Raw genomic sequence first — 60,948 nt, 5'->3', positions numbered from 1 at the left:
ATTCAGGGGTTAGAATCCAAGAGAGCCAGAGATGGAGTGTATGCAGCAGGGAGTTAAGCTTGCAGATGTCAGCATCAAGCAGACCAGAGCTCAGAGCCCAGCTTTACCACCTCCTAGCCTGTGGCCTCTAGCAAGTTATTTTTCCCTTTTTCCCATTTACAAACACAGAGACGAGAAGAAAACTTATCTCATGGAGCTGTTACAAGTTATAGAGGAGTTGGTACACCCAGAGCACTCAGCAGACCGTCTGCTACACAGCATGTGTTCTGCAGGGGTTGTAACTCCTCTTCCTCCTCCTTTTTTCTCTGCCTCCTCCCCACCCCCCATCAGATCTAGTGAGTTCCGTTAGCCTCAGTTTCCTCTTTTGCAATGGAGTTAGTGATATCTTCCTCTTGGAGCAGTTGTGAGGATTTCCATGAGGAGGTGAACAGCATATCACCCATAGTGCATTTCTGCTTCCTCTGCTAACTCCAAACACTGGCTGGCTCTGCTGGGGCTTAGGTGTCTGGTACCTGCTATTCCAGAACACAGGGACTGGACCTTTGCATCTAACCTTTACTAGTTGTGCAAACTTGGACAAGTCATTTCAGCTCTCTGGGCTGCCATTCCCTATCTTTTTTTATTTTATTTTATTTTATTTATTTTATTTTATTTTATTTTATTTATTTTATTTTATTTTATTTTTTGCCGTTTCTTATCTGTGTAAAATGGAGGTGATAATACTTTATAAAGCTGTCAATGAAATTACAACTGATAGTGCATGCAGAGTACATAGCACTCCATGTGCCACATAGTAGGTACTGAGAAATATCAGCAATTTTTATTATTACTGCCAGTGCCCAACCCTGGCCTGGCAGTGGTAAAATAGGTACAAAAGAGGAAGAGAAGTTTGCATGAAACCCTCCTGCTCGAGTGGGGGACAGAAGAGAAAGCAGGTAAAGCATTTACATTGGGCTCCTGGAGGTTTGGCATGCTCACATAGACCATCTTATTTTCTTCTCACAGTAACACTTGCAAGAGTAGAATTATTAACCCCATTTTACAGATGGGGAAACTGAGGCCCAAGCAGGGACAGTTGGCTGCCTAAGGTTGAGAGCTTAGAGCTGTTCAGAAGTTTGGGTGGGGGGCAGGGGAAGTGGGATTTAGAGAGCCGTTAGCTTGATTCCAGAGCTTTCCTGCCACTCTGTGAAGCTGCCTCCAGAGGTGGGGCTGGGTGGGGCCAGGTCCCTGTGTGATTCAGGTAAGAGTCAGCTCTGGATTTCTAAATAATGGGTGGGACCCAGCAGGGGTGAGACTTCTCCAGGGACATTAAAATCTAGGCCCTAGCTAGCGCCTCTGGTAGGGTTGCCAGAAGCCAGAGGTAGGGGTATGTAGAGACGGAGAAACCCTGCCCCGTGTTGCCAGTGGGTACAGGAAAAGAGGGAAGAGTGTGCTACTGTAGCTGGGAGGGGCTCAGGGCCTGGGGTAGAGCTGGTCCTGCGAGTGATGGGGTGCTGGTCAATGGGCCCAGATGGGGAAGACAGGGAACCTTGAGGCTGGGTACTTCCTTTTCTGGTGGCGGTCACAGCAGATGGATGGGTTGGCAGTCACCCTATGAAGCTGGCCTTGGACTCTCACTCACTTGTAGAAGTTCTATATTTTTTCATTCATTAAATCACTCATATTTTATTTAATCAAACAACATTTGCAGGCATCTTCTGCATGCCAGATCTTGTACTTGGTCCCGGGGATATAAGAGTGACCGAGTCTTCTGCAGCTCAACATGATCCAGTGTGCTGGGAAGGCTGCTGTGGTCAGAGAAGGCACAGGGATTTCCGTGGAGAACAGAAAGAGGAGGAGGCATGCCAGGGGACCCTGGAGTGGAAGGAAGCTCACCATCCTAAATATTGGGGAAAATTCTCCAGATGTTGAGGCTTTGGAGTAGAGGGGCAGGAAAGGCTTTCCCGGGGCTGGGGCAAGGGCCAGCCTGGACCTCTCCTTTGTGAATCCAGTTGCATGCTGGGCCTTGCTGCCCACATGGACCAAACAGAACGAGTCCAAATTTGAATGCCATTTCTCCAGCCTGCTCTCCTCCCTGACTCCTTCCCTGAGTATTATTGCCAGCATCAAGCCAAAAACCTAGGTGCCCTCCTCAGCACCTCTCTTTCCTTCGAGTGCCAACCGGTCACCAAGCCCTGACACCTTTGCTGCAACCTCTCCTGTCCCTGGAGGACTGCCTGCCATCTTACCTCTGTCCTCCTTCATTGCATCCATCTCAATATCTCCAGCACCAGTGAGGGCTCAGTCATTCTATGCCAGACCTGTTCGCAGAGACATCTGATGTGACTTTTATATTGTTCGGATGGAGAAGCAGCCTCCTGGAGAGGTGCAGAGACCTGTCTAAAGTCAGTTCCTGGAAGAACTGAGACTTGGACTCAGTTCTCCTGACTCCCAGCCTAAGGCTCTTTCTCTCAAGGCCAGGGCCACTCAAGTGTTAGTCCCTTTGAGTATAAAGAGTAGCTTGGGGATAAGGAGTCAGCAGAAGGTTCAGGTAGGCCCAGAGCCTGGAGGGCCTGTAATAGAAATGGGTCTCATTCAAGCTCTCCTCTCCTTTCTTCAGCACCAGAAAGTCCCTTTTTCTTTGGTATCTGAACCCCTGAATCTCTACCCCAACCCCATCCCTTTTGCTGATTATCCATGACTTATAGCTCCTCACCAGATACCAGGGGGCCCTGGACCTGTGTTAGGCGATGGGTGTGTGTGTGTGTGTGTGTGTGTGTGTGTGTGCACGAGGGGAGCTGAGGCCTGTCCCTGCACCCCAGGGCCCTAGGGCTTCTATCTGCCCCGCTCCCTCCCCAGGTCGGCCGTGGCTTGCTCTGTTTCCCTGGGGCAGCTGGCTTTTGTCCTAGTGGAGCACAGGAACAGTTTGGGTGGGGACCTAGGAGGGGCTGCCCAGCACATTTCACTTCTCCCACCTGGCATGGTTCCTACCCTACACCTGTGATTCTCACCCTCCCACCCTGGGAATTGGCCCAAGGACTTCTCAGTCCTTGTGCCAGGCATCCCTTCTGTGGAGCCCACAGGATGGCTCAGTGGGCTGGTGAAACTGAGGGAGAAAATCTGTGGATGATCAGGAGACTCTGTGTGACCTTGCACCCATCCCTTCCCTCTGCTAGGATCTGTCGCCCCATCTATAAAAACCAGGAACTAGATGTTGGTGTTGGAAGCTCGGCAGGCAGATGTGAGTCTGGCTCAAGTGCCAAGAGTTGGGAGATCTCCGAAAACAATGCCGCCTAATAACTGATCATTGCATCAGTGGGTTTGTGTACAGGATCTCACCACATCTTATATCAATCCTCAGGGATGGTTCTTGTGATTATCCCCATTTTGTAGATGAGACTACTGAAGACCAGAGAGGGGTAAATACCAGGTCCAAGGTGACACAGCTAGTAAGCTGTGAGTCTGGATTTGAGCTCAGGTCTCTTGGTTTTCTGGCAGCAGAGGTCAGACAGACCTGTGGCCTCAGAAGGCAGAGCCAGGCCCTCCGGGTGTAGCCAGTCCTCCCTGTTGGATCTGTCTGAGTGGGTTTCTCATCCAGAAACTACATGCATGCCAGCCTGGACTGCCCCCTTTTCCACTCTGGGGGCCACTTCTAGCCTGAGATACTCTGGGTTCTGCCCTGAAGACTTGGGTGACCTCAGCATTGCACATAATCTCTGGGCCTCAGTTTCCTGTCTACCAAATGGACACAATTCTGGTGTCACGGGGCTTCAAAGGCTCAAGTGCCTCAAGGATCTCGGGGAAAAATCGCTTTAGTTGCGATCAGAATAATTAATAAAACGTTTCGTCTGGAGCGGGAGCAGAGGAAGTCAGAGGGCGGAGGCGCCGAGGTGACAGCGGGCTGGAGAGGTGGAGCTAGGGAATGGGGAGGGGGCGGGCCCGGCGCAGCGGGAGCTCCTGGCACAGACGCACCCCGGGAGCCCGGCAGTCTGCACCCCAAGCGCAGCAGCCGCCCAGAACTATGAGCCGTGAGTTCGACCCTGAGGCCCCCAGGACCCCTCTTCGCCTCCTGGTGGAGCCTCGAATGCCAGGCTCAGCCCTCACCTCTCGCTCTGCAGGGAGGAGTCGCTTGCGCCGGTGTCCGCTGCTCCTGCTGCTGCTGCTGCTGCCGCCGCCGCCCCCGGTCCTGCCCGCGGAGGCCCCGACCCCAGCGCCTGGTAGGCGGCCCACTCCTCGCCCCCGGGGGGCCCCCCAGTCCTGCGCCCAGGCCTGGCCCCTCCTCCCCGGGGGCCGACCCAGCTTCCCCTTTCTGCCCAGTGGACCTGGGATGGGGGAGGGAGCTGACTCTGCTGGGGAGAAGGGCGCTCTGAAGACCCCCAGGGGCGAGGGGCCTTGGCTAGGGCGCCACAGGCTATTTTGGGGGGAGAGGGCAGACTGGGAGACTGGGCCTTGGTGGAAGGGATAGCGCCTCTGCGGTTCCCTGACCTGCTCCCGGCCCCCAGCTGTCCCAGCCGCCTTGCCCCCAACAACCCCTGCCGTTTAAATCCTCAGCTGTGAGGTTCCCACTGGGCAGGTGATTTAGGCTCGGGAAGGTGCGTAATTCTCTCTAGCTCACACAGCACATGGTGGGGCAAGCGTTTAAACTTGAAATTGCAATCTATCTTACTCTAGGCACTTTGCAAGGTCTTTCCACAGAGCCCCAACCCCACTCACCCCAGGCAAGCACCACCATTCCCCTCCAAGGACCCTGTTTCATCACGCAGAAGATGATGGGGAGAGTCAGATCCTGTAAAATTCCACCACTCCTGCTCCCCTGCCATGCATGTACCAGGTTCCGGGTGAAGGAATTCAACTCCACCCTCAGCCAGCCTCCCTCCCGGAGCTTATGGCTGGCGTGTGTGTGTGTGTGTGTGTGTGTGTGTGTGTGTGTGTGTGTGCGCTCGCGTGTGCACGCACGCATGCATGCTCATGTGCAGGTGTGCAAGTCCTGGGCATACCTTCCTCCACCACCTCGCCATATGATCTCTGGGTCTCCACTTCCCCTCTGGGGGAAAATGTGGGCCAGAGAGGGCTGGTGGGAAGGTGGTTGCAGAGAGGGGTCTGAGTTTTCTGTTGTGATGCTGTAAGGACTTGGAGCTCAGTTGAGAGAAGAAAGATGTCTATGAGGACTGTGAATCAGCCCAGATTTCCCAGAGGAAAGGCTTTTGAGTAGGTGGCATTTGGGGAAGCCAGGTGGAGGGTGCTTCCAGAGTTTGGAGATAAGCAGAGGCCCAGTTCATGGGGAGAAGAGAAAGAAGACTCATGTGACCAGCACTTTACAGTTTACAAAGCCCAGCTACGGGCCTCTACTTCTTGGTGCTCACGGCAGCCCTGCCAGGGAGATGTGTCAGACCCATTCTACAGAAGGGAGAGCTGAGGTCCAGAGGGGTCCATTTATCTGAGACCCAGCAGCAGAGCTGGGGCTGACCAGGCTGCTTGAGTGACCGATTTGTCAGCCCCTGGATCAGCACACCACTTCCTCTGAGGCTTCAACATCCCCCCACTCCCCGTGCTGAGGCTCCAATTCCCCAGGGCAAGAAGGGCTGGCCTGCCTGTCTACCGGTGTGTTCACTAATGCCCAGTGAGCCCTGGTCTGTGCCGTTTTGTTTTTGTCTTTTCTACTTATCTTTATATCACAAGTGTTTAAATGGAATTATTCTTTTCACTCCACAAACATTCCCAAGGACTTGCTTTAAGTTTTTGGCTGGAGCTGGAGGTGCAGAGCTGAGAGGGGCCCAGATCTCACAGGGAGTCAGAAATGCCCATAGACTGTGATCCAGAGGGGGTCCGGGGTCACGACTGCGGGACACACAGGGATGTGTGAGGCTCCAGGCAGGGTGAGGAACACAGGGAGGCTTCCTGGAGGTGCTAATGTCTGACTTAGATCCCCAAGGAGGTGGTGAGTGACGAGAAGGGCTCTGAGGCTTTACTATGAGACTCTGTAAGGTCTTTCTGATGGAAGTGATGGCAGAGCAGAAGCCTAAAGCTCTGCACCTTGGGAGGCAGATGGGAACCTAGGAGTGGGACAAGAGGCAGGTGCTGGCTGGCAAGGGCCTTTGGATGTGGGTGAGGAGACAGGACTCCAGCCTGAGGGTGAGTGGGTGGGACAGGTAACTTGGGGCAGAACTGGAGGCCAGGAGACTTTAAGGAGCATTGTTGCCAGGGTCAAGGAAGGAACAGCAAGGAACTGCATGCGGGGCTGTACTCTACTTCAGATCTGTGAGGCAAGACGCCTGGGCATCTCCCCTGGGAAGCCAGAGCCTCTGGGTGCCCTTAGAGGTACAGCAAAGGCCGACCCCCAGGAGATGAGGGCTGCAGACTCACCTAGGGGCAGGTGGCAGATGGCAGGGAGAATGTTGCTTTGATTTCTCGTGTAGGGGAGGAGATGGAGTCTGGCTTGGAGGGTAAGGCCATGCAAGCAGAGTCTTAAGGCTCCAGTTCATCACCTCCAGCACCTGGACTTGGCCTAGTATTCTCTCCTTGGCAAGAGATACATGGCTCTGAGCTCTGTGCAAGAGGGTCCTGAGGCCAGTGAGCCCTGGCACATGGCAGGGGGGAACCCAGCCTGAGAAGAGTCCCCCCTGCTGCACACAGCTGGCTGCTTCCTATCTGCAGTACCAGCTGGGCCTTTGGGGGGGGGGCTTCCTCTCCAGCAGACTCTCCCAGCAGGGGGTGGCCCAGCTGATGGGGCCTTGTATGCTGGTGCCTCAGCTCTGGCTGCTATCTCTGCTGAGTATAGGAACTGGGGCCCAGGTCTGGTTAGTCAGGGCCTCCCCGCCCCCTGCTCTTTGGCAGCCAAACCCCTAGAGCTTCTCTAAATATTATTCTTAGGAGATTTCAGCTCAGTCCCTGTAATGGTCCCTCTTGCTACCTGCAAGGTACCCTCTGCATCCCGGTGGACATAGTGTTCCCATACCCTGCCCGGAGCCCTGACTCCTGGGCTTGGGGACATTTCTTTGTCTGAATCCTCAGAAAGTCCTGGAGCTAGACAGTACTGGATAGTCTCATCTGTGGGAATATGTGTGGGATGAGTAGGCTGGTCAACCCCACCTCTGGGGTGGCTTAAAGATTCAGTGAGAGCAAGTTGCAAGGTTCTCAGCTGATGGGCTGGGGGATTCATAGTGATGCAAATAATGGAGATTTATGGGAATAGATGTGCTTGAACCAGAGTAGAGAAGAAGGGGAGGCAGAAAAGGAGGCATCTTAGAGCTCGTCTGCTCCATCCCCTTTCTGGGATACATAGGAATGAGGATTGGAGGGTAGAAGGGATGTGCCTGAAAATATACAACTGGTAAAAAACAGCCACTCTCTTGATACATTTTCCCCAACACCTACCGGGTACCTGGCCCTGTACTGGGAACTTAGTACATTTGGTGCCTATATCTCCCCACTTCTCTTTCTGGATTTTTTTTTAAAGATTTTATTTATTTATTCATGAGAGACATGGAGAAAGGCAGAGGCACAGGCAGAGGGAGAAGCAGGCTCCCCGTAGGGAGCCCGATGCGGGACTCAATCCCAGGACCCCAGGATCACGCCCTGAGCCAAGGGCAGACGCTCAACCACTGAACCACCCAGCTGTCCCTTTCTGGATGGTTCATTATACAGGGTGTCCTCCACTGAACACAGAGCAGAACTGGCATGAAAGCATGCTGGATTTAAGTTAGACTGAAGGAAGGCCTTTCTTTGTGAGAAGTCCTAGAACTCTAATTGCGGCAGGGAATGGTGATCCCTCTGAGGTCATTCCCAGTTCATGGTTCAAAGTGACTGTCCCACCCCATCCGCTTCCCAGATCCAGGCCTGGGAACCTCCAGTGGAAAGAAGGGAGGAAAAGAGAAGAGAGTCCAAGTCTTGGCTCTGCCACTTCAAAGCTGTGGGGCTTGGGGCTAGGCTCCTGCTCCTGAGCCTCACATTCCTCATTTGTGCCACAGGGAGTCTTATCCACCGTCCTGTGGAGTGCCGAGCAGATAAAAAAGAGTAGGAGGCACGCAAGGCTGTGGAGTGGTTGCTAGAGCCCCGGAATTCCTGGCAACTGTGACAGTCCAGTGTGCTCAGGCTCATCCCAGGGAAGAGGCACTTAGCTCCTCCCTGCCCACCCAGACACCCAGGGACCCCAGTGACAGCTGTTGTCCTCACAGGAGCTTTTCCTGCCCAGGGCAGCTGGTGTTTATGGAGACATCACGAAGCAGGAGGGAGGGAAGGTTGGACAGCCGGGCCGGGTGGGAGGAGCCTTCCCTGGGCACATCTCCTCTGCTGGCAGGAGAGGGATGTGGGCAGGAGCTGGGTCAGAACTCTGGGGCAGGCAGCGGGAAGGCTCGAGGCTGGCCCTCAGAGCTGGCTACCACGGATGAGGGATGCTTTTTGGCCAAGGGTCGCCAAAGAGGGTCGCCATTCTCTTGGCTTCATTTTATGAACTCCGCAAACATTTGTCAAGCTCTGGCCAGCACATCTGGATCCTGTGGGTGGCTGGATCCTCTCGGGTGGAGCTCGAGTGTGGGCGTGGCCAGTGTTAGAAAGGAGAAAGTGGGGGGGAAGCATGGCCCCTTCTTTGGGGGGGCTCATGGTGGAGAGAAGCAGGCCAAGTGGGAACATGGAGCAGGGCGAAGGACTCTCAGGGCAGATTTCCTGGAAGATGCAAGAGGTGAGCTCCCTGGGAGGGTCAGGTGGCCCTGGAGGGCTTTGTTAGGGAAGAGCAGCCCTCTGGGCAAAGGAAGGAGAGCTTTCGGCTTGGGGGCCAAGGGATGGGGCTGCCACAGCTCCTGGAGTCCTTCTGAGAGCCCTGCTGCAATAAGGGTGGGGAAGATGAGCCCAGAGAAAGGCTGGGCTTTTAGCCTTGTGCCTGCTTGGTGGTAGGACTGACCCATCTGTGACAGAGGGCCTCGTGTGTCAGGCTTGGGAGCCACACGGCGGGGGCCTTCCGGGGCTCCTGGGCAGGTGAGGTGGGCAGGTGGACAGAGCGTCCTGAGCAGGAGGAATCAATGAGGAGAGCCCCGAGCCAGCTGTGGGTGATCATCCACTCACCCTCCTTGGCATTTCTGGGCCTGTGGCTTTGGGAGGGGAGGCTGAGTCCTGTCCGCTGGGTCTGCCTGTGTTGGCTTGATAAGGCCATTTCTGTCCAGCCCTCTTCCGGTTGGCCCTACCCTGCTGCATCCCTACAGGGTTCCACAGAGACGCCATTGTGGGACTGTGGGAGTGCCAGGGCTTAAGAAAAACTATTTGCATGATTCCTGCGATTCTCTTCTTGCTGGCACGCCTGTGTGTGTGTGTGTGTGTGTGTGTGTGTGTGTGTGTGTGTGTGTGTTGGGGGGAGTGCTGCTGCTGCTGGGGTGCTCCCCTGGGTGGGGGCCAGGAGCACTCTGCTCTCCAGCCCCCATGCTGCAAAGTGAAGAGGCTGAGAGTGAAGGGGTCAGTCCTTGCCTAGGGTCATGCCCTCTGATAACAACACCCTTCTACCGCCTGTTGCTACCCTCTTGGCTCCCAATAATCAGTGGTGCGAAGAATAGGAGTTCCAAGTACTGTTGGTTCTGAACTTAGATGAGGAAGTGTGTTTGCTCAGTGGAGTCTGGTGTTTTTGATATGAGACCAGGGAAGCAGCCCTTGCCAAGATCCAGGAGACTTGGGTCTACAAGGAAAGCCCTGCTCTGTTCTATGTCCTTGACCAAGCCTCCCCTTCTCCCTGATCCTCGGTTTCCCTCACTGAGCTGTAATGAACACCAAATGAGCCCTGAGAAGTCTCTGACTCTGCTGTTGAAGAATCACTAAAGCAGTGCAGATCTGAGCAAAGGGGCTGTGGTCAGCAAGACCTGAATTAGACACAAGGAGGGACTTACTGGTGTGGATTTCACCAGGAGGCAGGAGGGCTGACACCAGAGCTCCATTCACCAACTCAGGAGATTTGTCCAACCCTATCTGTGCTGTTTCCTTGGTCCCTGACCTTCCTTAAGATCCTGGAGCCCAGAATCCACTCTGACATGGGCCACGGCTGGGACTTCCCTCAAACCCACGCTTTGTCTACAGGGATCTGGGAAAATTCTTTCCTTGGGCTTGAGTGTTGAATCTGGGGGTGGTGGGGTGGAAATGAAAGGCAGTTTGTCTGGTATGACTTTCTGGGTGACCTGCGTGAGGTTTGCCTTATCTGGCCTCAGTTTCCCTATCTGTGAGTGGGCATTACGATTCCCGCTCTTACCCCACTTCTGCAGAAATAGAGAGAAGGTGGACACTCTCATCTTCCTAGTGTCCAGGTGCCTAGAGTTTAGGGGCTGGGTTTTTTTGGGGGGGCGCTGGTTTGAGAGAAGCCCCCCTTCCTTATCCACAAACCCTGCCCTTGGTGCTGGGCTCTGACCTGGCAGGAAGTGAACGCTCTAGAAATCTCTGTGGCTGCAGTATCTTATCAGCTGTTTCCTAACCTTTGGTGTCACAGTTGGGGTCTGGACTCTTTCCCTACCCTACTCTGACAGCAGCAGGGAAGAGAGGGGACTTCCCCTGGGGGCACAGTGTGGACGGGGCTGGAGACCAGAGCAGGGCCTGAACAAGGTAGGGCCGGGGACTTCTGTGCATGACTGGGACAACAGAGAGGACCCCCGAGGTGAACACTGAAGTCTAGAGAGGGCCCCTGAATGAGTTAGAACAGAGCTGTGACTTGAGTCCATGCCCTAAATCTGGCCCTACACTTCCCTGTCAGGGCAGAATGGGGGTTGGGGGATCACTTTAGAGTGGTCTGTGATCTTTGCTTCTTCCCTGCAGTGAACCCGTGTTGTTACTACCCATGTCAGCACCAAGGGATCTGTGTCCGCTTCGGCCTTGACCGCTACCAGTGTGACTGCACCCGCACGGGCTATTCTGGCCCCAACTGCACCATCCGTGAGCTGGGACTCCTGGCCCCACTCCTGTCCTGGCTCCCCTGACTCCCCTGGGCTAGTCCCGAGACCCACGGACATCCTGCCCTCACCCCTGGCCAAGGCTCTGTCTTCCTTCCTTGCCTGGCTTTGACCTCTGGCCCTCTCCTTGACCCTGCTGCGGCAGAGCTCACACCCTGGCCCCAGCCCCTGCCCTCACTCACATCTGCTTCTGGCTCTGTCATGTGTCATGTCTCCCAACTTTCCACCCTTACCCTGCCCTGTGTGTTCTACCTGGTTCCATCATGGCCAAGTTTCCAGGTCCCATCTTCTACTCCGGATACTTCTGATCCCGACTGAGTGCCTCCTACTATCCCTGCAGCCGAGCTGTGGACCTGGCTCCGGAATTCACTGCGCCCCAGTCCCTCTTTCCTCCATTTCCTGCTGACGCATGGGCGCTGGTTTTGGGAATTCATCAATGCCACCTTCATCCGTGACATGCTCATGCGCCTGGTACTCACAGGTGAGTGGAGTGCGCCCCCCCACCCCCCCGCAATCTGGGGAGCAAGAAATCCTGCCAGCTCTTGGAATTCTTGACATCTGATAAGGACAGTGGGTGGGAGACTGTGATGCCAGATTCAACATGTCCAACCCAAGAGGAGGGAGGGAAGGGGGTGTAACAGGGGATGGGAAACCCATTGTCACCACTGTTTTCATCCTCTATAGCGCGTTCCAACCTTATCCCCAGTCCTCCCACCTACAACATAGCGCATGACTACATCAGCTGGGAGTCCTTCTCCAATGTGAGCTATTACACTCGTGTTCTGCCCTCTGTGCCCCAAGATTGCCCCACGCCCATGGGGACCAAAGGTAATGGAGATGGGGTTAGGGAGCTGGGCCTAGGGGTCACAGAGATGCTCTGTTCTCTTTGGGAAAAAGCAGGTGGAAGAGCAATTATTGACTCATTTCTGAGACGGGTGGACCAAGGCAAGATATATGGCATATCCAGAACCACAGACAAGGACAGGGCTAGGGAATGAGGGCCTCTTGCTGAGGTCACCTAGAAAGTTAGGGCAGAGTCAGACTAGTGCTTCTGTATTTCCAGGGTGCCTCTTTACTTGAACCCTTGTCTCCTGAATTGGTAGGATCCTGCTGGAATGGGGGGGGGGACTTAAAAATTGAAATGTAGGAAGGAATAGTGTACTATTTTTTGGTTGCTAACTCCATGTTTGGCTCTTCACTGGTGTAGTTTACTGTGCTTCATCAGTAAGAGTTCTTTCCTTTAGTTGCCTGAGACCCCACTTGGTCTCACTGGCAGGAGTCTTCTTCCTAAATCTTTCTTCCCACTCCCCCCTGATTGCCCAAAAACCCAGGGCTTTACTCAGTTCAGAGCCATGAAGTCTGCTTCAAGTATAGAGGAAACAAGAGAAGCGTTGGTCCACCATTGACATCACTTCTGTTCCTGGCTGTTGAATGCCTGTCCTGTGCAGTCCCGTGGTTGTGAATCTTTGCTGGTTCAGAATGTTGCATATATATTGATGTCCTTACTTGGGTCTCTAGGGCACTACTCTGATGGTTTGCACTCACATATTTAGCTACTAAACCTAAAGCATGACTATCCTACCAGATAGCTGGATCTGGCAGTTTCTGGACTCTGCCAGCCTTTTGCAGGAACCAGTCCTTGCTCAGTGTCAGCCATGATTCTAGGTTATAGGGTATAGACCACTCCCTCCAACTTCCCTTTTGGTGAGTTTCCTTTGGGGTGCTTGATCTTCTTGCCCGCTGGAGGAAACCAGTTGGCCATCTCAATCCAGAGAGGTTCTATTGATCTTGAACCTTCAACACTGGGACCCGTTTAAGGTATTATAAAAGGATGCCTTTACCAAAACACAAAAATTCTGTCATTCCTTTCTGTGTGGGCATTTGGTACTGACTTATCTGATACTGATGTAATTAAGAAGGCTCTTTTTTTTTTTTTTTTTTTTTTTTAAAGATTTTACTTATTTGAGAAAGAGAGAATGAGTAGGTAGGGGGGTGTGGAGAGGCAGAGGAAGAGGGAGAAACAGACTTCCTGCTGAGCAGGAAGCCTGACAGGGGGCTTAATCCCAGGACCCCAAGATCATTACCTGAGCTGAAGGCAAACGCCTAACCGACTGAGCCACGCAGGTGCCCCAAGGAAGGCCCTTAATACTGATTCACATGATGACAGACACCTGCTTCAAGATGACCTGCTGTCTTTTCTCCAGACGGAAAGACTGGCGTCATTTAACATAGGTTGGCAAACTCCAGCCTACAGCCCAAATCCAGTCTACTCCCTACTTTGTGAATAAAGTTTTTTTTAGAACTTGGTCACATTCATTTGTTTAGGTATCATCTATGACTGTTTTCCCCTACAGCAAAGCAGAATAGATGGTGACAGAGCTCATATGTTGGCAAAGCCTAAAATATTGACTAGCTGTCTTACAGAAAAAGTTTGAAGTTCACTGATCTTTGATTTATAAGATCCCATCACACCAGTGCTCAGTCATGTTTATATTATCTCATGAATGCCTCAAAATACTGCGTAAAATAGGTATCATTTGCCTTATTTTACAGATAAAAAAATGAGGCTCAGAAAGATGTAGTGAATTCTCTATGTTTACACAGTCAGCAGGCAGCATCCCCAGTTGTAATTAACTAATTGCTTAATTATTAATTAATTTTTAAATATTTTATTTATTTATTTATTTATTTATTTATTTATTTATTTATGAGAAACAGAGAGATAGGCAGAAGCAGGCTCCCAGTGGGGAGCCTGATGCGGGACTCACTCCCAGGCCCCTGGGATCATGACCTGAGCCAAAGGCAGATGCTCAACCACTGAACCACCCAGGTACCCATGTCCCTAGTTTTAAACACAGACTACCTTGCTCCAGGGCCAGGAAGTCCAAGTTCCTTTTTTCTTTCTTCTTGTTTTATTTACTTTTCTTTCTTCTTCCTTCTTGATTAACTTTTTCAAAGTTGCAAACACATCCAGAAGTTGAGAGGAAAGCATGATAAACTGCTATGTATCCATCTCTCCACTTCAAAATGTACCCATAATTTGCCAATCTTATTTCATCTCTTATTTTTTATGAGTAATCTATAGCAAATTCTAAGTATCATGCTATTTTTACCTATAAATATTTCTAGGGTCTTTTGGTAGAGAAAGTGCAAGGGCTATCCAGTAGGAGGGAGGCTGTTCTGGGCTTCCTCTGTGGACCAGTTTGGTCCAGAGAACCCAGAAGGTCCTGGGGCAGGGAGACTGAGGCAGAAGGCAGCTACTGCCCCTTCCCACCTCCCCAACCAGGGAAGAAGCAGTTGCCAGACGCCCAACTCCTGGGCCGTCGCTTCCTGCTCAGGAGGAAGTTCATACCTGACCCCCAAGGCACCAACCTCATGTTCGCCTTCTTTGCACAACACTTCACCCATCAGTTCTTCAAAACTTCTGGCAAGATGGGTCCTGGCTTCACCAAGGCCTTGGGCCATGGGGTGAGTACCTAGGAGGGGCTCAGGACTTCTCTGGACCCCAACTTAGCACGTGCAGGCCATCGCCGCCGAGGCAGCCCCTGGGGATCTGAGTGGACCCTCTTTCTCTCCTCAGGTAGATCTTGGCCACATTTATGGGGACAATCTGGACCGTCAGTATCAGCTGCGGCTCTTTAAGGATGGGAAACTCAAGTATCAGGTAGCACTGGGCTTACAGGTGGGACAGTGGGAGAGGCCTCCTGTGGTCTTCCCTGGCAAAGGGTATAGTGACAGCCTAGGAGGGCCAGCTGCAGGAGCTGGAGGTGTGTGTGAATAAGAGAGACAATGAACCCGGGGAGAAGGTGCCAGGCCAGAGAAGCACACCGGGAGCAGACATGGCCTCTCATGTTCTCCTGGGAGGTAGACTTCCAGACTTGATAGGAGGAGATGGACATTTCCAGTCTGCATATGTACACTGAATTTTTCCACCATATCATTTGGATACTATGATGTGCCTCATGTAGGTGACTGAGCATTGACCATGAGAGTTAATGGGTCCTGACCTTAAGGAACTCACAGATGAGTGAGGGCCACCCCCAGATGCTAGGATGCCTGTTCCACAAGGACTTTGTGCCTGCACAAGCACCGTCTACTAGAAATATGATGTGAGCCACATATGTCATTAAAATTTCTCTGGTGGCCACATTGAAAAAGGTAAAAATAAACAGGTGAAATTGATTTTATTTTTAAGATTTCATTTATTTATTCATGAGAGACACAGAGAGAGGCAGAGACCTAGGCAGAGGGAGAAGCAGCCTCCTTGCAGGGAGCCCAATGTGGGACTTGACCCCAGGACCCCTGGATCACGCCCTAAGCCAAAGGCAGATGCTCAACCACGGAGCCCCTCAGGTGCCCCTGAAACTGATTTTAATAATGTATTTTATTTAACCCCATGGATAGCCAGCACAACATATTACCATTTCAACATGGAATCAATACAGAAATTATTTTTTTCATTTTATAGATATTATATATTTTATTTGTATTATATGTGTATGCATCCCAAAGAACAACATACCACATGTATTTATATTTTCCTCATAATACATTTTTAAATAATAAATTTATTTTTTATTGGTGTTCAATTTGCCAACATACAGAATAACACCCAGTGCTCATCCCTTCAAGTGCCCCCCTAAGTGCCCGCCACCCATTCACCCCCACCCCCTGCCCTCCTCCCCTTCCACCACCCCTAGTTCGTTTCCCAGAGTTAGGAGTCTCTCATGTTCTGTCTCCCTTTCAATACAGAAATTATTAAACAAATATCTCACATTCTTTTTTTTTCCTGCTAAATCTTCAAACTGATCTATATTTTATATTCACAGCACATTTTACTTTGGATGCCAACTTTTCAGTAGAGATCTCTGATCTGTATTTAGATTTCACAAAGTTACAGTTAGAAAGTAGATTTACATGCTCAAAGTTGTTCTGAGCATACTTAAAGATGTTCCAATTGCTGACGTAGCCATTTTAAAATTTAAATCTACATGAAATAAAGTTACAGATTCAGTTCTTCATTCACACCAACCACATTTCTAGTGCTCAACAGCTACATGTGACTAGCCACTCCCCTATTGGACTACACAAATCTAAACAAACCAAACTCTGAATCTTTAAGGCTAAGAACAGAACTTGGCTTGTAGTAGGCCCTACTACAGGTCAGTGTATGTTTATTGACTAAATGAAAAATCTGCCATAGAACCAGTTACACTTGTGATCGCCCACTAGGAAGGGGCCATGAGAGTGCTGGGGAAGTGTTAGGGTGGGGAAGGCTTCCCTGCTAGGAAGATCAGATAAATCAAGAACTTCAGGGAGGATGAGGGGAGTTCAAGAGGCCAAGGGGGTGGAATTGGGCTTTCTGGGCTAACAGTACCTGGACTTGGACTTGGAGAGGATGGACAGCTTGTGCTACTCAGAGGGAGTGAGGGAAGGGGCATGTGGTAGCTGGACACCTGAATGACTGAAGGTGAGGGGGGGGAGACACCTATGGGGTGTTTTTAGGATTTCCAATTTCTGCCAAGAGCAGAGAGAGAACGTGGGAGGGTTTGAAGCCAGGACATGATACTAAATTAGTGTTTTTTAAAGGATTACTCTGGCTGCGGTGCTGAGAATGGACTATCTGGAGGCAAGGGTTGACATAGGGAGCCACTGACGAGAAGTGTCAGCATGGAAGATGAGGGTGGGTTAGAAGTAGGGGGTGGCAGAGGGGATAGAGAGAAAAGGACCCATTCTAAGATTTAGGAACTAGAATCAGCTAGAATTAGCAGGCCTTGGTTAGGGAGGGTGGGCAGTTGCTCTGTGTGGCATGGACAGCTGTAACTAGGGAATGTCAGCTGTGGCAAGTGCAGGCACCCACGCTGTCCCCAGGTTGCCAGGTGGTCCCATCCCACAGGTTCTGGATGGAGAGATGTACCCGCCATCTGTGGAGGAGGCGCCTGTGTTGATGCACTACCCACGGGGCATTCTGCCCCAGAGTCAGATGGCCGTGGGCCAGGAGGTGTTTGGGCTGCTTCCTGGGCTCATGCTCTATGCCACGCTCTGGCTGCGTGAGCACAATCGTGTGTGTGACCTGCTGAAGGCTGAGCACCCCACTTGGGGTGATGAGCAACTCTTCCAGACGGCCCGCCTCATCCTCATTGGTAAGGACTCCAGACCTGCCCTGTCATGTCCTCTGTCCTGAAAGGCAGGGGTTGGGGGGCTTGGGGAGAGAGAGTTGGGATGAGATGCTATAAGCCCTTGAGCAGGGCTCTTCTGCTCTGTGAGGCTCAGTTTCCAAATCTGGAATTTGGGGCTAATGATGATTGTAAGGATTCGTTGAGATAATGACAAGCACTTAGCACATAGTAGGCCTTCAGAAAATGGGTGGCCGTGATGGTTGATCATTAGCTGGGTGACTTGCAGCAGATTTGATTAGCCACCCCAATCTGTTTCCCTGTCTACTGCCCCAGAGGCACACAGTGACATCCCTAACATGTGCAGGTCAGACTCCAGCCTGACCAGCCTTCTGGAATACTCCTGTTTCTGCCCTGTGTGTATCTGCCTTCCTGGGGTTTGGTAGCTTCTGGGTGACTCAGGGACAGGATATTTTTGTGTCCCCTATGGGGGCGTGTCTGCAGCCTAAAATGTCAGATGGTTTCCTGCCTGGAAGCCTGGTCCCTGACACCCCTGTCCAGACTGTGTTCACTCTGAGTCACCAGGAATCCCTTTCCCCTGCCTCTGGGCATCCCTGGGCATGGCTGGTCCCAATTATATTGCCTGATTCACTAAAGCCTGGAAGAGCCAGGCATCAGGGACAGGAATAGCCTAGAGAAGGAGAAGGAGCTGGTTCTTAAGTCCCAGCATTTTGGAGACTTTGATCAGAGAGGGCAAGTCTATAGCTGGAGGCTGCTCAGAGTATTGACTGCTGTTCGGAACTATGAACAAAGGTGATGGAGCTGTATATCCAGTGCTTTGGTTCATCCTCCCCAACAACCTTCATCCCAGGGGAGCTCCTTCCTGAGTGGAGCAGGAGGGTTCCCCACATGCCTACACCTAGCACTCTTTCCCACTTGCATGTGATCATTCTCCCAATTATGTGGGGCCCTGGGCCAGGTAGGTGCTGTCTATTATTCCCAACGGCCCTATCCGTAGCATCACCCCGCACATTTTACAGAGCAGGAAGGTGAGGTTTACCTTCACAGCCCAAGCTCAGATTGGCTAGAAATGGTTACGCCAGGTTCTAGATGCTGCTGATGGCCAGTTTCATGGCTCCAAATCAATTTGCTAGAAGCCAGTTTGTCTCCTAATCAGCCAAAAGAATCCGTTTCTTTTCCGACCTAAATGACTGGTTTTCATTCTGTTACAGAATGTTTAATTTGTTTCTTTCCTGGCTCTTTACTCTATAGCAGGTTACTGAGAGGGCCGAGGAAAAGCCATTTATGAGAATTCTGATATATAAGAACATATGAGAAATATAAATGGGACTAGATTCATCTTCTATCCGCAGCCTCCCTGTTTTGCTGCGGTGGCAGCTGAGAGGTCTCTCTGAAGCCCCCTGTCAGCCCTGGAGGGTGTCTGCAGGCTGGAAGCCCTCATGAAGCTCATCTCCACTTTCCCATTGTTGCGACCGCTCTCACCTCTTTTCATGGGCCATGGGAGGGTGGTCACCCCTAGCCACAGAACCAACTGTTGGGCACTCTCCATGTCCCGCTTAGTGGAGCCGACAACCTCCCTTGGAACGTGGTAGTAGCTGAGGGCTCTTGTCTTGGGACACGGGTCCAACCTGAGACGGAAAGCTTTGTTTTCACACCCCCATTTAAAAAAAGACAAAGTGAAAGTGGCCTCCCGGAATTCAACAACAGTAATCACACTAAGGAAGTGAAGAGCAAGCCAGCACCTTTCACAAACTGGCCTGCCTCCCGAGCCCAGCCCGGTGGCTGAGTCTCGGTGCTTCCTTGACCCTTGTCCCCGTCCTCTGTCCCAGGGGAGACCATCAAGATTGTGATTGAAGAGTATGTGCAGCAGTTGAGTGGCTACTTCTTGCAGCTGAAGTTCGACCCGGAGCTGCTGTTTAGCGCCCAGTTCCAGTACCGCAACCGCATCGCTATGGAGTTCAACCAGCTGTACCACTGGCACCCGCTCATGCCAGACTCCTTCTGGGTGGGTTCCCAGGAGTACAGCTATGAGCAGTTCCTGTTCAACACCTCCATGCTGACGCACTACGGGATCGAGGCCCTGGTGGATGCCTTCTCTCGCCAGAGCGCTGGCCGGGTATGCCTCCACAGAGAGAAGAGGGAGAGGGCAGGGCGTTCTGGGATGCATCCGACCCAGACCCAAACCCCAGTGTTCTCTTCCGTTCCATGGGGCAAGGCCACTCCCACATTCCCTCATCCATTCCTTTATTCTTACTCTTGTTCTTTTGTTCATTCAGCAATACCAGGTGCTGGGGGTAGAGTGGCAAGTAAGATCAACATAGTTCTTGGGTCCTTGTCCCCTTGGCACTGACACCTAGCGAGAAATGATACTCCTATAACAGCTAACATCATATGAGCATGCACTTTGTGTAAAACATTGTGTCAGGTGCTTTCTTTTTTTGATGTTATTAGAATTATAAAAGCAGGGCAGCCCCCGTGGTGTAGCGGTTTAGCGCTGCCTGCAGCCTGAGGTGTGATCCTGGAGACCCAGGATCGAGTCCCATGTCGGGCTCCCTGCATGGAGCCTGCTTCTCCCTCTGCCTGTGCCTCTGCCTCTCTCTCTCTCTCTCTCTTTCTCTGTCTCTATAAATAAATAAAAATCTTTATAAAAAAAGAATTATAAAAGCATGTTAAGAGCCACAATACGAAGAGCCTATGATGCTCTGGGAACTTGGAGAGGGCTTGTGACCCAGAGTCGAGAGCTGTAAGATAAGGAGATGATGTCTGAGCGGAGATCTAAAGGATGAAGAGAGCTCTCTCAGGGAAAGAAGTAGTATTGATGGCAGGGGATGACCGTGATCCATGTGGAGGGGACAGCATGGCAAGGGCCTGGACATCAGAGGGCATGGTGATTTGAGGACCACGAGGACATTCAGGATATGGTAATGTATGTGAAAGTGTCTTTACATAGTAGGGCTTTGTGAAATTACAGGCCTCTGTTTTGGGCTGAATTGTCCCCATCCCCCACTCATATGTTGAGGTCCTAACAACCAGTGTCTCAACTGTGACTATATTTGGAGACGGGGCCTTAACAGAGGTCACTAAGTTTAAATGAGGCCAAAGGGTGAGTCCCACTGTGACTGGTGTCCTTACAAGAAGAGGAGGTTAGGATACAGACATGCAGAGTGGGAAGACTTAGGGAGAAGAGGGCCATCTGTGAGCTAAGGACAGAGATCTCAAAATGAAACTCACCTTGCTGACACTCTAATCTTCAACTTCTGGCTTCCAGACTGTAATGAAATTTCTGTTGTTTAAGGCACCTGTGCTGTGATACTTTGTTATGGCCACCCTAGCAAACTAATACAGCCCTTTCCCTGGAATTTCTAACTAGCTCCCTCCTAAATATCCCCTCCCCCATGTTTGGAAACTCCTATCTCCTCTGTCTCAGCTCCCTTCACCCCTGTTTCTCTCTGATCCTTGTCCCCAAGCCTTATCATGACATTGTGGCACCATGTGGATTTAGGTTTACCACTGGTAATTTGACTGGAATTAGTGTGCACTGCCACCCCTGGGCAGCTGCTGGTTGGTTTATGGCCTCTGTTCTCTGTGGGGACAAAGACATGAACAGAGACAGTAGCTTTAGCTTTGTGTTGGGCTGTATGGATTGCAAAGCATTTTCAAGGAACAGCCATGATACTGTATGAAAAGCCCTGGTGTTGTACTTGGTCCAAGGCAGAAGGGCGACAGAAGTGTGTTGGCTCTTGGGATGCTCAAGAAAGCATGAGAAGCGATAAAACAGGGCTTTCTCTGATCATTGCTACACATGGCTGCCATCTTGGGGGTTACCATGGGACCAACACTATGATAACTGCTTTGCATACTTTATCTTGCTTGTTTACCACAACCAGATCAGGTGGGTGCTCTTACCTTCCCCATTTTTGCATATGATGAAACTGAAACAAGTAATTTGCCCAAGGTCCCTGCCTTAGTTTCCCAGGGCTGCCATAACAAAGGACTACAAACTGAGTTTGTTTTATTATTTCATATTCCTGGAGGGTAGAAGGTATGGGCAGGGCTGTGCTCTCTCTGAAGTCTCCAGGGGAGAATGTGTTCCATGCCATTGTCTTAGCTTCTGCTGGCTACTGGCAATCCTCTTAGACACATCACTCCAACATGGAGTCTCCCTGAGTCTCTGTTTTCTCTATCAGGATACCAGTCATTATTGGATCAGGATCCCCATAATGGACTATGACCTCATCTTTGCTTGATGACATCTATTTCCAAATAAGGTCACATTCACAGGTGCTAGGGGTTAAGACTTCAACATATCTCTTTGGGGGACACAGATCAACCCACAAGGGTCCCACAGCTTGCAAATGGCAGAGATGAAATAGGCACTGGCCTCTGCTAGCCTTTATCCAAGGTGAATGATTTCATCCTACCATGGTTTTCCTCTTTCCTACCCCATTACATTTGTTTTATCTAAACAAAACTCTTTCTTAAGCATTGACATTGTCAATGCATCCCAAGCAATGAGATGAAAGAAAATTGAGTTTTCTTTAGACTAATACTCCTTAACTGTTATGAATCAGAATTTTTCTCTGCGGACTTTTGATCTTACCAGGTTCCCTGAGCTTTGAACTCTGTTTTATCTCCCTTCACAGGATATCACACCAAGTTTAGTTAAGCTAACATTGTGTATACACTATGGTTTTCATGGCAAAATTTTATCTCCCTTCACAGGATATCACACCAAGTTTAGTTAAGCTAACATTGTGTATACACTATGGTTTTCATGGCAAAATTTTAGCTCCCTCCCTGCTAGCTTATGACTGCTACCCCCCAGGACACTTGGCAGAAGGAGAAACAACACATAGTCACCCGTGTTCCCGTGGATGGCTTTAACTGCTGTGAATGATACTCTGTGTTCCTACCATCTGGCTCTGAGTTTATCTTTCCTGGTGGTGGTTGGTTAATAGTGGTTCACTTTTTTAACAGGGAATGAAAACCAATTGAAAAACACTCCTTAGTAAGACCCCCATCTGTATTCGTTGATAATAATGGATTTGAAGAATGCCATAAAGTTTCAGTCCCCCAGACTAATATCTGTCCATCCATTTGTTCCTCATTTGCTGTCTCAGAAACCCCTCTGCCTCTCTACATTTCATTCCCAGAGCCAGAATGCCCTTCCCCTCTGTTTGAGCTGGTGCCATGCTGGCCCCTCTTTTATGGAATCCTAGTTAATGAACCTAATAGTTGTAGAACCTCCTGTAACTGGATGTTGGGATTCTCACCTAAATGCAATGGAGATGTCCTCCTGGCCCACTGCCACTTAAATGATGAGGAAGCTAAGACTCAGGGGTGTCCCTGAGAAAGCATGATAGCAGCAGACCCGGGGCCATGTCCCTAGCATGGTGGCTGCTGAGTCCAGCCGTGCTCTGTCTGTGCTTGGGAAGAGCTCCTGACCTGAAGTTCTCCGGGACAGTGTGGCCTGGCTTTCAGACTGCAGCTATGTTTATGTCTTGGCAGATTGGTGGGGGTAGAAACATAGACCACCATGTCCTGCACGTGGCTGTGGAAACCATCAAGGAATCCCGTGAGTTGCGGCTGCAGCCCTTCAATGAGTACCGCAAGAGGTTTGGCATGAGGCCCTACATGTCCTTCCAGGAACTCACAGGTGAACAGCTGTTTCCTGAACATAGGCCTGCCTTTGAGGGACTCTCAGTAGAGTGAGGGGGACATTGTGGAAAGAGTGGGGTTATTATCACCCCCCAGTGCTATGACTGTGGGGCTCATGAGAGGTGTGAGCACCGTGTTGGGGAGGGGGATGGGGATGATGGGAGCAAATGACCCTACTTGGGGGAAGAAAGTGGCTTCTCAGCTGGATTTGAAGGAGATAAATAGGGATTTTTTTGGATGGAGAATAGGGGGAAAGGTATTCTATGTGGAAGAACAGAAAGTACAAAGGTACAGAGATCATAAAGAATGAGCCTGTTAGGGAGAACAGCAGTGGGAGCAAGGTGCTTATGTGTGGGGAGGGTGGGAGTTAGCGATGGCAGATTGGAGCCAAATTTGGATTCTGTGTGAAAGGATTTGGGTTTTGCTCTACCTAGTGGTTCCTAAATACCCACTTATGGACCAGCTGCTTAAGAATTGCCTAGAAAATGGTTTAAAAATACCAAATCCCATATCTCTCTCCCCGAGATTCTGATTCAGTAGGCATGCATGGAGTCCAATAATCTGTGTGTGTGTACAATATATATACTTTCTTCTTCTTTTTTTTAAGATTTTATTTATTTATTCATGAGAGACAGAGAGAGGGAGAGAGAGAGAGAGAGAGAGAGAGAGAGAGAGAGAGAGGCAGACATAGGCAGAGGGAGAAGCAGGCTCCACTAAGGGAGCCCGACATGGAACTCAATCCCGGGTCTCCAGGGTCAGGTCCTGGGCTGAAGGCGGTGCTAAACCACTGAGCCACCAGGACTGCCCCTTTCTTCTTTCTTCTTTCTTCTTCTTCTTCTTCTTCTTCTTCTTCTTCTTCTTCTTCTTCTTCAGAAAGAGTCTAGTCATTGGGCAGCCAAGAGTTTGGGAACTCTTGTCACAAACAGTGGGAGGATTTGACCAGGGTGTGATATGACCCATGACTGTGTACTAGTGCTTTCTAGAGGGTGGGTTTGAGGAAATAGATAGAGAAGCTCTATGTCTGTCCCCTTCAGTCACTGTCTGTGAACATGTGGGCCTCACATTGTGAGGAGAGAGTTCCCCATAATTCTGTTACTCTTTAATCTCCCGTGAAAGTTCAGAGAGGGAAAATAGCACTGTAAATAAATCTCTGTGTGAGGTTGGACAAGTTACATTACATCTCTGAGCTCCAGTAGCATAAAGGGACTTGAACCAGATGGAGAGTGTCTCCCTCAGGCAGTTAGGGCACCAAGAAGATAGATGAGTTGCTGAAGGTCACATGCTGTCTGGTGGCCAATCTAGGCCCTTGACTCCTTCTTCAGCAGCAAATTTCTCCTCTAGATGCAGCCCTGGAAGAAGGGTCAGTGAGACAGGCCAGATGTTAGGGCATGTGCTCAGCTGTTCAGTTGCTCTTCTGAAGTTCCGTATTCTCCCTCAGAAAAAGGTGGGCCTAGAAGTTTCCCTCTTCACATTAACCTTAATGGTACCACATCTCTGACTCTAGCTTCCCCTCCTTTCAGGGGAGAAGGAGATGGCAGCCGAGTTGGAGGAGCTGTATGGAGACATTGATGCCTTGGAATTCTACCCGGGGCTGCTTCTGGAGAAGTGCCATCCAAACTCCATCTTTGGAGAGAGTATGATAGAAATTGGGGCTCCCTTCTCCCTTAAGGGCCTCCTAGGAAATCCCATCTGTTCTCCAGAGTACTGGAAGCCGAGCACATTCGGTGGTGAGATGGGCTTCAATGTGGTCAAGACAGCCACACTGAAGAAGCTGGTCTGCCTTAACACCAAGACTTGTCCCTATGTTTCCTTCCGCGTGCCTGACCCCCACCAGGATGGCGGGCCTGGTGTGGAGCGGCCGTCCACAGAGCTCTGAGGGGCAGAGCAGCAGCATTCTGGAGGGTGGACTTGTCATCCCAGAATGCTGAGGCTGGGGTTAATAATCCCAAATGTTGGGTCTTTGGTTTGCCTCAAGAATATCAAGGTCAACATTTAGAACTTTGTGTCTCTCACCCATTATCTGGAATATCATGGTCTTGTTTGTTATTCTAGAATGCTGAATTCCTGGTTGACCATCTAGAATGGATGGAGTGATGCTTCTTTGGCAAGCCAGAACACTGGTTCCTGGCCGACAACCTAGAATGTCAGACTTCTGGTTGACTTAGGACATAGGCATTCTCTAATGTGAAGCTCCTGACAGAATCATCTAGAAAGATAGGGGATTCTTATTTTGCATTCTAGAATTCTGGGCAGCCCTCCAGCATGTTGATTTTTTTCACTGGCAGTTCAGAATGTTGTGCTCTTGATTGCTGATCCAAAATAGTGGCTGGTATGCCAGATCAGTCTTGCTCCGAATGCCTAGAATGGTAATTTGATTCATTTTCCTGTTCAGTGAGATACCCACAAAGCAGGAGAATCTACAGTCTAACCAGAGTGCATTGCCTGCCTCTGTGCCTGCCCCGAGGACTTAGGGGGCAGAGTGTTCTTCCTGGGACGCTGACTCAGACCCTGGTCCAAGGAGATAGAACAGGTGGGCTTTTTCCAGGTCATTGGTTGGAGGCCACCAGAGCTCTGTTGCCATCTTTGTCTTGACTCATGACAGCTGTTTCTCATGAAACTAATAAAATTCTTTTTCCAAAATGCCTATTATGTATTACTTTTCATCCCATTCCCAGATGCAGAAGCAACACTGGAGTGGTCTTTCTCCAAGCTGCCAGCTCAGTGTGCTAGAGGTTGTAGCATGATACCTTCCACTGACTCTAGAGGCTGTCATGACCTAACTTTTCCACCACTGATGCTCCATTTCCCCACTGTGGGTCAGGCATTGCCCTTCCACGGGCTGCTCTCCTAAAAAGATACAAGCCCCAGGAGGCAGAGTGTTCGGTTTCCACTGTCTGGTTAAAACGATTCCCTCAACAAAACAAAACAAAATAAAACAAAAAAACAAAACAAAAAAATGATTCCCTCCCTTACAAAGCATACAAGGGCAGAGAGGAAGGGTATCTGGGAAGGAGGGCACTTACTGTGTGCCAATTTTCCACATTTAATTCTCATTTATTCTAACCCAAGAGCGTGAAGTATGTGGTATAATCCTCATTTCAAAAACAAGAAAACTGAGACTCAGGATGGCTCAGTGACATGCCCCACAGGTGCCAGGGACAGGCCAGGACCTGGATCTGGGTGAATCTGGAGCTGTGCTTTCCTCCTGATTCCTGATTTGACTCAGTTCCAGGCCTGATCTTGCCTCTCTGACTCAGGATCAGGGGCAGAAGATGGGGTGTAGCTATTGCATGCTATCCTTTCAGTCACAAATATTTATTTTGCTAAGTGCTTTCTACACAGTAGCCACTGTTATAGGCTTGGGGCTGTGGCAGTGAGTGATCAAGACAGACAAGGCTTTTGTCTGTGTGGAGCTTACATTCCAGTGGGGGTGGAGGAGATGAGAAACAAGAAAACAATGAAATAAAGACAAAGGCAGCGTGAGCATGTCTTTCTTTCTAATCCATACTCCTCTGCCCTCCCCTGCTTGGCTCCTGAGACCCTTTGCCAGCCACATAAACCACCCCCCTAGCCCCCGTCCCCCTGCCCATGTAGCCAGGCAGGGGAGGACAGGTCAGAGGGGAAAGGTAAGAGATTGGGAAAGTTCTCTCATGCTCCCAGTTGGGGCTTAGATTTTCTCAGTAAGAATAATGGCCCAGAAACAATGAGAGAAGATGGGGTCCAGGCTGAGGGTCCCCAGGGCTAGGCTTCCTGTCTTACAGTCCAGAGAGATCCTTGTTTCTTCTTAGTTGGCTGGGGACTGCTTACACCATGCCTTCCTGGCCCTGTTGAATGCAGATAATGTAATTCTTCTCAGCTTCCCCTGTTGCTCTGGTGATCAGGGATCCTTTGGTTGCTGAAAATGGGCATGGAATGGCTGTTTTGTCCTTGCTTACTTGGTATCTATTTTCCCCTCTTTGCTAATACCCCAACTTTACCAGAGGTTCCTCCCCCATCTCATTAATTCCACTGCTGGTGGTTCCACCAGGGGCCCTATTATGGCCAAGGGGTGGGTCTGTGAACCAATCCTGGCCAGTCGGACACCCTCTCCTTATAAATTGGCCACTGAGTGGAGTTGCATGGAGATTTGAAATATCCAACGGCTTCATCTCCAAAGCTGGGCTCTGAAAAGATTGTCCCTGAGTCCCTGCTTCCAAGGTCACTAGGGAAGCCTGGGTTCCTGTCCTTCTTAAGACCTTAGCTTTTCCTTCCATCCTGAGGGCTGCTCCATGAATTCCTCTTTCACATAAGTTGGTGTCTATTGTGTGCAGCCAAACCTTAATGGCTGTTGGCTTGAGATGACAGAAGCACTGAGTTGGCCTGAAAGGATTTTTAATCAAGGGAGACACAGTTAGACTAGTGTTTTGTATTTGTTTTTAAAGATTTTATTTATTCATGACAGAGAGAGAAAGAGGCAGAGACATGGGCAGAGGGAGAAGCAGGCTCCATGCAGGGAGCCTGATGTGGGACTCGATCCCAGGACCACGGGATCACGCCCAGGCCCAAAGGCAGATGCTCAAGCGCTGAGCCACCCAGGTGCCCCAGTTAGGCTAGTGTTTAAGAAAGAATATCGTGGGGCTGGGTGGACAACAGAGCAGAGCAGGAAGGGCCGAAGGTTGGCAGAATGGTGAAGAGGCTGTGGCTGTAGTCCAGCTGAGAGGCCACAGCAGTTGGAGGCAGGTAGAGGGCTGTGGGGGATGGGAGGATGGGATGGATTCCAAGGATAGTTTTCTCTTGAATGCAGGTGCCTAGCTTAGGTGGATTTTCTGTATGGACAGCTATATGTGAAATTTTTGCACATAGAAACTTATGTTGAATGTACCAAGAAATCTTCTTCAGAGTGAAAGCTCTGAATGCTCATAAGATGAATGCTCATTCCTGGAATCTTGATCTGGCTGGTATGATGGTTAATTTTATGTGTCACCTTGGCTGGGCTACAGCACACAGTAATTTAATCAGATGGCAATCTAGGTATGGCTGTGAATGTATTTTTCAGATGTGGTTAACATCTATTATCTGTTGACCTTAAGCAAAGATTACCCTGATAACATGGCTGGGCCTCATCTAATTAGTCAAAAGGCTTTAAGAGTAAAAACTGAGATTCTCCAAGAGAAGAGGAGATGGGGTGTAGCTATTGCATGCTATCCTTTCTGCCTCAAGACTATGCATCAGCTCCTGCTTGAGTTTCCAGCCTACCATATGGATTTCAGACTTGTCAACTCTGATGAAGTGTAAGCCAATTCCTAAAAACAAAGCCACCTATGCGTTTCCTATACATCTGTCATCTATCTATCTACTATTATCTATCACCTTCTATTGGTTCTGTGTTTCTAGAGAACACTGACTGACATAGTGGGTGACACTCAGGGCTCTCAGTGCCAACAACAGAACTCTCTCCAGCCCGTTTAAATTGGAAGGAATTTTTTATGGGACACTGCACAGCTCATGGAGCCATTGGCAGGACCAGGAAATAGGCTTGAGGCTTTGTGCCCAAGAACAGCAGCAGCCACTGGTCCACTTGCCTCTGCTCCTGCCACTGGACACAGGCATCTCAAATGGCCCCTCTGCTGCTAAAACCCCACTCTTGCTGCCCCTGAGACTTGGCAGCATCGACAGCCACCCCTGCCAGAAAGCAGATTCATTTTGCATGGTGCCTACCTCCCTGATTTTCCCTACTTAGAATTAAAGTAGTTTTTATTTCATGTCTGATTAGGGGAGCCTAGCCCCCATGCCTGCACTCTAGCTCCAAGAGAAGAGAGGCAAGTGAGTTTTCTGGCTTGTACTCTGGGGAAGAAGGACCCATAATGTGGGAAGCTCATACATAGGAAGGATGTTCAAAGGGGCTGAGGGACATAGAAGGTCTAAATCAGTGGATCTGAGTATTCTTGGCTCTGTTTGCCTCTGTGAGTCCTAGCCTCAGAACACAGCAGAGAGCATTACAATGGCACCACTATCAGTCAGGCAGCAGCTTAATGTAATTGCAAGCAAAGAATATAAGCAGTGAAATTTCAGAAGTACAGAACAGTAGAGGCACAAAGACTGTAGAATGCACGTAGTCCACTTTTTCTAATAACTTTTGAGTAAAAAGTGTCAAAAATGTCAGACATGCGGTTGTAACCAGCTTTCCTGCTTAATCATGCGTTTACTATACAAATGGACCTTAAACCAAAATAACTCTGTGAATGACAATAAAGAATATTAAAATTTCAATAACCCTTTTATAGAGCACTCTTCAGGGAACTACAATAAAACACTTTCCTCATGATCTCGATTTTAGTTGTTATATGTGTTTTATTCATTTAAAGTTGGTTTCCTCCCAGGCTGGGTCCAAAAAAAAATTTTTCCCCCCTTAATCTTTGTACTTTTGGTCAAAAGACTTTTGAACCACTGGCACAACTTTAGGCTTGATAGTTTGGGTTTTAGGGCAGTGTGGCAGTATATTTTTGTGGACTTGTGTGGTGGGTTTCCCCTTGCCACCTACCCCCACCTCTACCTTGGAGTATAACATGCATACAACAAAGTGCCACAATCTTAAGTGCATACCTCAATGAGTTTTTACATGAACTCAAGCTACCACCCAAAACTCAAGATACAGAACTTTTCCAGCACTATAGGCTCTTTTGCGGCTTTTCCTAGTCAAAAACCTACAAAATGTTACCACTAGTCTGACTTCCCTCCATTGGTTAGTTTCGGCTTATAAATTTAATTTGAATAGAGTCATACAAAAATAGCAGTATATATTTGTGTGTGTGTGTGTGTGTGTGTGTGTGTGTGTGTGTGTGTGGCTTCTTTTGCTCAGTGTGTCTGTTGACATCCACGTTGCTGTGTCTATAAGCAGTTTGATTTTTAAAAAATTGCTTCTAAGAGATGTACACTACAAAGGATTTATCTAGTCTACTGTGAATGGACACTGGGGTTTTTTGCATTTTTTGACTTACGAATAAAGCTGCCTCAGTGGCAGATTTTAACTCATAACAGAGTCTATTTAAAACATCATCTTTTATTACATTTATTATGGGAAATGTTTCCTGTTCTCTATTCAAAATCACCTGCTGTGTCTTCTGCTTTACAGCTTGATGGAAAGAAAACAGATTCACAAGTGGGATAGGCACCATTAGAGAAGAGGAAAAGAAATATATATTAATTAAGAGGCTGCTCTGTGGCATGTACTTTACCTGTCGATTTCATTAAGTATTAGCCCCCTGCACACATTTTCCTGTTTCACAAGGGAGGATGCTGAGATGCAGAAAAATAAGGTGATTTGTCCATACTCATGCAGCTGAAAGGGGTGGAAGGCTGCAGTGAAGCTCTGATGTATGGCTCTATGTCCACCATGTGACCCATCAAGACCTCCAGAACTAGAATCACAGTAGAGATGGGGGTACAGAGGGTGCAGGGTGCAGTGATGTGGTAGGTGCTGGTGATATTAATATACTTCCAGATGAGCTGTCTGACCGACCTTCAGTGGGGCCGGTAGCACCATGTTCTCTTGGGTGGGCGTCACCAGGCTCTCCGCCTGGGCCATGCAGCCGCAATGGATCCAAGTTCGAAATATGGTAACTCTAAAAGATATTACCAGGCGACTAAAGTCCATCAAAAACATTCAGAAAATCACCACGTCTATGAAAATGGTAGCAGCAGCAAAATATGCCCTAGCTGAGGGAGAACTGAAACCAGCTCAAGTGTATGGAATAGGCTTTTTGGCCCTGTATGAAAAAGCTGATATTAAGGTGCCTGAAAACAAGAAAAAACACCTTCTTATCAGTGTGTCTTCAGATCGAGGGCTCTGCTATTCATTTGTCGGTTGCTAAACAGATGAAAAATGAGGTGGCCCCACTCGAAGCAGCCGGGAAAGAAGTTATGTTCATTGGAATTGGTGATAAAATCAGATGCATCCGTCATTGCCCTGGAACTGCTGAATTCTGGATATGAATGTGACGAAGGGTCAAATAAATGATAATCTATAATCAGTTCAGGTCTGTCATCTCCTACAAGACAGAAGAAAAGCCCGTCTTTTCCCTTGAAACCGTTGCAAGTGCTGAGAGTATGAGTATCTATGATGATATTGATGCTGACGTGCTGCAGAATTACCAAGAATACAATTTAGCCAACATCATCAATCCACCACAAGTGAGCAGAGTGCCAGGATGACGGCCATGGACAATGCTAGCAAGAATGCTTCTGAGATGATTGACAAACTGACTTTGACGTTCAATTGCACCCGCCAGGCTGTCATCACGAAAGAGTTGATTGAAATCATCTCTCTTGCAGCAGCTCTGGATTAATGAAAACCAAGTTTCATCCTCAGATAAGAAGTAAGGAGGGAAAATTCAGCCCGCTGATTTTATTTTTAGCTTACTGCTGTCCTCATCAGAAGAAATTGTTGATCCATTGTTTAATTTTTTTTTTTTTATGATAGTCACATGGAGAGAGAGAGAGAGAGAGAGAGAGAGAGGCAGAGACACAGGCAGAGGGAGACTCCATGCACCGGGAGCCCGACGTGGGACTCGATCCCGGGTCTCCAGGATCGCGCCCTGGGCCAAAGGCAGGCGCCAAACCGCTGCGCCACCCAGGGATCCCCTGATCCATTGTTTAAACTACTAAAGACAGCAAGATGTTTGTAAATTATCTTACAATAAACAGCTTACCATAAGAAAAAAATATATATACTTCCAGATGATTCTGTTAATGAGCTTCAGATGGAGACCACTGCACCATATCATGCAGGCTCTTGGTCATTCTTTTCCTCTTTAGATGGGCAACGTTTTCTTTCCCTTCCCCATGACTCATTTTTCCAGGCTTGCTATCTCTTTTGGGATCTATGACTTGCTCTGAACAACATGATGATGATCACTGAACACTGGTTCCCTGAAGTCTGAAAAGCTGGGTTCATTTATCTCCCTATCACTGCTGACTGCCCCCACCCCTCCCTTCAGCCACAGTTGTGATGCTCAGCCCGTGAGCTCTGCACTTCCCCCACCACCACTCAAGTGCCCACTCTGTTCTTGTTCTTTGTTCTTGCCTTTATGTGAGGGATTCAAGACAGATCCTTGTTTCTTCCTCCTCCTTAATCACCCTATGGGCTGGGGAAGTGGGTTTGGGAATTTTTAAAAAAATATTATTATGGTAAAATACACATAACAAGGTTGACCATGTTAGAAGTTTTATTTTATTTAGTTTTTTTAAAGTAGGTTTCACACCCAGCATGCAGCCCAACATGGGGATTGAACTCATGACCCTGAGATCAAGACCTGAGCTGAGATCAAGAATTGGATGCTTAACAGACTGAGCCACCAAGGTGTCCCCACTTTAGACATTTTAAAGTGTACTATTGAGAAGCATTTATTACATTCACAATGTTGTACATCATCACCAATATTTAGTTCCAGAGCATTTGTATGATCCCAAAAGTCATCAGACTTAAGAGAAAAGTTACAGTATGTCACATAATCAAGGCAACATTTTCCTGGCCTTTGTGGTGTTAAGGCAAATCTATTTTGGATAATTCATTCTACATCATACCAAATGTATTAAAGTGCATCCATGTACCACATTTAATATAATTTACATATCTGTTGAAGTGGGTTTTACTTGCCTAGTTAACATATTACATTGTGTAAACATTTAGTTATTCATTTATGATTTTATCATTTTACTTTTAAAAAGATTTTATTTATTTATTCATGAGAGACACACACAGAGAGAGGCAAAGACACAGGCAGAGGGAGAAGCAGGCTCCACGTAGGGAGCCTGACGTGGGACTTGATCTTGGGTCTCCAGGATCAGGCCTTGGGCTGAAGGCAGTGCTAAACTGCTGGGCCACCAGGGCTACCCTTATTTTATTTTAACACTTTGGATAATACATTCTTTCTTCCAAATCTTTTTTTTTTTTTTTTTTAGGATTTTGTTTATCTATTTGAGAGAGAGAGAGAGAGAGAGCATTAACAAGGACAGAGGGAGATGGAGAACAGACTTCCCTGCTGAACAGGGAGCCCGACAAGGGGCTTGGACCCTGGGATCATGACCTGAGCTGAAGGTAGAAGCCCAACCAACTGAGCCATTCAGGTGCCCCTCTTTCTTCTAAATCTTAAAAATTCCATAAGCCCTTGAAAAGCTCAGCGACCATCAAGCACTGTGCCCACCAGTTTATTGAAGAGCCTGGCTCTGATGTCCCTCTGAAACCCTATATCATCATTATTGGATGGCATTATCCTCATGCTCTGAGCCTGAATATCCTTATCATGAGGCCAGGAAAAATCAGAGGTGATTTGGAAAAATACAAACATAAGTTTCCCCAACTAAGTGTTTCCAATGAGATATTTTTACATATCTTGCTTTATAAATATAGCTGAATTGGTAGCTGACATTCAAAATGGTAGCTGTGTCTTACATGTCATTGGTCTGGGTACTTTAAAAAATTAAATTATTAATGAACATATACTGTATTATTAGTTTCAGAGGTAGAATTTAGTGATTCATCAGTTGCATACAACACCCAGTGCTCATTCCATCAAGTGTCCTCCATAATGCCCATCACCCAGTTACCCCATCCTCCCATCCACCTCCCCTCCAGCAACCTTCAATTTGTTCCCTACAGTGAAGAGTCTCTTATGGTTTGCCTCCCTTTCTGTTTTCATCTTATTTCATTTTCCTTTCCCTTCCCCTATGTATGAGTGAAATTATATACTATTTGTCTCACTCTGCCTGACTTATTTTGCTTACCCTCTAGTTCCAACCACCTGGTTGTAAATAGCAAGATCTCATTCTTTTTGATGGCTGAGGAATATTCCATTGTGTATATACACCATCTCTTCTTTATCCATTCATCTGTCGATGGACATCTGGGCTCTTTCCATATTCTGGCTATTGTGGACATTGCTGCTCTAAACATTGGGGCACAAGGTCCCCTTCAAATCACTATGTTTGTGTCTTTTGGATAAATGCCTTAGAAGTGCAATTGCTAGGTCATAGTGTAGCTCTATTTTTAACTCTTTGAGGAACCTTCATACTGTTTTCCAGAGGGGCTGCTCTGGTTTGCATTCCCACCAACAGTGCAGGAGGGTTCCCTTTTCTCCACATCATTGCCAACATCTGTTGTATCTTGATCTGTTCATTTTAGCCATTCTCACTGGTGTGAGGTGGTATCTTATTATGGTTTTGACTTGTATTTTCTTGATGCCAGCTGATGGCACATGGCCTTTTCTCAAGTGCTTGATGGCCATTTGTATGTCTTCTTTGGAGAAATGTTTATTCATGTCTTCTGCCCATTTCTTGACTATACTTTTTGGTTTTGGGTGTTGAATTTGATAAGTTCTTTATAGATTTTGGATATTAGCCCTCTATCTGATAGGACATTTGCAAATATCTTCTTGGTCTGGGCACTTCTAATTTCTGTCAAATGAGAAGAAGGTAGGGAATCTCACCATTGAATGGACTTTGAAAAGTTTAAATCTTGGAAAATGATAGGGCTACCTATAGGCCTAACCTTGCTAGTGGGATAGATAAATCATCAAAGACTTATAGCAGTATCATGGTTTAAAAATTATTTTATAGTATATAATTGAGGGGTATTTTATATACATTTAAATCCACCAATCTTAAGTGTACAGCTTGGACTTTTTCTTAATCTTGAGGTAACTTACTATGACTTCAAGCAGTATAGATGAGTTTAACCTATTCTTGAACTTCATATGAATGGTATCATATACATGTACTCCTGTTTCTTGCTTCCTTTTCCCAATGGAATGTCTTGTAAGATTAACCATGTTTCTGTGTTTATCATAGTTTGTTCTTTGTTAATTCTGGATAGCATTCCTTTGTGTAAATATACAGCAATTTGTTTATCCTTTTACTTGTTTTTTAAAAATATTTTATTTATTTATGAGAGAAAGAGAGAGAGAGAGAGAGAGGCAGAGACACAGGCAGAGGGAAAAGCAGGCTCCATGCAGGGAACCTGACGTGGGACTCGATCCTGGGTCTCCAGGATCAGGCCCTGGGCTGAAGGCAGCGCTAAACCACTGAGCCACCCGAGATGCCCTATCCTTTTACTTGTTGATGGACATTTGGATTGTTTCTAGTTTGGGATATTATGAATACAACCACTATGAACATTTGGTACAAGTCATTTGTGGATATACACACATTTATTTGTCTGGGATAAATATCTGTAGTACAATTTCTGGATCATATGGTAAGTGTATCTTTAACTTTATAGGAAACTGCTAGATAGTTTTTTGAAGTGGTTGTACCATGTTGTGCTCCCATCAGCAATGTGTGAGGATTCTAGTTGCTCTGCATCCCCTGTAATACTTGGCTATTTTAAGTTTTTAAAATTTCAGACACTCTCCTGGTGGGTATTAAGTGGTATCTCACTGTACTTTTAATTTTCATTTCCCTGACAACTAATGATGTTGAAGATCACTGGTTCATTTGCAGATCTTCTTTTATGATGTGCCTGTTCAGATCTTTTGCCCACTTTTTAATTGGTTTGTTTGTCTTCTTATTACAATACATTGTGAGTTACAGGTATTGCAAATATTTTCCCCTACTCTGTGGCTTGCCCTTTCATTTCAATAATGAACATAATTTAAAGCATTTTGATAAAGTCCTCATGATTAATGGTTTTTAGAAAATTAAAAAAATTTTCCCTCAGGATTAGTGTTTTTTGTTTTTTGTATCCAAGAAAGTTTACTTACTGTGAAGTCATGAAGATTTATTTTTTGCTAGAAGCTTTATAGAAGTTTTAGGTCTAACATCCATTTTAACTTGATTTTTGTGTATCTCACATGTGAGATAAGGTCAAGGTTTACTTCATATATATTTTTTTCCTAGGAAACCTTTTTATTTATTTTTTTTAAGGTTTACTTCATATATTTAGACATCTAGTTGCTCTAGCATCATTTGTTGAATAGACCTTTCTTTCTCTTAATGAATTACACTGGCTGGCACCTCTGTTTCTGGACTCTCTGTCATATTTCACTGATTTATTTATCCTTATGACACCACTACACCAGCATGTAGCTTTATAGTATGTAGCTTTTTAGTAAGTATTGAAGTGCAAGTCCTCCAACTTTGTTTTTCGAAGATCACTTTTGCTTTCCTAGGTTCTTGACATTTACATACAAAACTTGGAATCATTTTCTGTTTCTTTTTTAAATGATTTTTAAAATTTATTTGACACAGAGAGATCACGAGAGAGAGAGAGAGGCAGGAGAGAAGCAGCTCTCTGCTGAGCAAGGAGCTGGATGTGGGGCTCAATCTGAGGACTCTGGGATCATGACCTGAGCTGAAGGCAGACACTTAACTGACTGAGCCACCCAGGTGCCCCTATCTTCTCAATTTCTATAAAAATTTTTTGATAGGGACCATGTTGAATCTAGAGATCAAATTGAGAAGAACTGACATCTTAATATTGAGCCTTGAATTCAGGAGCGTGATGTATCTTTTCATTTATTAAATCTTCTTTAATTTCTCTTGGCGTTGTTATATAGTATTCAGTATATAGGTCTTGAATGATTTTGTTAAGTTCATCCAGGAAGTAGTTCAGGTTTTTGATGATATTGTAAATGGAATTGTTTTTTTTTTAATTAATTAGGCTTGGATCTTTCCCCCCAGGCATATGTTTTATTCATGGCAAAGGTAGCTTTACAGAGTAGTGCTAATAGGGCAGTATTTTTAATAAATGATACTGGACCTAAATATACAATTGCATAGTCATATGGAAAAGAAAAACTTTTCCATACCTTACACCATACACAAACAATAATCCAGGTGGATTGCAGATCTAGACAGAAAAGGTAAATCAATATAGCTTTGAATAAGGAAAGCTATCTTAAACAATATCAAAAGCATTAACCACCAAAGATTGGTGAATTAGGCTGCATTAAAATTAATAATTTCTATCAGTGAGGGTGACAAAACATGAGAGACACCTAACATTGGGAAATGAACAAGGAGTAGTGGAAGGGGAGGTGGGCGGGGGTTTGGGGTGACTGGGTGATGGGCATTGAGGGGGGCACTTGGCGGAATGAGCACTGGGTGTTACCCTATATAGTGGCAAATTGAACTCCAATAAAAAAATTTTAAAAAAATAAATATTCCAATAATTATAAAATAAAATTAAATTAAATTAATAACTTCTGCCCATTATATAATACCTTTAAGAGAATGAAAAAGTGTGGTTTGATTTTTTTTTTTTTTTTTTGCTACTACAGATAAAGAAATACAATTGGGGGATCCCTGGGTGGCGCAGCGGTTTGGCGCCTGCCTTTGGCTCAGGGCGCGATCCTGGAGACCCGGAATCGAGTCCCACGTCGGGCTCCTGGTGCATGGAGCCTGCTTCTCCCTCTCTCTCTCTCTCTCTCTCTCTCTCTCTCTCTCTGTGACTATCATAAAATAAAAAAAAAATACAATTGATGTTTGGATCCTGTAATCTTGTTAAATTCAGATAGTGGTTTTAGTAGATATTTTTGCAGATTCCTTAGGCCTTTCTATGTAGTTAACAGTGTTCTTTGAATAAAACAATTTTATTTTTTCCTCTTTGATATATTTGCCTTTTACTTCTTTTTCTTTCAAATGCTGTATGACTAGGAGCTCTAGTACAAAATTTAATAGGATCCATGAAAGATGACATCCTTCTCCTGTCCCCAATTTAGGGTGATTGTATTTTGTTTTTTACCATTAAGGGTGATGTTAGCTATAAGTGTTTTTGTGGAATGAGCTTCACCAGTAAGAGGGCTTTCCTTTTTATTCTGAGCTGAGAATTTTTAAAAAAGATTTTATTTATTTATTCATGACACACACACACACACACAGAGGCAGAGACACAGGCAAAGGGAGAAGCAGGCTTCATGCAGGGAGCCCAAGGTGGGACCAGATCCTGGGTCTCCAGGATCAGGCCCTGTGCTGAAGGCGGCGCTAAGTCGCTGAGCCATCTGGGCTGCCCAAGAACCTTTTTTATTGTTGAATGTTTTGATCAATGCTTTATATACATCTATGGAGATGATCATGTTTTTTCTTTTTTATTCTTGATATGGTGAATTATGTCGGTTGATTTTTTTTAAGATTTTATTTTTTAGTAATCTCTACAGCAAACATGGGGCTTGAACTCACAACTCCTTGGTCAAGAGTCGCAGGCTCTACTGACTGAACCAGCCTGGTGCCCCATGTTTATGTTTTGTTGTGTTGTTGTTTTTATTAATTTAACATTACTTTATTATTATTATTATTATTAGTTTTAGAGACAGAGAGTGGGGTGGGGAAAGGCAAAGGGAGAGGGAGAGAGAGAAAATCTTAAGCAGGCTCCATGCCCAGTGCAGAGCCTGATATGGGGTTCGATCTCTTGATCCTAAGATCACAACCTGAGCTAAAATCAAGAGTTAGATGCTTTACCAACTTAGCTATTCAGATGCCCCACCCTGCCCCCGTTGTTTTTGTTTTCATTTAAATTTTACTTAGCATATAGTGCGATATTGGTTTCTTGAGTAGAATTCTGTGATTCATCACAAGTACCCTCTTTAATCTCCATGATCCATCTAGCCCATCACCCACCCACTTTGTTCTTTATTGTTAAGAGTCTCATGACTTGTTTCCCACTCTCCTTTTTTCTTTCCTCACTTCTCATATATTTGTTTTCTTTTCCTAAATTCCACATATGTGTGAGATCATATGGTAATTGTCTTTCTCTAACTGACGTATTTCACTTAGCATAATATATTCTTGTTCCATCCACATCATTGCAAATGGCAAAATTTCATTCTTTTTGATGGCTGGTAATATTCCACAATATATATATATATCATATATTTTTTATCCATTCATCAGTAGATGGACATTTGGCCTCTCTCCATAGTTCAGCTATTGTTGATAATGCTGCTATAAACATTGAGGTACATGTACCCCTTCAAATCTGTATTTTTGTATCATTTGGGTAAATAGCTAATAGGGCAATTCCTGGTTCATAGGGTACCTGTATTTTTAACCTTTTGAGGAACTTCCATTCTTTTCTTCAGAGTGGCTGCACCAGTTTGCATCCCAACATTGGTTAATTTTTAAATGCTGAACCAATTTGGCATTCCTGGGATAAACCACCCTTGGTCATGAAGTCTTATATTTTTGTGTCTATGTTCATGAGCAATATTACTCTGTAAATTCCTCTTCTTGTTTATATCTTTGGATTTTGATACAGGGTAATGCTGATCTCATAAAGAGAATTGGGAAGTTGTTACATCTTCGTTTTCTGAAAGTTTTCACAAGGCTGGTAATATTTATTCCTTAAATGTTTGATAGAATTTATCAATACAAGCATTTATCAACATTTATCAACATAAACACAACATTTAACATAAAACATGGGCGGGGAGGGGCAAGATGGCGGAAGAGTAGGGTCCCCAGGTCACCTGTCCCCACCAAATTACCTAGATAACCTTCAAATCATCCTGAAAATCTACGAATTTGGCCTAAGATTGAAACAACTGCTGGAATGCTAGAGTGAGAAGAGTTCGTGCTTCTATCAACGTAGGAAGACGGGGAAAAAGAAATAAAGACACAAAAGGCCTCCAAGGGGGAGGGGCCCCGAGGAGCCAGGCTGAGGCTGGGGCGAGTGTCCCCAGGACAGGAGAGCCCCGTCCCGGAGGAGCAGGAGCTGCACCAACCTTCCCCGCGGAAAGGGGCCCGCAGGGAGTTAGAGCAGGACCCAGGAGGGCGGGGATGCCCTCGGGCTCCCGGGGACACTAACAGGCACCTGCGCCCCGGGAGAGCGCCCGAGCTCCCTAAGGGCTGCAGCGCGCACGGCGGGACCCAGAGCAGCTCGGGGGGTGGGGGGGCGGCTCCGCGGAGGGGGCTGCGGGGCGGGAGCGAATACAACAGCGCAGGCGGAGAGCTCCAAGTTCCTGTGGGAGCTGACTCCAGGGCTCTAGAGCTGGCGCCGCCACTGGGGAGTTCCTCCTGGGGCCTCACGGGGTAAACAACCCCCACTGAGCCCTGCACCAGGCAGGGGCAAAGCAGCTCCCCCAAGTGCTAACACCTGAGAATCAGCACAGCAGGCCCCTCCCCCAGAAGACCAGCTGGACGGACCAGTTCCAGGGGAAGTCAAGGGACTTAAAGTACAGAGAATCAGAGGATACTCCCCCATGTTATTTTTGTTTTTGTTTTTTGTTTTGTTTTGTTTTGTTTTTTTGCTTTTGATGATTTCTGTTTGCTTCCCCAACCGCACCCTTTTTCTCTTTCTCTTTCTCTTCTTCTTTTTTTCTTTTTTCTTTTTGTCTTTTCTTTCCTTCTTTCTCTCCTCTCTTTTTCTCCTTTTCCCAGTACAAATTGTTTTTGGCCACTCTGCACTGAGCAAAATGACTAGAAGGAAAAACCTCACTTCAAAAGAAAGAATCAGAAACAGTCCTCTCTCCCACAGAGTTACAAAATCTGGATTACAATTCAGTGTCAGAAAGCCAATTCAGAAGCACTATTATACAGCTACTGGTGGCTCTAGAAAAAAGCATAAAGGACTCAACAGACATTATGACTACAGAATTTAGATCTAATCAGGCTGAATTAAAAATCAATTGAATGAGATGCAATCCAAACGAGAAGTCCTAACGATGAGGGTTAATGAGGTGGAAGGACAAGTGACTGACATAGAAGACAAGTTGATGGCAAAGAGGGAAACTGAGGAACAAAGAGACAAAGAATTAAAAGACAATGAGGATAGATTAAGGGAAATAATACAGCCGAGGAAGAAAAACCTACGTTTAATTGGGGTTCCTGAGGGCACTGAAAGGGACAGAGGTCCAAAATATGTATTTGAACAAATCATAGCTGAAAACTTTCCTGATCTGGGAAGGGAAACAGGCATTCAGATCCAGGAAATAGAGAGATACCCCCCTAAAATCATCAAAAATCGTTCAACACCTCGACATTTAATAGTGAAGCTTGCAAATTCCAAAGATAAAGAGAAGATCCTTAAAGCAGCAAGAGACAAGAAATCCCTGACCTTTATGGGGAGGAGTATTAGGGTAACAGCAGACCTCTCCACAGAGACCTGGCAGGCCAGAAAGGGCTGGCAGGATATATTGAGGGTCCTAAATGAGAAAAACATGCAACCAAGAATACTTTAACCAGCAAGGCTCTCATTCAGAATGGAAGGAGAGATAAAGAGTTTCCAAGACAGGCAGGAACTGAAAGAATATGTGACCTCCAAACCAGCTCTGAAAGACATTTTAAGGGGGACTCTTAAAATTCCCATTTAAGAAGAAGTCCAGTGGAACAATCCACAAAAACAAGGACTGAATAGATATCATGATGACACTAAACTCTTATCTTTCATTAGTAAATCTGAATGTGAACGGGCTTAAGGACCCCATCAAAAGGTGCGGGGTTTCAGACTGGATAAAAAAGCAGGACCCATCTATCTGCTGTCTACAAGAGACTCATTTTAGACACAAGGACACCTACAACCTGAAAATAAAAGGTTGGAGAACCATTTACCATTCAAATGGTCCTCAAAAGAAAGCAGGGGTAGCCATCCTTATATCAGATAAACTAAAATTTACCCCGAAGAGTATAGTGAGAGATGAAGAGGGACACTATCTCATACTTAAAGTATCTATCCAACAAGGGGACTTAAGAATCCTCAATATATATGCCCTGAATGTGGGAGCTGCCAAATATATCAATCAATTAATAACCAAAGTCAAGACATACTTAGATAATAATACACTTAGACTTGGTGACTTCAATCTAGCACTTTCTACACTTGATAGGTCTTCTAAGCACAACATCTCCAAAGAGATGAGAGCTTTAAATGATACACTGGACCAGATGGATTTCACAGATATCTACAGAACTTTACATCCAAACTCAACTGAATACACATTCTTCTCAAGTCTAAATGGAACTTTCTCCAGAATAGACCACATACTGGGTCACAAATCGGGTCTGAACCGATACCAAAAGATTGGGATCTTCCCCTGCAAATTCTCAGACCACAATGCCTTGAAATTAGAACTATATCACAACAAGAAGTGATTGGAAGTTTGGAAGGACTTCAAACACGTGGAGGTAAAGGACCATCCTGCTAAACGATGAAAGGCTCAACCAGGAAATTAAGTAAGAATTAAAAAGATTCATGGAAACTAATGAGAATGTAGATAGAACCATTAAAAATCTTTGGGATGCAGCAAAAGCAGTCCTGAGGGGGAAATACATCGCAATACAAGCATCCATTCAAAAACTGGAAAGAACTCAAAGGCAAAAGCTAACCTTACATCTAAAGGAGCTAAGAAAAAACATCAAATAGATCCTACACCCAGCAGAAGAAGAAAGTTAATAAAGATTCGAGCAGAACTCAACGAAATAGAGAACAGAAGAACTGTGGAACAGATCAACAAAACCAGGAGTTGGTTCTTTGAAAGAATTCATAAGATAGATAAACCATTAGCCAGCCTTATTAAAAAGAAGAGAGAGAAGACTCAAATTAATAAAATCATGAATGAGAAAGGAGAGATCACTACCAACACCAAGGAAATACAAACGATTTTAAAAACATATTGTGAACAGCTATACGCCAATAAATTAGACAATCTAGAAGAAACGGACGCATTCCTGGAAAGCCACAAACTACCAAAACTGGAGCAGGAAGAAATAGAAAACCTGAACAGGCCAATAACCAGGGAGGAAATTGAAGCAGTCATCAAAAACCTCCCAAGACCCAAGACTCCAGGGCCAGATGGCTTCCCAGGGGAATTCTATCAAACGTTTAAAGAAGAAACCATACCTATTCTACTAAGGCTGTTTGGAAAGATAGAAAGAGATGGAGTACTTCCAAATTCGTTCTATGAGGCCACCATCACCTTAATTCCAAAACCAGACAAAGACCCCACCAAAAAGGAGAATTACAGACCAATATCCCTGATGAACATGGATGCAAAAATTCTCAACAAGATACTAGCCAATAGGATCCAACAACACATTAAGAAAATTATTCACCATGACCAAGTAGGATTTATTCCCGGGACACAAGGCTGGTTCAACACTCGTAAAACAATCAGTGTGATTCATCATATCAGCAAGAGAAAAACCAAGAACCATAGGATCCTCTCATTAGATGCAGAGAAAGCATTTGACAAAATACAGCATCCATTCCTGATCAAAACCCTTCAGAGTGTTGGGTTAAAGGGAACTTTCCTCGACATCTTAAAAGCCATCTACGAAAAGCCCACAGCAAAAATCGTTCTCAGTGGGGAAGCACTGGGAGCCTTTCCCCTAAGATCAGGAACAAGACAGGGATGTCCACTCTCACCACTGCTATTCAACATAGTACTGGAAGTCCTCGCCTCAGCAATCAGACAACAAAAAGACATTAAAGGCATTCCAATCGGCAAAGAAGAAGTCAAACTCTCCCTCTTCGCTGATGACATGATACTCTACATAGAAAACCCAAAAGCCTCCACCCCAAGATTGCTAGAACTCATACAGCAATTTGGCAGTGTGGCAGGATACAAAATCAATGCCCAGAAGTCAGTGGCATTTCTATACACTAACAATAGACTGAAGAAAGAGAAATTAAGGAGTCAATCCCATTTACAAGTGCACCCAAAAGCATAAGATACCTAGGAATAAGCCTAACCAAAGAGGTAAAGGATCTATACCCTAAAAACTATAGAACACTTCTGAAAGAAATTGAGGAAGACACAAAGAGATGGAAAAATATTCCATGCTCATGGATTGGAAGAATTAATATTGTGAAAATGTCAATGTTACCCAGGGCAATTTACACGTTTAATGCAATCCCTATCAAAATACCATGGACTTTCTTCAGAGAGTTGGAACAAATTATTTTAAGATTTGTGTGGAATCAGAAAAGACCCCGAATAGCCAGGGGAATTTTAAAAAAGAAAACCATAGCTGGGGGCATCACAATGCCAGATTTCAGGTTGTACTACAAAGCTGTTGTCATCAAGACAGTGTGGTACTGGCACAAAAACAGACACATAGATCAATGGAACAGAATAGAGAATCCAGAAGTTGACCCTGAACTATATGGTCAACTAATATTCGATAAAGGAGGAAAGACTATCCACTGGAAAAAAGAAAGTCTCTTCAATAAATGGTGCTGGGCCCCGATGTATATAGCCGAAATGTCCACAATAGCCAAACTGTGGAAACAGCCTCGGTGTCCATCAACAGATGAATGGATAAAGAAGATGTGGTCTATGTATACAATGGAATATTACTCAGCCATTAGAAACGACAAATACCCACCATTTGCTTCGACTGGATAGAACTGGAGGGTGTTATGCTGAGTGAAATAACACAATCAGAGAAAGACAAACCTATGATCTCATTGTTTGGGGAATACAAAAAATAGTGAAAGAGAATTAAGGGGAAAGGAGATAAATGAGTTGAAATATCAGAGAGGGAGACAGAACATGAGAGACTCCTTATTCTGGGAAATGAACTAGGGGTGGTGGAAGGGGAGGTGGGCAGGGGGTTGGGGTGAATGGGTGATGAGCACTGAGGGGGGCATTTGGTGGGATGAGTACTGGGTGTTATGCTATATGTTGGCAAATTGAACTCCAATAAAAAAATTAAATAAAACATTTTAAATGTAAATACAAGAACCCTAGATCCTTGAACTCTCTGTCCTTCTATTTTGACTTTGAGTTATAATTGCAAAATATTTTATTTTATTTTAATTTTTAAATTTTTTAAAGATTCTATTTATTTATTCATGAGAGACACACGCACAGAGAGAGAGAGAGAGAGAGAGAGAGAGAGAGAGAGAGAGGTTCATACACAGGCAGAGAGAGAAGCATGCTCCATGCAGGAAGCCCAACATGGGACTTGATCTGGGGCCTCCAGGATCACGCCTTGGACTGACGGCGGCTAAACCGCTGAGCCATCTGGGCTGCCAAATTGCAGTATATTTTAATTCAACGTGTATTTTATTTTATTTATTTTTTAAAAAGATTTTATTTATTCTGGAAAGAGAGAGAGAGAGAGAAAGAGAAGGAGTAGAGGGAGAGGGACAAGTAGACTCTGCACTGAGTGCAGAGCCTGGTGAGGGGCTTGATCCCAGGACCCTCAGATCATGACCTGAGCCAAAACCAAGAGTCAGAGGCTTAAATGATTTAGCTATCCCCAAGATACACTACCTGTATTTTAAACCTCACAAGACACCTTCCTATTGATTTAAACAGGTGAAATTCATTTAGATATACTTTTTTTAATGCTTTCCAGTACATTTCATTTCTTCCTGCATTTTGTGCTTTCATTTAGGATCAATTCCCTGTAGTGTGGGACTTCTGGAAGCATATGGTTATGCTCTTCTCTTCGCTGATTACTCACTCTGCTTTTCACCTTTTTCAAGGTGACTGACCTCTCACTAGTATCTTTAACTGAGAGGGTCTCTTTAATTGTTTGTTTTGGCTATTCTTATAGGTTCTATTTTCTGTTTTTCCTTCTCTCCCCTGCCCCCCTACAAATATCCCTTCTCTTTCTCTCTCTTTTTTTTTTTTAACTTATTCTTTTTTCCCCCTCTTCCTACCAGAGAGTCACTACTACTTTCTTTTGTGGCTGGTCTTCTCAGTCCATTCATCAAGAACTTCTCTCTGCAAGTTATTCTGCACAGCATCCCAATTACCCACATCAGTGCAATACTTGCAACAATAAGCTGATGTTGAGAGCACAGCAGAGATAATTATTAACCCCTTTTGGACCCAAAGAGAAAGCTATCAGAGAGAACTCAGGTCTTGAAGGATGGCAACAAGGCATTTTTTTTCAAAAGATTTCATTTATTTGAGAGAGAGAGAGCACACACCTTCCCCTTGTGTGGGGAAGGGCACAGGGAGAGAGATAACCCGACTCCCTGATGAGCAGGGAGCCTGATGCAGGACTCGATCCCAGGACCCTGGATCATGATCTGAGCCAAAGGCAAACACTTAACCAACTGGGCCACCCAGGCACCTGCAACTAGGCATTAACTAAGTGGAGAATACAGGTTAATATATTACATTCACAAAAACATGGAGATGTGAAAAAGCATTGTTTTGGGAGTGCAGCATCGTTCAGAGTTTATTAGAGGGCCTACATGGTGAACACACAGCTTGCATACTACAATCACCCTGTTCCATATCCATGGCAGACATTGCAAATCTATGACAGAACATTGTTTCTCACTGAGATTAAGCAGAGTCTTTGAATTATTTTCAAATTAGCACTCTAGGTAGCCACTCTGTTTTTTTTTTTTATTTAAGATTTTATTTATTTATGAGACACACACACACACACACACACACACAGAGAGACAGAGACAAAAGCAGAGGGAGAAGCAGGCTCCTCACAGAGAGCCCGATGGAGGACTCGATCCCTGGAACTAGGATCACACCCCGAGTGGAAGGCAGACGCTCAAGCACTGAGCCACCCAGGCATCCCTAGGCAGCTACTCTTAATTAAATGGTGGTGGCATAAGAGATGAAGCCTTGTTATTCTGGGAATGGGGCAACAATAGTTCGTGAAGAGAAAAGAGGCTCGGGGAGTTAAGCAGGACCCAGGCAGAGACCATGTTTTGATGATGGCATCAGGGACTGTCACCTCTTGGGGAAGGGAGGCCATGAGGCTTTGGATGTGAGGTATCAGAAACATTTCAGTGCTCTTGGAGCTGCCTCTGTGGGACCTGGTCTATTCTATAACCTTGTTAACTAAAGCCCCAGAAAAACTCCATTTGAGAATCTGCTGGCTACCTGGCTTTGACACTAATTAGCCACCCAGAGAAGTTCTTTGTGGTTTAATTAAGTGACATCTGTGGCTAGAAGTTTGGCTTCTATGTGAACTGTGATTAGGAATTAAGCATGTTATCTCAGTGGATCATCCTTTTTACTGGAAACATAGCCTTTGGCTATTACTGACTCAAAGTGGCAGGAACAGAGGCTCTCAGCCTCATCTGCCCTGCTCCCAGTCAGACAAAAGCAGGGTGTACCTGGTTCTGGTCTGGAATTACACTTGGAATTGAGACAACAGGTTGGAGGGTAGGCCCTGCATGGCCATAGTCATCCCTTGTAATTTCCCTTGCACTGAAGGAGGTGTATAATTGCCAGATGGGATTGGTGAAAGCCCTGAGGCAGAAATGTGCTTGATGTGTTTGAGGAATAATAATAAAAGGGAAAATGGCCTTTGACGAAGGCCATTTGCCCTTTTATGGGCAAGATGGCCTTTTATGGGCAAGATGAAGGGATAAAGATGTGGTATATATACAGATGGGATAATAACCATCAGAAAGGATGAAATCTTACCATTTTCATCCACGTGGTTATACAATTAGTCACAAATACAGTCCTCGAGTTTTTTGCCCATACACATGAGTATTGTCTAAAACATGTCTTCTTTGTTGCAGCTAGGCCCTGCCACCACTGTGCTTGGCTGAGTTCACAAATCTGTTGTAACCTGTAGCTTCCCTGTCCCTTCTCTGGCTCTCCTCTCCTGCTAAGCCTTGTTTCCTGGCAGCAATTAAAACCTTCTGCCACTGCCATAGCTGCTGCTGCTGGAACTGCCATCGATAGCCACCTTGGTTTCATGGTTTGGCAAAGTATTGGCCTCCACCACCATAGGGGCCAGAGCTTCTGCCTCCAAAATTTCCTCCTTTCATGGGTCCAAAATTTGAGGATTGATTGTTGTAATTGCCAAAATCGTTATAGCTTCCGCCACCTCCAAAGTTGCTTCCATCATTACCAAATCCGTTATAGCCATCCCACTGCCACCGTATCCACCACCACCTCGACTGCCACCGAAGCCACCTCGGCCACTGAAGTTCCCTCCATGACCAAAGTTGTCCCACCAAAGTTCCCACCCAAACCACCTCCACGATCAGCACCAAAGTTCCCAGAACCGCTTCGGCCTCTTTGGCTGGACGAAGCACTAGCCATCTCTTGCTTCCATAGGGCTTTCCTTACTTCACAGTTGAGGCCATTCACAGGATGGTATTTTTGAATGACAACCTTGTCTACAGAGTCATGGTCGTCAAAGGTCACAAAAGCAAAACCTCTCTTTTTGCCACTGCCTCGGTCAGTCATGATCTCAATCACTTCAATTTTCCCATACTGTTCAAAATAATCTCTTGGATGATGTTCTTCAGTGTCTTCTTTAATGCCACCAACAAAAATCTTTTTCACAGTTAAGTGGGCACCAGGTCTTTGAGAGTCTTCTCGGGAGAGCCCTCTTCGGGTCCACGACTCTTCTGTCCACCTTGTGTGGCCCAGCGTTCCTGGCCGTCCGCCTCCTCCACGGTGGCACCTGACGAACCCAAAGCCTCTGGGGCGCTTGGTGTCGGGGTGTCTCCTTACCACACAGTCCGGAAGCGTCCCCCAGTGCTCAAAATGGGTCCTCAGACTCTCATCGGTCGTTTCGAAGCTCAAACCTCTGATGAAGAGCTGCCGCAGCTGCTCGGGCTCTTTGGGAGACTCTGACTCAGACATGACGGCGGTGGCAGGGGAGACGTTAATGATGCTTGCTCGGCGGCGTCCAGGGGCAGAAAGGAGTAATCTAACGAACGTATCTAGCACTGGTGTTATACTATATGTTGGCAAATTGAACTCCAATAAAAAAATTTTTTTAAAAATTAAAAAATAGAGTTTTACATTTTGTCTATAAAAATATATATTTGTATTTATAAAGGAAATAATGTTTATGGTCAGAATTTGGACATTTTGTGAAGAAGCAAATTTTAAAATTCTATACTTCCACTACCCAGAGATAAAGATAACCATTGTTTCTACATTTTGGTGGATTTCCTTCTCTGATTTAAACTTCTATATTATTTATACCAAATCTTTTTTTTTTTTTAAAGATTTTATTTATTTACTTATGAGAAACACAGAGAGGAGAGAGAGGGGGAGAGGCAGAGACACAGGCAGAGGGAGAGGCAGGCTTCGTGCAGGGAGCCGGGCGTGGGACTCGATCCCAGGTCTCCAGGATCAAGCCCTGAGCCAAAGGCGGTGCTAAACCGCTGAGCCACCCAGGCTGCCCAAATTCTTCTTTCTGAAGAGTGTAAGGCAGCTTTGAAAAATATATAAAATACAAGATAGAATAAACTGAAAATGATGTGAGATACAATCAAAGAAGGAATAAACAAGGGTGGGGACATAAAATTGGGCCAGGGATGACTCTGAAAACAGAGATTGCAATGACTCTTGTGATGGGAGGGCCTCAAATTTGCCTCCAAGCTTTCCGGTCAGTCACTGAGTTCACAGTGACCAAAAATAAAAATAAGCCAGTTGCTTACATGAAATACTAACATCTGTATTCTAAGAAGAGACACATAGCAAGGGCTTTCTTTCAATCAGCCTCAAAATAGGCTCTTGGCAGTTACATAAAAATTCTGGTGCATAAAAATTCACATAGGCAGTAATTTGGAGGCAAAAATAATACCATTTCAATGTTCAGGTCTCCAGTGCTCTGGACTGGCAAGATGTCAGATTTTAGATTTGAAGGGAAGTCTGGATGGCTGTATGTCCGTTGAATATTCCTTCCTAAGTGATTTTGCCTTTAAAGTTTTGATAAACACTGTCAGTTATCTCTCAGTTATCTCTCAATGGTAATCCCCTGGTTGGTGCTTGAGCTATGGCTGATGTTTATTAATAGCCGAGTATACATGAGTACTATTCAGAGTTAGCAATCAAGTAACACATTGTAGTACTGAGAGCCAGGCTTGGGGTCAGACAGACGTTCCAAAGTCCAACTCCGTAACTTTAGTAATTGTATGGCCATAAACAAGTTATAAAATTTCACCGAGTGTCAGGGACTAATATCAGTACCTACTTTTTGGGTTCTTATGGAAACTAAATAAGATAATACATGTAAAGTATTTAGCACAGTAACTAGTATATAGTAAGTACTCAATAAATGATAGTTATTATTATTATTATTATTACTATTATTATTCTCCCTTTATAAAGCTGAGGGACATGACAAGGACTTGTGCCTACAAAAGAATGCCATTAGACATCTGCATCCAGGTAAGCTGAGGTTAGCACCCACCAGATACACTCTAGGGCCCAAGTAAAATTTCAATCTTGGACTGCTTAAATTTTTTTTTATTGTAGTTCAATTTGTCAACATATAGCATAACATCCAGTGCTCATCCTGTCAAGTGCGGCCCTCGGTGCCCGTCACCCAGTCAACCCCACCCCCACCCACCTCCCTTTCCACTACCCCTTGTTCATTTCCCAGAGTTAGGAGTCCCTCATGTTCTGTCTCCCTCTCTGATATTTCCCACTCATTTTTTCTCCTTTCCCTTTATTCCCTTTCACTATTTTTTATATTCCCCAAATGAATGAGACCATATAATGCTTGTCCTTCTCAGATTGACTTATTTCACTCAGCATAAACCGTCCAGTTCCATCCACGTCGAAGCAAATGGTGGGTATTTGTCGTTTCTAATGGCTGAGTAATATTCCATTGTATACATAGACCACATCTTCTTTATCCATTCATCTATCGATGAACACTGAGGTTCCTTCCACAGTTTGGCTATTGTGGACACTGCTGCTAGAAACATCGAGGTGCAGGTGTCCCGGTGTTTCACTGCATCTGTATCTTTGGGGTAAATCCCCAGGACTGCTTAAATTTTGAACTACCTCCCAGGTTCCAGTGTATTTCACACGAGTGCTTCTCAGATATTAGCCTATAGACCAGTGTTGGCCCATGATGAAGTTTTCATGGGTCTCCAGTGTATGTGTTGTTGGAGGTGGGGCTCTCTCTTAGCCTTTTAGTCTCTTCTCAGCAACAGAAACATTGTACATGGATGGACTGTAGACATAATTACCTGTCTTAGTTCATGTAGGCTGCTATAACAAAAATACCATAGACTGGATGTTTATTTTTTTTTTAATTAATTTTTATTGGTGTTCAATTTACCAACATACAGAAAAACACCCAGTGCTCATCCCATCAAGTGTCCACCTCAGTGCCCATCACCCATTCCCCTCCAACACCCGCCCTCCTCCCCCCTTCCACCACCCCTAGTTCGTTTCCCCGAGTTAGGATAGACTGGATGTTTAAACAACAAACATGTATTTCTCCTAGTTCTGGAAGTTGGGAAGTCCAAGATCAAGGCCCCTGCACATTTGGTGTCTGGAGAAGGCTGGTTTCCTGGTTCATAGATAGCCATCTCTTCATTGTGTCCTTATCTGGTAGAGGGGCAAGGGAGTTCTCTGGGCTCTCTTTCATAGGGCACTGAACTCATTCAAGAGGGTTTCACGCTCGTGACCTAATCACCACCCAAGGCTCCACCTTCAAATACCATCACACTGTGGGATAAGATTTCAGCACATCAGTTTTGGGGTGACATAGTCATTCAGTTACTGCATTATCTGAGGCATGAACTTGGTGCATGAATTCTCAGCTAATACCTCAGTGGCACCTCCAGCTTTATAAAGCAAGGCCAACTTGGTTTCAGTAAGTTTCAAGCTACTTGCTATATAAGGGGTTGAAACAGTGCCTCGTGTTGTACAGTGGGTATGGATTTAAGTGGAAGAAATTATCCCATTCACAATCATAGTAAGATAAGATCCTAAATATTTCCTATACACCACAATTTTTATATTCGTTTGTCTTCTGATGGACAGTTGACAATTTAAAACAAATGTTTCATACACACGAATGTTTATAGCAGCTTTATTCATAATTGCCCCAAATGGAAACCACCAGTAGTTGAGTGGATGAACAAACTGTGTTACATGCATACAATGGACTGTTACTAAGTAACAAAAAGAAGTGAACTATCAAGTCATGAAAAGAGATAGAACATTAGATGCATATTGCTGAAGGAAAGAAGCTGGTCTGAAAAGGCTGCATGCTCTGTGATTATAACTATATGGCATTCTGGAAAAGGCAAAACTATAGAGATAGTTACAAAGATAAGTGGTTGCTGGGTTTTGTTTGTTTGGTGAAGGGAGGAGATGAATAGGGGAAATACAGAGCACTTTAAGGGCAGTGAAACTATTTTTTTATACCCACATCTCAAACCGCTGTTTCCCTCCTATGCACACATTCAATTTTAGTATGGAGGAAACATGCCGAATTGTTCTCCAAAGTAACTAAGCTAAATTATCCTCCTATGGGCACTGTCATTCATTATTCCCTACATTCACCAACACCCAGGATTGCAAGATATGTTTTTTCCTTGTCAGTCTTGTTGCATGTGAAATGTCATCTCACTCTGTGTGTGTGTGTGTGTTTAAAGATTTTATTTATTTATTTATTCATGAGAGACATACAGAGAGAGGCAGAGACGTAGGCAGAGAGAGAAGCAAGCTCTTCACAGGGGGTCTGATGTGGGACTTGATCCTTGGACCCTGGGATCATGCCCTGAGCCCAAAGCTCACCTGCTGAGCCACCCAAGCATCCCCCAATGTGGTTTTGATCTGTATTTTCCTAATTACTCCTGAGGGTGAGCATGAACTGTCTTTTTTGTAAACAATCTTTCTAAAATGATTTATAAATTTTTCTTCTTTCTAAAAGAGCAGGTATTAAATATAATTTGACTTAAATGATGGGTCATGATCTTTATAAAGGCCCATCTTTCTTTGGGGTATAATAGAGTGTGGTGTTTGGGCACTTTGTGCTTCAAATGAATGGCTCCAGTGGAAGTTGGGCAGAGCTAAAGAGCATTTCCAAGGAGAAGGAATCACAATGGAGCCAGTAGGTTTGGGGAGGGTAGTGGGAGAAGGAACTGGAGATGTCACCTAAGGTGTACCCAAGCCTACTGATATGTTGTATCAGCAATCAGGGACCAGGTGGGGCAATTAGTGTGGAGTTAAGTCTACTGAACTCTGGCACATTCTATTTTCTATGTCTTACAGGGTCTCTCCTCCCATGGTGCATGTAGCTATACATGTCCTGGCATGGAGTGGTCATTCCTAAATCCTGTTGCACAACATAGTACAGAACCTGTTGCCTCAGATCACCTGAGAAGCCTGTTAAAATCCCTAAGCCTCTTTCTGGAGATTCAGGTCAGCTAGTCTGGGATGGGACCCCGAAGGCTGTATTTTTTTGTTTTCCAGATCTTTCTGAGAATTTACTTGCAAATTGGCTCACAGAATAGGGACATGCTCTTGTGCCCGGGCCTCTAAGTAATGAGGCTGACCTGTCTGAGTTTGCTGCTTTGATGTGTCTGATCAGAGGATTTTGCTGGTACCTCCAGTCTGTCCAGAAGGAAGGAAATTCAGCTGTATCCTGCTCACTTCCACGGGTATGGAACATTTTCTGGGTGTCCAGAGCACCGTAAAGAAAAGGCTACACCCATTAATGACATTTTACTAAAGATTCAGGAATGCTGAAAGAATTACACCACAGAGACCACCTTACAAGTATGGCATAGGCTTCCTGTCTCAACTCAGACATAAACATTTCACACACACCCCACATCCCTGAAAGGCCTTTTCATCCCTTGAGGTCAGAGCTGAAATAGCTGTCAAGACCCCTAGAAGGAGAAGGTGTTCCCCTCAACTGTATCTAGTCCCAATCCCTGGTGTGCTCAGCCATCAATAATCAGCTTTTACACTTCTAAAGAAAGGATTAATGGCTAATATAGAAAACTCTCTAAAGAGATCCTGTAATGCACATATAACAAACAACTACGAGTTTCAAAATACATCATTAGAATTTTAAAAACTAGAGAGAAAGACAAATCATGAGAGACTCCTAACTCTGGAAAACAAAGGATTGCAGAAGGGGAGGCGGGTGAGGGAATAGGGTAACTGGGTAATGGACATTAAGGAGGGCACATGAAGAGATGAGTACTGGGTGTTATACTATAGGTTGGCAAATTGTACATAAAAAATTAAAAATAAAATAAAATACAAAAAAAGAGAATTTTAAAGACATATCTGAACACATGACCAGAAATCTAACAAATTATCAGAACCTCATGACAAAATGCATATTCTAGAATTGAAATAGGATTCTAATAAACAACCTAGAAAGTTGGCAGCCTGGGTAGCTGGGCTTTGAAAAGCTCCCTGAAGTAGTGTAGTATAAGCCCTGATCGTTTTTGTTTGCCTTTTTTTTTTTTCATCTTTTCTGCAAGTGCCTGACTTAAGGTTGGATCACCTTGACATTCATTTCAAAGATACCCACTTCAGATAAACACATTGACGGCCACAGGATCAAGTAAAGAGACAGACCACCTCCCCTGAATGAGGCTTTTTTGTTTTAGGTGTCTTGGTTGATTTTGATAAAGGGGCCACTTGTCTTTCCTCTTTGTCTTCCATGCAGGGAGCCTGATGTGGGCCTCGATCTGGGACTCCGGGATCACAGCCTGAGCTGAAGGCAGACACTCAACCACTGAGCCACCCAGGCATTCCTACTCTTAGAGAGCTCACTCTTTGTTGGTGAATTGAACAACTGCTCTTAGATTTTCAATTCACCAACAAAGAGTGAGCCCATTGAATCCCTAGACCCCCCTTCTTCTACCCCAATAAGAGTCGAACCCCAGGCCTGTGCCTCTCTTTCTCTGTCTACCTCCCACCTTGCTGTGTGGCTCCAGGTGTGCTGTGTGCTTTCCAGGTCAGGTAAGTAATAAGCCTTTTTTTTTTAATGTTTCCTGATGGTTGTTGCTGAAGGGTGTCTTGTAATCATAATAAGAATCACAAGAACTTGTCCAGTCATAACACTGGTTTGGAAACGGGGGATGTCTGTGGGAAGCTCACTGGGGCCCAGATGGGTGCCCCGACATTTCTAGTTGATAACATTACTATTGAGTGGTTGAGACCAGCACAAAACAGACAGGCTTGGGAAAATGTGTTTATGTCTTAAGGAACAATCTGCAAGAAGCTCTCTGAAACTGGTTGGGATTGTGGGGTTCTCTGAGGAGGCCTGGGAAATAGGACAAGAAGGTGGCAGGGAGAGGCCACCTTTATTCTGACTAAGGTCAAGAGGGAAGGGAGGGAAAATGAGGCTGTCTGATCTGCAGGCTTTTTTCCCCAGGCAAGTGAGGACTGAGCCAAGCAGGTGACCAAGATGGCCTCACTGTTCCCCTCAGCGTGACTCAGTGGTAGCCTTCTTCCTGACTCTGGGGCCCTGATCTTCCTTTTCATAGAAAATTTATAATTGTAAATTATTTCTCTGATTCTTTGAGGTATAAATCTTTTAAAAAACTTTTTATTTATATATTCATGAGATTTTATTTATTTCCTCACAAGGGACACAGAGAGAGGCAGAGACATAGGCAGAGGGAGAAGCAGGTTCCCTGCAAGGAACCTGATGCGGGTCTTGATCCTAGTCCTAGGACCCCAGTATCATGACTTGAGCCAAAGGCATTAGCTCAACCACTGAGCCACCCCAGCGACAGAGGTATAAATCTTTTTTAAAAGCTTCTTGCCAGTTTTGCAACCTAGGATTATCTTTCTCAAGGACCTGGAGCCATCCTTCTGGAATGTAATCATCAAGGAAGATTGTGCCCCATCTCCCAATGTTTGTGGGTGCCTCTCACCAAATTGCAAAATTACTTTGTGTCACCAAGAAATGGGAAGTTTATTTTCTCTTTGGATAAAGCCAATTAGCAAACACAGATAGTGTATGACTACTCTAATGTCTTCTGGTATTTTTCCTCTAGCTCAGCCCATGGCTTACAAATCCGCCACCCTTCCTTTCAGATGGAGTTCTGCTCTCTCCTCCTATTGCGAGAGCCTTGAATAAAGTCTTCCCTGCTTGTTTTTGCTTTGATACATGCCAAACATATACTTCTTACATTAACCAATCAGGTAAGACACTCATCTTCCTTGAAACAGGGTGAAAAATAAGATGTAGAAACAGAAACAGGGTCAAAAAAAGTGAGGCAGTCCATTAGCCAAACTCTCTTCATGTGGAAGAAAAGATTGAGATTAGGAAAGAAGCATTCCTTGAGACAATGATGTTTAACCTTTCTACTCTTAGATGGTCACTTATAATATCAAATTTTCTAACCCATTCTGAATTTTCATTTCTTGCCACTGGAATAATATCTTCCCAAGATAATTGAGAGTGTGACATTTAAGACCTATGGCCGAATAAAATTATAACAAAATATCTAAAGCTAGGACATTTTCTTTTTTTAATAATAAATTTATTTTTTATTGGTGTTCAATTTGCCAACATACAGAATAACACCCAGGGCTCATTCCGTCAAGTGCCCCCCTTAGTGCCCAACACCTAGTCACCCAAACCCCCCATCCTCCTCCCCTTCCACCACCCCTAGTTCGTTTCCCAGAGTTAGGAGTCTTCCATGTTATGTCTCCCTTTCTGATATTTCCTACCCATTTCTTCTCCCTTCCCTTCTATTCCCTTTCACTATTATTTATATTCCCCAAATGAATGAGACCATATAATGTTTGTCCTTCTCCAATTGACTTATTTCACTCAGCATAATACCCTCCAGGTCCATCCACGTCGAAGCAAATGGTGGGTATTTGTCGTTTCTAATGGCTGAGTAATATTCCATTGTATACAGAGACCACATCTTCTTTATCCATTCATCTTTTGATGGACACCGAGGCTCCTTCCACAGTTTGGCTATTATGGACATTGCTGCTATAAACATCGGGGTGCAGGTGTCCCGGCGTTTCATTGCATCTGTATCTTTGGGGTAAATCCCCAGCAGTGCAATTGCTGGGTCAAAGGGCAGGTCTATTTTTAACTCTTTGAGGAACCTCCACACAGTTTTCCAGAGTGGCTGCACCAGTTCACATTCCCACCAACAGTGTAAGGGGGTTCCCCTTTCACCACATCCTCTCCAACATTTGTGGTTTCCTGCCTTGTTAATTTTCCCCATTCTCACTGGTGTGAGGTGGTATCTCATTGTGGTTTGGATTTGTATTTCCCTGATGGCAAGTGATGCGGAGCATTTTCTCATGTGCGTGTTGGCCATGTCTATGTCTTCCTCTGTGAGATTTCTGTGCATGTCTTTTGCCCATTTCATGATTGGATTGTTTGTTTCTTTGGTGTTGAGTTTAATAAGTTCTTTATAGATCTTGGATACTAGCCCTTTATCTGATATGTCATTTGCAAATCTCTTCTCCCATTCTGTAGGTTGTCTTTGAGTTTGGTTGACTGTATCCTTTGCTGTGCAGAAGCTTCTTATCTTGATGAAGTCCCAAAAGTTCATTTTTGCTTGTTTCTTTTGCTTTCGTGGATGTATCTTACAAGAAGTTCCTGTGGCCAAGTTCAAAAAGGGTGTTGCCTGTGTTCTCCTCTAGAATTTTGATGGAATCTTGTCTCACATTTAGATCTTTCATCCATTTTGAGTTTATCTTTGTGTATGGTGCAAGAGAGTGGTCTAGTTTCATTCTTCTGCATGTGGATGTCCAATTAACCAGCACCATTTATTGAAGAGACTGTCTTTCTTCCAGTGGATAGTCTTTCCTCCTTTATCGAATATTAGTTGACATAAAGTTGAATCCGCTTCTGGATTCCCTATTCTGTTCCATTGATCTATGTGTCTGTTTCTGTGGCAGTACCACACTGTCTTGATGACCACAGCTTTGTAGTACAACCTGAAATCTGGCATTGTGATGCCCCCAGCTATGGTTTTCTTTTTTAAAATTCCCCTGGCTATTCGGGGTATCTTCTGATTCCACACAAATCTTAAAATAATTTGTTCCAACTCTCTGAAGAAATTCCATGGTATTTTGATAGGGATTGCATTAAACGTGTAAATTGCCCTGGATAACATTGACATTTTCACAATATTAATTCTGCCAATCCATGAGCATGGAATATTTTTCCATCTCTTTGTGTCTTCCTCAATTTCTTTCAGAAGTGTTCTATAGTTTTTAGGGTATAGATCCTTTACCTCTTTGGTTAAGCTGATTTTGGGTGCAATTGTAAATGGGATTGACTCCTTAATTTCTCTTTCTTCAGTTTCATTGTTAGTGTATAGAAATGCCATTGATTTCTGGGCATTGATTTTGTATCCTGCCACACTGCCAAATTGCTGTATGAGTTCTAGCAATCTTGGGGTGGAGGCTTTTGGGTTTTCTATGTAGAGTATCATGTCATTGGCGAAGAGGGAGAGTTTGACTTCTTCTTTGCCCATTTGAATGCCTTTAACGTCTTTTTGTTGTATGGACATTTTCTTACCTGGACAGATATCTTCTTATAAAATATTACTGTTGTCAGTTTTGAAAATGAGGAATCTGAAACTCTTTAATATTAAATAATTTCTCTGAATTGAAAGTAACCTTGAGTATCATCTAGGTCAACTCCAGTCTGATATATGAGCTATCTTTGCAATACCCTTTTCCGGTGAGGGCTGATGTCACCTTTCAATAATTCTGACTCTTGGTATATGAGGGGCAACATGGCAGAGAGTAGGGTCCCCAAGTCACCTGTCCCCACCAATTTATCTCGGTAACTTTCAAATCATCCTGAAAACCTACGAATTCGGCCTGAGATTTAAAGAGAGAACAGTTGGAATGCTACAGAGACAAGAGTGCATGCTTCGACCAAGGTAGGAAGACAGAAAAATAAATAAATTATAAAATCCAAGGGGAGGGGGCCCCGCGAGTAGCCGGGTTAAGGCCAAGCGGTGAGTGTCCCCAGGACAGGAAAGCCCCAACCCGGAGAAGCAGGAGCTTCACCAATGTTCCCAGAGGGAAAGGCGCTTGCAGGGAGCTCCAGCAGGATACTAGGAGGGGCAGTGGAGCCCCCAGGTTCCCGGAGTCTCTAAAAGAGGAAGTGCACCCCGGGGAGAGCCGCCACACCCCACGGCCGAGCTCCCTAAAGGGCTGCAGCGTGTGGCCGGCAGGGCCCGGGAGAGCTCGGGTGGCGGCTCAGGTGGCGGCTCTGCACCACGGGGGCTGCGATTCCAGCAGGGCAGGCCCCGGAGCCCAGGGTGCCGGGGACACAGCCCAGGATCCAGTGCTCCTCCCGGGACAGGCAGAGGCGGGGAGGACACAGGACAACAAGGACGCTCCCGCTGCCGGGTGGCCCCGAGCTGTGCAGATCAGCGGCACCGCCCCCAGAGCATCCAGGCCCCTGCGGACTGGGAGCTCCAGTAGTTATGCGGGAGGTGACTCCAGGGCTGGAGAGCTGGCCGGTGCCACTGTTGTTGTTCCCCCTGGGGTCACCTTGTACCTGAAACTGAGCAGGGCTGCCAGGGAGCAGGAGCCTCACAGGATAAACAGCTCCCACTGAGCCGTGCACCTGGAAGGGGCAGGACATCTCCCCAGGTGCACACACCTGAGAATCAGCACAGCAGACCCCTCCCCCAGAAGACCAGCTGGAAGAACACAGGGGAAGAGCAAGTTCATGACCAAGCAGCACTGGAAGTTCCAGGGGAAGTCGAGGGACTTACAGTATATAGAATCAGAGGATACCCCTCCTTGGTTTTTGGTTTTTGTTTGTCCCCTCCCCCCTTTTTTCTCTTTTTCCTTTTTTTTTCCAGTACAACTTATTTTTAGCCGCTCTGCACTGAGCAAAATGACTAGAAGGGAAAAGTCACCACAAAAAAGAATCAGAATCAGTCCTCTCTCCCACAGGGTTACAAAATTTGGATTATAATTCAATGTCAGAAAGCCAATTCAGAAGCAATTATAAAGCTACTGGTGGTTCTGGAAAAAAGCATAAAGTATTCAAGAGACTTCATGACTGCAGAATTTAGATCTAATCAGGCTGAAATTAAAAATCAATTAAATGAGATGCAATCCAAACTGGAGGTCCTAACGATGAGGGTTAATGAGGTAGAAGAACGAGTGAGTGACATAGAAGAGAAGTTGATGGCAAGGAAGGAAGCTGAGGGAAAAAAGAGAAAAACAATGAAAAGATCATGAGGAAAGGTTAAGGGAAATAAATGACAGCCTCAGAAGAAAAAAATCTACATTTAATTGGGGTTCCAGAGGATGCTGAAAGGGACAGCGGACAAGAAAGTGTATTCGAACAAATCATAGCTGAGAACTTCCCTAACTTGGGGAGGGAAACAGGCATTCAGATCCAGGAGATAGAGAGAAACCCCCCTAAAGTCAATAAAAACCGTTCAACACCCTGACATTTAATAGTGAAACTTGCAAATTCCAAAGATAAAAAGAAGATCCTTAAAGAAGCAAAGGACAAGAAATCCCTAACCTTTATGGGGAAAAGAATTACGTTAACAGAAGACCTCTCCACAGAGACCTGGAAGGCCAGAAAGGGCTGGTAGGATATATTCAGGGTCCTAAAGGAGAAGAACATGCAACCAAGAATACTTTATCCAGCAAGGCTCTCAATCAGAATTGAAGAAGAGATAAAGAGCTTCCAAGATAGGTAGAAATTGAAAGAATATGGGACCACCAAACCAGCTCTGCAAGAAATATTAAGGGAGACTCTGTAAAAGAAAGAGGAAGTACAAGGAAACAATCCACAAAAACAGGGACTGAATAGGTATCATGATGACACTAAATTCATATCTTTCAATAGTAACTCTGAACATGAATGGGCTTAATGATCCTATCAAAAGGCTCAGGGTTTCAGACTGGATAAAAAATTAAGACCCATCTATTTGCTGTCTACAAGAGACTCATTTTAGACCTAAGGACACCTACAGCCTAAAAATAAAAGGTTGGAGAACCATTTACCATGCAAATGGCCCTCAAAAGAAAGCAGGGGTAGCCATCCTTATAACAGATAAATTAAAGTTTATCCCAAAGACTGTAGTAAGAGATGAAGAGGGACACCATATCATACTTAAAGGATCTATCCAACAAGAGGACCTAACAATCATGAATATTTATGCCCCGAATGTGGGAGCTGCCAAGTATATCAATCAATTAATAACCAATCAAGATATACTTAGATAATAATACATTTATACTGGAAGACTTGAACACGGCGCTTTCTGCAATTGATAGATATTTTACGCACAACATCTCCAAAGAAACAAGAGCTTTAAATGATACACTGGACCAGATGGATTTCACAGATATTTACAGAGCTTTATATCCAAACGCAACTGAATACACATTCTTCTCAAGTGCACATGGAACTTTCTCCAGAATAGATCACATACTGGGTCACAAATCAGGCCCTAACTGATACCAAAAGATTGGGATTGCCCCCTGAATCTTTTCACACCATAATGCTTTGAAACTAGAACTAAACCACAAGAAGAAGTTTGGAAGGAATTCAAACATATGGAGGTTAAATACCATCCTGCTAAAAGATGAAAGGGTCAACCAGGAAATTAGATAAGAATCAAAAGATTCATGGAAACTAATGAGAATGAAGAT

The 60,948-nt window shown here is 45.5% G+C and overlaps 1 protein-coding gene and 1 pseudogene across 8 annotated transcripts; both read left to right on the top strand.

Moving 5' to 3' along the window:
• The first annotated feature begins 3,834 nt into the window (after positions 1-3,834).
• On the top strand, positions 3,835-31,387 carry PTGS1 (prostaglandin-endoperoxide synthase 1). 8 transcript variants are annotated; one of them, XM_072748705.1, is made up of 11 exons: positions 3,835-4,007; positions 4,098-4,196; positions 10,759-10,875; positions 11,233-11,373; positions 11,577-11,720; positions 14,179-14,360; positions 14,473-14,556; positions 16,789-17,035; positions 18,859-19,145; positions 22,538-22,685; positions 29,799-31,387. In XM_072748705.1, the coding sequence occupies exons 1-11, from the start codon at positions 3,902-3,904 to the stop codon at positions 29,801-29,803; spliced, it is 1,560 nt and encodes a 519-aa protein (XP_072604806.1). In that variant the 5' UTR covers positions 3,835-3,901; the 3' UTR covers positions 29,804-31,387. The 8 variants fall into 8 exon arrangements, with proteins under 8 accessions (XP_072604806.1, XP_025865040.1, XP_025865042.1 ...); XM_026009255.2 differs by lacking the exon at positions 29,799-31,387 and adding an exon at positions 24,208-25,327; XM_026009257.2 differs by lacking the exons at positions 11,577-11,720; positions 29,799-31,387 and adding an exon at positions 24,208-25,327 and having other exon boundaries at positions 3,853-4,007.
• Positions 30,208-31,011, top strand: LOC112928015 (ATP synthase subunit gamma, mitochondrial-like; annotated as a pseudogene).
• Positions 31,388-60,948: the final 29,561 nt, after the last annotated feature.

Source organism: Vulpes vulpes, chromosome 2 (assembly GCF_048418805.1).
Source record: "Vulpes vulpes isolate BD-2025 chromosome 2, VulVul3, whole genome shotgun sequence".
Lineage (NCBI taxonomy): Eukaryota > Metazoa > Chordata > Mammalia > Carnivora > Canidae > Vulpes > Vulpes vulpes.
This window is presented reverse-complemented; position numbering and strand designations above follow the sequence as displayed.

What these genes read in the sequence shown, in the direction of transcription:
- PTGS1 (XM_026009254.2), top strand. Translation starts at nt 3,902, where the DNA reads ATGGGGAGGGGGCGGGCCCGGCGCAGCGGGAGCTCCTGGCACAGACGC. An exon ending in TGGCCCCAACTGCACCATCC is followed by an intron (nt 10,876 to 11,232) that starts GTGAGCTGGGAC and finishes CTATCCCTGCAG; the next exon opens with CCGAGCTGTGGACCTGGCTC. An exon ending in CACGCCCATGGGGACCAAAG is followed by an intron (nt 11,721 to 14,178) that starts GTAATGGAGATG and finishes CTCCCCAACCAG; the next exon opens with GGAAGAAGCAGTTGCCAGAC.